General features: G+C 38.4%; 1 protein-coding gene across 2 annotated transcripts; it reads left to right on the top strand.

Moving 5' to 3' along the window:
• Positions 1-10,865: 10,865 nt before the first annotated feature.
• On the top strand, positions 10,866-29,207 carry LOC114271401 (uncharacterized). Of its 2 annotated transcripts, none has more exons than XM_082886305.1 (4): positions 10,866-11,970; positions 14,864-15,079; positions 23,263-25,269; positions 28,980-29,207. In XM_082886305.1, the coding sequence occupies exons 1-4, from the start codon at positions 11,046-11,048 to the stop codon at positions 29,009-29,011; spliced, it is 3,180 nt and encodes a 1,059-aa protein (XP_082742431.1). In that variant the 5' UTR covers positions 10,866-11,045; the 3' UTR covers positions 29,012-29,207. The 2 variants fall into 2 exon arrangements, with proteins under 2 accessions (XP_082742431.1, XP_028068820.2); XM_028213019.2 differs by lacking the exon at positions 28,980-29,207 and adding an exon at positions 25,837-28,812.
• Positions 29,208-72,089: the final 42,882 nt, after the last annotated feature.

Below are 72,089 nucleotides of genomic sequence, written 5' to 3' on the forward strand. Positions count from 1 at the left end.
CCACCAATACATATCGTATTATAATGGAAATAGCCGCATTAAACCACCAAACCGGACTAAATCTTGGCCTAGCCGAAATATTCCATCAGTATTCCATCGGCTCAAAGAATGCTGGGTGGGTCTATTACCTTAGAATTCGCCGCCGCCGAGAGAAGATAATTAAACACACTCCGGACAAAGATCTTAACGATGATGATTTCTTTTGGGTCTCTGGGAACTTTGAGGATTTTCAAGCTCAAATTCCTGGCCGACCTATAAATTGGAAAATGGGAGAGCCTGGTAATTTAACTTCGGTCTTCTTCTCTGTATTTTATTTCGGTTCTTCAGTCCATTGACCGAACTAACACTTCTCTTTTTTGCAGATTTTGCCCACCTCCGTTCTCTATATAGTTATCCCAACCTTGCAATTTTGCGAGCCGCACTACGGTGCCAAGAGAGGAGTTGGGCTAAGCTTCTGAATTTCGAACTGACCTACCGTTACAGCGGTCGACGGAAAGCAAAGGTAACCGATTTTCTTCTCGAGGAAGACCCAGAACCGGACCCAACTTTGCCCGAGATAAGACTTGTCCCACTAACAGCCGAAGAAGAAATGGCAAAGAAAAGCAGAGTTAGGGCCCTCCTGACCGCAACAACCAGGGCCGAAGTAACACCAACTACTGAGGTGCAGCCCGCCGTCGTGGCCCTTCCTTCACAACGGCCTTCTTCATCTCGCCCTTCAAAACGCGCCCGATCTACGTCAGCCGAACAGCAACTTGTTGATGAAGTCGAATCCGTCCCCCAAAGTCCTCATCCTGCCTCCCAACCAAAGCAAACTGACCGAGCTCGATCTCCGAAGTGGGCTCCGCCTTTGATCTTCAACGACCGAAACATCAAAGCCACTGACTCGGTCGTGGCTGAGAAAGACCACCAACTGGCCTTTAACCTGGCCAAAAGTGTGTGCCTCCCCAAGGACATGGAGCACCACTTGAAGCAACTGAACACCGAAATGAAATCAATTCGGTCTGCTTCCAAGTCCATGATCTTGGTAAGTAGCTCTGTTTGTTTTTTCTGTCTAAATTTTTCCAACTTTTACTTCGGCTGAGATGAGATTTTTGTTTTGCCAGGCCTTGCAAAAGAACAATGTCACTTATAGGAAAGTCCAAGAACTCCGCAAAACCACAAGGCAGGCGATGGCGGAAGCCGAAGCAAAGGCGGCCGAACTACTACATGCCGAAAAGAGAATGGCCGAGCTAGAAGCGGAGAACGGCCGTCTTGCCGATCTAGTTAATTCGGCGGAAGCGGAGAAGCAGAAAGCTGCCATCGTTATGAAGGACAAGTATTTGCGGGAGTTGTTGAAGCTTGAGAAGAGAAAGGACGCCGAAATAAGCGAACTAAAAAAGAACATGGAGGCGGCCGAAAAGGAGGGGCACAAGCGGGGTTACAAAGAGGCGGAGGAAGCCTATGTGAAACAATGTGATGCTGCCAAGGAGTTGTTCTTCAAATGTGGCTGGAGGGCGGCTGTAGAGCAGCTCGGTCATGACCAACAGGCCGAGGTCTACAACCCTCCAGAATACTTCATACCGAAGTCCCTGGCGGCGTATGCAGACGCCTTGCAGCAGGAGTTCCTGGAGGACTCAGACACTGATGACTCCTCCGCTCCCGAAGACATTCCGGTTGATAATGTGGACCAGCCAGTTCGGTCGGAGCCCGCTGTGGAGGACTTGACAGTTGATCTTCCTAGGGAAACCGTGATTCCAGCCGAAGTGGTTCTCCCGATTGTGAATGAGCTCCCTCCGGAAACCGGTCTGCGAGTTGATGGTGACGCTGCCTTTGACGCCGAGATAGATGAACTTTTTTCTTAATTTTGCACTCTGTTCTTTGTAACCGAACTACACTTGTTTGTAATGACTTTTTCTTTGAATGAAAATTTTACGCAACTCTCATTCCGGTTGTTGTGTGTATGCTTGCATTTGTAATGCCTTTAATTACTTCAACTTGTATTTCGGTTTTGGCTTTTTAAACTATACTTACCAGCCAACCACTCCTTAGCCGATATACTTACTTCGGCTAAGGAGTACAAAGTGTAGGTTTATTCCAGCCAACCACTCTTCAGCCATGCACTTTCTTCGGCTGAAGAGTAACAGGAATTGGTTATTCCAGCCAACCACTCTTCATCCTTGCACTTACTTTAGCTGAAGAGTAACAAGAGTTGGTTATTCCAGCCAACCACTCTTCAGCCTTGCACTTACTTCGGCTGAAGAGTAACAAGAGTTGGTTTATTCCAGCCAACCACTCTTCAGCCTTGCACTTACTTGGGCTGAAGAGTAACAAGAGCTGGTTATTCCAGCCAACCACTCTTCAGCCTTGCACTTACTTCGGCTGAAGAGTAACAAGAGTTGGTTTATTCCAGCCAACCACTCTTCAGCCTTCCACTTACTTCGGCTGAAGAGTAACTAGAGTTGGTTTATTCCAGCCAACCACTCTTCAGCCTTGCACTTACTTCGGCTGAAGAGTAACAAGAGTTGGTTATTCCAGCCAACCACTCTTCAGCCTTGCACTTACTTCTGCTGAAGAGTAACAAGAGTTGGTTTATTCCAGCCAACCACTCTTCAGCCTTGCACTTACTTCGGCTGAAGAGTAACTAGAGTTGGTTTATTCCAGCCAACCACTCTTCAGCCATACACTTACTTCGGCTGAAGAGTAACAAGTATTGGTTTATTCCAGCCAACCACTCTTCAGCCATACACTTATTTCGGCTGAAGAGTAACAAGAGTTGGTTTATTCCAGCCAACCACTCTTCAGCCTTGCACTTACTTCGGCTGAAGAGTAACTAGAGTTGGTTTATTCCAGCCAACCACTCTTCAGCCTTGCACTTACTTCGGCTAAAGAGTAACAAGTATTGGTTTATTCCAGCCAACCACTCTTCAGCCATACACTTACTTCGGCTGAAGAGTAACAAGTGTTGGTTTATTCCAGCCAACCGCTCTTCAGCCATACACTTACTTCGGCTGAAGAGTAACAAGAGTTGGTTTATTCCAACCAACCATTGAAGTTAGTTTTTCCAACTAACTTATAATATTTGGTTATTCCGACCAAATGTCCTGCAGCCTGGATCCTTATCCTGGGCTTAGGAAGGGTGTTGGTTTAATCCAGCCAACCTCTGAGTTAGTTTTTACGGCTAACTTAGAATAGAATGCTTACAATAACTTAGTCTCTAAAGCTAACTTTTACAAAGAGTAATCTGTGCTAAAAAGAATCTCATTTTATTGAAGGAAGAGAAAATTACATAATGTTTGAAAAAGAAAAGCTAAAAGTAAAATATCTTGAGATTGGTCGTATTCCATGGCCTAGGGATTGCCTTGCCATCCTTGTCTTCTAGGTGGTATGCCCCTTTGCCGGCTAACCCAACCACCTTATAAGGACCTTCCCAATTTGGGCCTAACTTGCCGTCTCCTGGGACCAAGGTGTTTCCCATTACTTTGCGCAGTACCCAATCGCCAATTTTGAATTGTCTTGGATGAACCTTTTTGCTGTATTTTCTGATTAACTCTCGTTGGTATGAGGCGATGTGGACCAACACTCTTTCTCTTCTTTCTTCTGCAAGGTTGAGTTCTAAGGCTATGGCTTCTCCATTTAAGTCCGGATCGAAATTTTCGCTTCGAATTGTGGGGAGGCCAACTTCTAGTGGGATCACTGCTTCCATGCCATAGGCTAAGGAAAATGGTGTTTCTCCAGTTGATCGCCGAGGTGTGGTGCGGTAAGCCCATAGGACGTGAGGAAGTTCATCCGCCCACTTGCCTTTTGCTTTCTCTAGCCTTTTCTTTAGTCCATCCAAGACGACTTTATTTGATGCTTCAGCCTGCCCATTTGCTTGAGGATAAGCCGGTGTGGAGTTGTAGAACTCTATCTTGTATTCTTCACAAAAGCTTCTGAAGATTCTGCCGTCGAACTGAGTTCCGTTGTCTGAGATCAGTGCTTTTGGTATGCCAAACCGAGTGATAATATTTTGCCAAACAAACTTCTTCACATCTTTTTCTTTGATTGACGCCAATGCTTCTGCTTCCACCCACTTTGTGAAGTAGTCTGTTGCTGCGAGAAAGAATTTTCTGCCGCCGGGCGCTGTTGGAAGAGGTCCTACTATGTCCAAGCCCCACATTGCGAAAGGCCATGGGCTAGTTAAGGGTAGGAGTTCTCTTGCTGGTTGATGTATTTGGTGTGCGAATTTCTGGCATTTTTCACACTTCTTCACATATTTCTCTGAGTCTGCTTGCATATATGGCCACCAATATCCTTGTGAAATAGCCCTGTAGGCGAGCGACCTTCCCCCTTGATGACTTCCACATACCCCTTCGTGTATTTCAAACAGGAATGCTTCTACTTTGCTGGGATGAACGCACTTGAGGTAAGGCCCAGAGAACGACTTCTTATATAATGCCAAAGATGGAGATAGCCAAAACCGCTGCGATTTTGCCCTTATTCTGTTGGCTTCTTTTTTCTCTTCTGGTAGGATGCCGTCTTTCAAGAACAGGATGATGGGATCCATCCAGGAAGGACCTAATTCTGCGCAACAGACTTCTTCTGATTCGGGGTCTTCTATGCTTGGTCTTGGTAAGAAGTTGATGAGTAATGGATGAGGGATTGATGTATCTGCCATTGAGGCAAGGCCTGCTAGCTCGTCCGCTCGGCTGTTTTCCTCCCTGCCAATTTGTTCTATTCTTACCACATCAAACTTTTTGATCTCCGTTCTGACTAGCTCTTGGTACTTGGCCATTCTGTCGTCCTTTGCTTCGTATTCGCCAGAAATTTGGTTTACCACCAGCAGAGAGTCACTGTATACCATTAGTTCGGTTGCTTTCATGAAGTGTGCTGATTTGAGTCCTGCGAGAAGCGCCTCATACTCCGCTTCATTGTTGGATGCTGGGAAGCCAAGGTTGATTGCTTGCTCTATAACCAGGCCGTCTGGAGAGATGAGGACTATGCCAAGCCCTGCACCATGTCGGTTGGATGCTCCATCCACAAAGAGCTTCCACATCTCTCCAACGAATAGTTTCCAGCAAGTGGAAGGATCAGACGATGTCGTGAGGTCAAGAATGGTGTTTTCTTCAAAGTCCAGGTTGGCTGTCTGCCCTTCGTCCTCTGTTTGAACTGCTGGTGAGCCTTTGTTTGGCTCCTCCTTGTTGTCCTTAGTATGGTCTGCCTTTGTTCTTGATGGACTACCTTCCACTAGGGGTTGCGCTATTCCGGCGTCAACTTCCGTCCCTAGTTCGGTTGAGTCAGTTAGGTCGACTGGGCAGATATGATGACTTCCAGGAGTAAACTCTGCGACGAAGTCTGCCAAAGATTGAGCTTTTATTGCGGTCTTGGGTTGGAACTTGATGTCGAATTGTCCCAACTCTACTGCCCATTTCAAAATTCGCCCACTGAAGTTCGCCCTTTCAAACAGAGCTTTTAGTGGAAAGGCTGTGAGGACGACTATGGTGTGGGCGTGAAAGTAATGCGCCAACTTTCTGGATGCCATCATTAACGCTAATGCTAGCTTCTCTAAGGGCAAGTACTTTGTTTCGGCTCCCAACAATGTCTTGCTTACATAAAAGATGGGTAGGTGTTGTATTCCTTCTGCACGAACCAACACTGCGCTAACTGCGTGCTGAGAAACTGCCAGGTATAAAAAGAGTTCTTCACCAGGAACTGGAGTAACAAGTAGTGGTGGGGAATACATGTACTCCTTCAAGCTTTCCAGAGCTCGGTCGCATTCTTCATCCCACTCAAACTTGGCCTTTAAAGCTTGGAAGAACGGTCGTAGTCTGTCCGACGATCTGCTTATGAATCGGTTGAGTGCGGCCGCCATTCCAGTGAGATGCTGCACTTCTTTGACTGAGTTTGGTCTCTCCAGCTCTTGGATCGCTTTGATCTGAGAGGGGTCTGCTTCTATACCTCGGTTGGTCACTAGGAAGCCCAAGAATTTGCCAGATCCCACTCCGAATGCGCATTTGGACGCGTTGAGGTGCAACTTGTGTTTCTTCAGGATCTGGAACATCTCGCCCAAATCTTTCAGATGGTCATTCTTATCCTTGCTTTTGACCACCATGTCGTCGATGTAAGCCTCCATTGTTCTGCCTAACAATGGTTCAAACATCTTGGTGACCATCCTTTGGAATGTCGCCCCTGCGTTCTTTAGGCCAAAGGGCATGACCTTGTAGCAGTATAACCCCCTTGGTGTTGTGAAGGATGTGACCTCCTGGTCTGGTTCATGCATGGCGATCTGGTGGTAGCCTCTGTATGCATCCAGGAAGCTGAGATGGTTATGCCCTGCCGTTAGGTCCACCAGTTGATCTATCCTTGGTAGAGGAAAGCTATCTTTTGGGCACGCCTTGTTGACTGTTTTGTAGTCGACGCAGACACGCCATTTACCATTCTTTTTCGGCACTACGACTGTGTTGGAGATCCATCTTGGGTAGTGCACTTCTCTTATTGCTCCTGCTTCCAGCAGGTTGCCTACCTCTTCTGCCACTATTTCGGCGTGGTGGAGTGCCGATCTGCGTGTGCGTTGAATGACTGGTCTGGCGGATGGGTGGACATTGAGTTGGTGACTGATGAAGTTTGGATCAATGCCTGGCATGTCGTAAGGTGTCCAGGCAAACATTTCGATATTAGAGGTCAAGAATTCCAAGACCTTTAATCTCTCAGCGCTGGACAATGATGAGCCAAGCAAGAAGAACTTATCCGGGTTCTTCTCATCTATTTTTACCTCCACCAAGTCTTCCACCGCTTTCTGATCAGCCTCTTTGCCGACGTCCGCGAATAGTTCATTACTCTCGGGTTCTTCCACCGAATGAACGTATCCTTTGGCAGCTCGGCTTCCGTTCGCTGTGGCGAAGCATTGTTTTGACATGATCTGATCGCCATAGACTTCTTCAATTATACCGGCGTCATTGGGGAACCGCATTACCTGATGGTATGATGACGCTACCGAACACATGGCATGCAGCCATGTTCTGCCTAGGATGATGTTGTAGGTGGAGGGGACCTTCAATACCCAGAACTCCACCTGTTTTGATACACTTCCTGCTCTGACTGGAAGGATTATTTTGCCGACAGGCCACTCTGGCATGGAGTTGAATCCAATCAGGGGAGAAACCGCAGGTGCCAAGTCTTTGTCTTGCAGCTTTAGTTGTTTGAATGTGTCGTAATACATGATCTCACATGAACTACCCTGGTCAATCAGAATCCGCTTGACGTCAAAATCCTTGACTCGGAGAGTGACGACCAGGGCATCATTATGGGGGCAGTAAATTCGTTCTAAGTCCTTATCTGAAAAGGTCATGACGTTAGCTGCCTCTGTCCTCCCCTTCTTGATGGCAGGTTGGGCACTCAATATTTCCCTAAAGTGCTCAGCCTTCTTGATTGAACCTCTGAGCTCACATACGCGCTCGGGTTCAAAAACTCCATGAATTACATTGATAATGCCTTGAGGTGGTGCATCGTTTGGCATTCTATTGGGATGGTCATTATGATCTTGGGGGGCCGGCTGCACTCCTCCTTCAATGTATTCGTCCAAGTGGCCTGCTGCCACCAATTCTTCCAAGTGCTGTCTCAGTGGCGTGCAATTCTCAGTTCGGTGCCCCTTTTCTTTGTGGAAGGTGCACCGTGATCTGTCATCGTAATTCTTCTGATCTTCCCCTAGCTTGGCTGGCCACTTGACAAAAGGCTTGTCTTTGATTTCGCTTAAAATTCGATATATTGGTTTTTTGAACACCGTGGTTATGGCAGTGCGGATTCTCAACCATCTTTTGTCTGGGTCTTCTCCGTTATCTCGTCTGCCACGCCCGTTTTTGTTACTTCGGTCGACCGTGTTGACCTTGGCAGGGGTTTTCTTTTCTGGTGCTGCGGTCGTACTTGTTTTTGCTTTAGCACGCGCGCCATCCTCTTCTACCCTGATGTGCTGATGCACTCTTTCCATCAGGGCCTCCATGGTGAGGGGTGGCGTCATGGTGATCGAGTCCCTTAATCGGTTTCCTACTGGTAGGCCTCTTTTATATTGCGCAATGGCCAGATTGGTGGGGCAGTCTCCAATCTGGTTGAATGTCTCCCAGTAGCGACTGTTGTAAGATCTGAGGGTCTCTTTTTCACCCATGTCGATGGAGAGTAACTGGTCTATCTCTACCGGTGTCTTAGTATTTGTCCGAAACCTTGTTACGAACGCTTCTGCCAATTGGGCCCAGGAGGCTATGCTACCCTCTGGGAGCTTTTCGAACCAAGTCAAGCCTAGGTCGCCCAGACTTGACGGGAAGAGTATGCACATTAAGGCCTCGTTTCGCCTGTATACAGCCATGACTTGGCGGAAGTGGCTCAGGTGTGAATATGGGTCCGTCTTCCCTTCATATGTATTGAATTTCGGCTGAAGGAAGCCTGATGGTAGGGGTGCGTTTTCGATTGCTGGGACAAACGGCGAAGTCTGTAGTCTTGCCAATGCCTTGTCTGTTGGTTCGTAGGCCGGTCGCGGTATTGGCATTCCAACCTCGACGCTTCCGTGCGTCCGAGGAGCCAACCGTTGTAAGGCCGAAACTCGGTGTGGATCCCTTGCCCTGGCATCCTCCTTGCATCGTGCTTTTTCTTCTAGCACGGTTCGTAAGTCGGATGACCTGGGTAGCTCGGTTTGTCTGGATCTGGTTTGGTGCGAATGTGAAGGCCAATACGTGCTTCCTTCAGTGTATGATCTTTCGGATCTCGTCCTCTCAGACCTGGAGTGACGAGTCCTTGAAGATAAGGAGTGAGTGTCGCCTGTCCTGAGGCTTCTGCTCTCTCCTTGGGAGGGTGTAGTATTCCTACTACGACTCTCTGAGTGGCGAGGGGGCGTCTTGTGCTTGCGCCCCTCTCCTGTCGCCACATCTTTGGTCTTCATCTGGCGTTTCAAGGCCTCCATGTCCGCCGCCATCCTTCGAATTAGTTCATCCTGTTCCTTTACGCGATCTTCCAGGGCTTGAGGATCAATCCTCCTCCTTTGCCTGTCGGGACTTTGAGAGCGACGAGGGCTGCCATTCCGCCTTCCCCTGCCACTCCTCCTGGAATTATGTTGTTGGGGCTCCAGATCTGCCATAGGAGGGACAGAGGGTAATCCTTCGCGCCTTGCGCCCCCTTCTGGAGTTAGTCCGTCGACGGCGGACTGCGGCAAGTCTTCAATGTGTGCCATTGATTTGTGAAAAAAGGAGAAGCTTAGTCAAGAGGTTTTTGTTCTCTGTCTGTTCTTCCCACAGACGGCGCCAATTGTACGGGGAGGAAATAATTCTCCTCGTATAATCCTGTTGACCAAGTCCACGCTCCTCCGTACGACGTCGCTTTGTCACCTGAAAACACAAACGTGAGCTAGCCGGCGGGTGTGTGCCGGAAACCTCTCCGATGCCTAAGTCAGAAAACTTGACAAATAGACAAAGCTCTAAGTTCTCAGAAAGATTGTGTTCAATTACCTCCTCCAAGGTGATGCTTGTGAGCTTTTATAAGTTTCCCGTGGCACAATCCTGGTAGGACTTGTATTTCTCCATGCAGAGTCCTTCTAGGATTCATACTCCAAAGGATAATGCTTATCCTTTTACACCCTCCCCCACTGCTTAAACCAAGTGGGATGGTTTTCTCCATAGCCGAACTACCACACGACCGAAATAACACTGGCTATGCTAAGCCACAGAGAAGGCCGAATTATCCTTAGCTCGGTCTTCTCTTCTAACTCATTACTTCGGCTGCCCTTGTTCAACCTTGACGTACTTAGATCAAACTTCCAAGTAACAAGTTCTGACCGACCTAACCATTGTAAGTCACGACCGGACTAACTCCGAAACCGGCCTTCTCAGAACATACTGTGACCGGACTAACTCTGAGACCGGCCTAACCGTAAGTTGCCTAAAGACCGGAGTAGTTTTACTCTTCCTTGGGCCGAAGTAAATATCTCTTCTTGAGCCGGAGTAATTTCACCTCCTTGGGCCGAAGTAACTTTGTCTTCCCAAGGCCGGAGTAACTTTGCCCTTCTGGGCCGGAGTATCTATTGTGGCCTTCTTACTTAGTCCTTCGCGTTTTGGGCCTCAATGCCCAACTCGCGGCTCGGCCCAATTTTTCCCAAGAATTACCCTCTCAATAATGATCAAGTATAGACATAATTACTCCCATCATTTTGATTCTTTTAATTTTAGTTGATTTGATTTTAATTCTAAATTTTTTACTTTATTTTAATTTAATTTAATTGTTTATAATTATTAATATTTTTTAACAAAAAAATATGTATATAAGTGATATGTGTCATATTTTAAAGGTAAAATTATAAATATATTAAATCCATTAGGTTAATTTCAACCAATTCCGTGATCATTTTCCATCAAAAACACTAACCACCTTGTTTGGTTTTGATTGATTTGAAAATTGAACTTTTTGTTTTTCGTATTTTTTTATTGATTTTTTAAAATATTTTAAGTAAAGTTTTTTACTTTCTAAATACACATGACTTAAATGCACCTAACAAGAAAAATGTTTTGGAAAACATATTTTGAAAATTTAATAAATACACAAGAATACAAAAATATATTGAGTTTTCGTATTTGATAAATTTTTTTAAAAAAATTCATAAATATTATACTTTTTAAGTATATCTAGATTAGATGCATCTAAAAAATAAAAATATTCTTAAAATATTAATTTTTTTTTTACTAAAAAAAAAATTCAATTTTCTAAAACCAAACAAGGTAAACAGTGTTATCAATTGAATCAAATTAATACAAAATTTAAATTAAGCATTAAAATTCAACCAATTGAAATGTGATAGACAAAAATAACACAAAAAGTAAAATGTAAAAACTACCAATATAATTTGCCTTTATATATATTAGACTCAGTTCATTATTTTAATAGCACTTTTCTCTTTCTTATAATTTGCCTACTAGACTCAGTTCATAATCTTAATAGCACTTTTCTCTTTCTTTGTTTCAGTTCATTATTTTAATAGCACTTTTTTCTTTCTCGTTTTATTTCCCATATTATTATTATTATTGCATATACCAAGTTATACATCCCACTCAGCCTTCATGGAGAAAACTTGGTTAACTGCACTAGTAGTAGTACTAGTGTCCTTGGCACAGTACTGTTTCTTACCCTGTTTGGCTATGAATGTTCCCAACTCCACCACTGATCAATCTGCTCTTTTAGCTTTCAAATCCTGTATCACTTTCGACCATCCTCACCACATATTGGCAACTAATTGGTCCTCAGCCACCTCAGTTTGTGACTGGATTGGTGTCTCTTGCGGCAAGCGCCACTACAGAGTAGTGGCCTTGAATCTCCCAAACATGGGTATCGGAGGCACCATCCCACCCCACATTGGAAACCTCTCATTTCTATCCTACTTCAACATCACCAGCAACACTTTCCATGGTCATCTTCCTGGTGAGTTGGCTCGATTGCATCGCCTAAATGTTGTCGACTTTGGTGACAACAATTTTGATGGTGGTGTTCCGTCATGGTTTGGAAACTTAGCCAAGCTTCAGTACTTGCGTCTCGCAAAAAACAGTTTCACGGGAAGAGTTCCACCTTCCATTGGCAACATATCAACATTAGAGTATCTCAATTTAAGGTCTAATTTTCTAGAGGAAAGAGTTCCTGAAGAGATCGGTCATCTTCCTAAACTAAAGACGTTACGCATGGAACTTAATAATTTGTCGGGGTCTATACCGCCAACCTTTTTCAACATCTCATCACTTCAATGGATTGATTTCACATATAATATGATGTCTGGTAGTCTTCCGGAAGATATGTGTGTTTTTCATCCTAAACTAGTATTTCTCCGTCTTTCTATGAATGAGTTTGATGGCCAAATTCCAACAACTCTGGGTGAATGTAGAGAGCTCCAAGTCATATCATTATCTTACAATAAATTCACTGGTTTCATTCCAAAAACAATTGGGAATTTGACTTTGCTTCAGATCTTATATCTCGGTGGTAACAACTTTAAAGGTATGATTTATTCTCACTTACTATTGTTATTTAGTTTGGTTCACATTTCATGTATAATCAAAGTAAGAAGATTTGGAAAATTTCATAATATAATTTATTTATTTATTTATTTATTTTTGTTGTATACCATATTCACAATTATGACCTTTGTCTCATTATGGTATTGGTAATAGTATAGTTATTACTTGTTGTAGTATTAATTATGATCTCCTATAATTTTATTATGTTAATAATAGAAGAAATCTTTAATTATATTTAAGTGGCATTTGGTTATAATCTTTACTTATGGCTTCATATAAGTTATTATAATATGTGTGTTGAACCCCAACCTCTTCTTCATTGCAAGTATCTAATCTCCAACCCATCCTTCATATTTGAAGATATGAAGGATGGTCTCCTCCAACCCACCCTTCAAATTCATCTCCATTTGGGAGGAGAATGAGTTCATCCTTCATATTTGAAGGGAGGATAAAAAAATGAAGGATCCCTCCAAAACACTATTCATTTTGTATTTTTTATTATATTACAAATAACTTTTAATTTGTAAATTTAATTTTTATAAAACTGACATCATTAAAAAGTATAAAATCATACCTTTAAAATGAGTATAGTATTAAATATATTTTACAAAAATTTTAAAATTAAATATTTATTAATGAATAAAAATTACTTTTTGAATAGAGTTTGAATGAAGGAAATGAAGGTTTGTGGTTGGAGTTTGAATGAATAGTGACCTCCTCTATATTTACTTTTTGAATAAAAAACATTATTTTCATCCTCTTAGTGAGAGTATTGCATTGGAGATGAGTGTTGCTTCAATAACTATTTCTTTCACAATGCGTATCTAAAAAAAAGTAATTTTATAATACACTCTAAAAATTAGATTGGACACCCCATTACTTGGAACACCCCAATTTAAAATTTAAATATTTATTTATTTGTTTAGACACCACAAATAATACCTACTAGAATCCTTCAAAAAAAAAAAAAAATAAATAAAAAAATTAGAAATTCTACTTTCTACACCTCAAATCTAATACATACTATATGCCTGGAAACTTAATTACAAAACTATGAAGTTTTATTCGGATATTTAGTGCCGAACAAATGAAATATGTTCGAATACTTAGTTCCAAAAAAATAGAAAATTAGTTGCACCATTTTCATCTGGATATTGAACAAATTATATATATACGAATACTTAATTTCGAACTTACAAAGTTTCTTCAGATGCTCAGTGCCGAACATAATACCGGATTTTTTTTATTCGAAATTGGAGTGTGAAGAGGTTAGAAAATTAAATGTTCAGAAAAACAAAGCCGAACATAAACAATTTATTTGGATATAAAATATTTAACAATGACCATTATTTTGGAAACACGCTGCTGAATATATGAATTTTGTTTAGAAATAAGTTTCCAAATAAAAGTTTGTAAATCAAACAACGAAAACGATAACTATCAAATGAAAACTTACTTTATTTATAGAAAATTGCTTGAAAACTTATTTTTTATTATCCATTGTTGATTTCAATGTAACATAGAATGCAAGAATGATGGATTAATAAAGTTAGGTATGAAGATCTGAAGTGAAGAGACTAAGAAAAGAAGAGATAGAAAAGAAATATTTGGGCTGATAATGAATAGTGTCCAAAACACGTTGATTTCCACTTTTTTTCAATGTTACGTACTTTTTGGTCATTTTAAATAAGGAAAAGGATTCTCTCCAGTCTACTTTGTAGATTGAACAGTATTGTTGGGTTCATCGGGTCCACTATTGGTCTCATTTCGATAATCTAAACCATTCAATATGCAAATTTGGTCAAGTGCTCCTTCCATCTAAAAAATCCGGTTGATCAGATGTCAATAACCCCTTGATCAGATCATATTTTTGTTAATGGTAAATAAGATTTTTAAAATAAATTGCTCATAAAAATGTATTCGGATCAATAGACTATCGATATCCGATCAATATGATTTTTTGCAAGGACGAAGTACTCGATAATCTCTATATATTAAACGGTTTGAATCATCGAAATGGGACCCGTGATGGGCCCCATAGGTCCAATAGTTTCGTCCTAGACTGAAGAGAATCCTTCTCCTTAAATAAGGACTTAATAGTAATAAAATGGTTTTATTAAATTAGGGTGTCCAACTTAATTTTTGAGGTGTAAATAGAGCCACTCTATAAAAAATTTTCTACAATTAATAATTTACCAAAATTAACTCAATTTTTTTTTATGCATATACCATTCCACTCCTGATGATAATGTCTACTATGTTTTGTTGGAGTAATGAGTTGCACTACTCATATATGTTATTAGTACAATAATAACATTAAAAATAATAAACAAAATATGATAGATAAATGTGATTATCATAGAATTATTGATTTGGAAAAAATAAAATATATTTGAATATTAAATTTGGGAAGAGATTAATGGATGGAAAAGAAATGGAAGAAAAATGGATTAAATAAAAGTACTAATTTTTTTTAACAAATCCCTTCCCCCCGATTCTTATTACAATTTTTCATTGATTTAAACAGTGGACTCTAAAGTTTTATGTGGCATCAATTTAATACAATTAAATTTCTTTCTACCTTTTGGTTGCCTTTGAAAATAAAAAGAAAATGGATTTTTTTTTTTTTTTTTTTTTTAGAAGGGGCGGGGGGCGGGGGGTTGGTTATCCATAAAAATTGAAGAAGTATAAGTAATTATTTTTCTTTATTTTAACAAATTCAAGATTCAAAAATAATATTAAAAAAGAATTACTAAAACTTGAGCACAAGGAGTATATATGTACATCATTTGCGTATCCAAAAGTGCAATCTACATGTTTGCTTACCCATTTGAAAAGCAGCTATAATTCGTAAATTATTTATTATTTTGCAGGCGAAATTCCACAAGAACTAGGTAGTCTACATAGTTTGAAGATGTTAGCTATGGAATCTGCCAACGTCACTGGTCTCATACCATCTTTTATCTTTAACATCTCTTCATTGGAAAACCTTAATCTAAACACCAATAAATTGACGGGAAACATTCCAAGGGCAATTGGCAACTGTACCTTGCTCTCAAAATTTTATATTGATGACAATAACTTGACAGGTAACCCATCCATCTCTCAAACTCTAGCTGCTGACTTTGGGTAGGGAATGGACACTAATCTTTATCACACTAAACACTACTTGCCTTTTTTGTACGTTGTATCGGGAATCAAAAATTTAAATAGAAATTTGAAAAATATATTTTGATAACTTATATTTTATTAATGTTATCTTCATCTTTTCATTTTTATTTTTATTTTTAAATGCTTATCTCAATTCATGATTCAAACACAATCCTAATATTCTCAAAAAAATTTCTAATTTCTTCAAATTATAATAATTAAGTTTATGAGTGTAACTTGTGCAGGCTCAATTTAAACAGAGCTCAACTTGAATTTTTTTAGGACTTAAACAAAATATTTTTGAATTCTGTAGGGGTTTAGGTAAAAATTCAGAAATCCAAATTAAATTTAGACGAGTTTGGGCAAAGACGTCAAACAACTCGACCAATTCGAACCCGAATTATATATATATATATATAAATTATTATTCGCTGGATGATATTAAAATAATTTAGATCGTTAGATTATATTGAATATATATTACACACACAAGTAACACAACACAAAAATAAATATTTTATCACTCATAAATTGTAAAGACCACTATAACAATATCTTTTTTTACATTTTATAATAAATTATTTGTTTTGATAGTATTAATAATTAAAGTTAAATGACTTAGCTGCACTAAAAAAGAAAGAAAAAAAAAAAGAACAACTAAAATTTATGTGCAATTTGGATAATTCAGGTTTAATTTGGATTGGATTTGGGAAGATAATCTTGAGTTACAATCCAAACTTGGACAACTCTCAACATAACTTGAGTTTGGGCTTAAACAACCTCTTACTCCACCTGAACAAGTAGGGTTGTTGTAACGATACATCATATGATTTCCAAGCTACATCTATGCCTTGCAAACTTGGGAAATCCTAAGGGGTAAGGTGTGTACCAAATGCATCTTAGCACAAATGATATAACTTTATCACAAATTTTTATAATATTAATTACAAAATGTGTAATCACCACACCTGGAATGAAAAATTTCCGCATATTGCTTTTTCTATTTTGAAAATACAATCCTAAACTCATAATTTCGCAACAATAGGGGTTGCTTTGGGAGGGCTTTTAACCTTTCTTTTGATCCTCAAACATCAAACAATTAACGATTTGTCAGTCCATAGATATCAATTGAGTTCCAAAGACACTAACAATAGTTAATCACAAAATATCTTCAAAACCTCAAGTGTTTCTTCCCCACCCACACCCCCATTTTGAATTTATTCCACTTCTTACTCTTCTTTTCTCCTTGTTAAACCATAGTTATCAGCCATTATTCTCACAGATCATGAAGACATCTAGAGTAATACTTATTTTCTTGGCCATTACATTTCTAACTAGTACAAATTCATTTACCAAACTCATTGAAAAAGACATTGTAGTATTTTGAAAGCGCTAAATTATATCATGCTGTAGCTCAAGAAACTCCCTCAGGTAGACTTCAGCTTGTGGTCAAAGACTATTGATCTCGGAAAGATAAAATCTGAAGCTCTGTTTTTCGATAACAATGGTATGCATCAATAACAATGTAAGCTTTGATTTCCACTTGCTTATACAGGAAATATAAAATTAAGACCATTTTCAGTTTTGACTATGTAAAAACGAATCACACATAATACTTTGGATACTGTCAAACTTATATTCTCAAGCTAATTTAGACCTTCACTAACCATTTTATCATGTAATTAGCTAATTGACATTTAACTTGGAAGATGGTTAGGGCATAAATTACATACCACTCTAACATCAAATTTGTCACCAATAACCAGACAACGGTTGTACACCTTGAGTGCTACATTGAGGAAATTATCCCTGTCACCTTGAGAGATCGAGGCAAATAAAAAAATAAAATCAGTTCAAGCCTGATATCAATATTAAGATTACAACAAAGTTGTGATAGAGGTAGACAAAGAATGACTGTTAATTATCTGTCAACAATTGACTCATCTAAAGCGTAAGCTGCTTGAAAGGGTGGAACATAACTACTTTTATCCTCAACATATCCCTTCAGTGGTGGCTAGAATCCCCAAAATGAGTAGATCAAACGAATGCAAGTATTTAAATTCTCGGGTTGGCAGAGACCAAATATTAACTACCAAGTTCCAATTCATCTAAAATCTTAAGTTATTATAGAAGCTGTAAATTATTATATCCAACACTATGACAACTTAGTTAGCTAAAAGGAATACTAAAGTTTCTGTCAAAACATGTTTGAGAATTTTCATGATATCAGGAGAGAAATACATCGGGAAAGTTACAAGTTACAACCAACAAACAAACCATGTGAAAACATCTACAGTGACACACACATACATATATGCATATGTATTTATGAAAAAAAAATACCTATTATACTCAAAAATACTATAACGCCCCCAAAATAATACAAATAACCCAACTCATAAGAGAAGTGAGCATAATAGAATTGGTATATTTTCATTCATCAGAGTTCATATTACAAAAGATAATACATGCAATATACATTCATAAATGTTCATCCTGAATCTAAAACATGTAACACCAGTTAATAACAGCAAAATAAATGCCCTACGGGCTTACATCTTTCCAAGACATTGCTTGGTTGCAACAAAAGAGAGTCATAAGCTCTGTACATATAAATCCCTTGGCTTGAATAAACATTTAAACACTTAAACAGCAAAAGATAGCCTCCAGCTCTTAGGTCCTCCCAAGCTATGTCCTTGGAGGAAGCATGTCACCGGTACTTGAAAATGGTTTCCCAAGTAGGGTGAGCCAAAGCCCAGTAGAAAGAGTCTATCACAATATATGAAGTTTTACTAAGATATAAGTGTCAGAGATATATTCAATATTTATGACAAACGCACATTCTTCACATGACCACACGGTACCGATATTCACATTTCAATCCATTCCCATTTATTCATTTCAAGTCAATTCATTTCATTTCAATTCATAGGCTAAGTTTATAATTCTCCGAATAACCCTACTGAGACTACAACTCAGTGGGTCTCAATCAACATAACTATTATACAAGCACTTTAATCTTGTCATTTTACGAAAATTTCGTCCGCGGGATCGGTACCCATGTATACATCTGATTTCGAGACTCACCCTGGACACTCTGGCCAACTTAATTTCAATGAAGTCCATCCCCTATCTCCTCCCAAACCATGGAGCACATCCCCTTTCTTCTCCCAAAACGTTATACATATACAATATATTTAAAAGTACCGTCATATTCAATGACTATCAATTATACATATTCAATGCCTTAACATACCGTCATATTCAATGACACTATTAAATGATTAGTTTCAATTTACCTAATCCTCATGCAATTTCTACAACAATCATAGCTACCCTCCACCGATAGCCTAATACAGATATTTCTAAGCAGATATACAATCTTTATAACAGATAATTCATTAAATTTCCATAGGTGAGTGATTAAACAAATCTAACTACACCATTCATTCTTACATCCTCCCAATTTCACATTTCTCATACCAATTCCATGATTAATACAAAATAATTATTCTAGACATTTTAGGGCAAAACTTCTCATTTTCCAAAAATTGACCCAAAAGTCAAAATCAACTATTTTAACACAAGACAATCTCATATCCAAACCCCGTGATCAATTATATAACACCACATAGAAACCCCTCTTTTTAAACTTGAATCCAAACCCTAGGTTTATTCAAATACTACCAAAATTTCACCATTTATATATAACAACAAATAACTAGGTTAAAAATCATATTAAGATATAGAATATCCTACCTCAAGTGTAGAAGCCCAGAGGAGAAGTGAAGGAACTTCAAAAATGTCCAAACTCAACTTTGTTCGGATCAAATGGGAGTCCATGAGATGTTCTATCTTTCTATCAAAAAGAGTAGGGCAAAGAGATCCCTAAATCTAGGTGTATTTATAGAGAGAAGTCAAATTTTAGAGAGAAGGAGGGAGAGAGAGAGGGAGAGAGCTGATCTAGGGTTTTTGAGTAAAAATGTACCAAAAAGTGACGTAAAAATGAGCTGCTGTAAACTGATATACGCGAGGCTCGCTCGAGCGAAGGAGTTGTCGCTCGAGCGACCAGACACATTAAGTGTCCTTGCTCAAGCACAAGAATCGTTGCTCGAGCGTAGAATACAAATTCCCATAAGTTTTGCAGACAGAAGACCATCGCTTGAGCGCAAGAATTCTCACTTGAGCAAATAACAACACCCTCCCAAATCTCTGCAGGACAAAAAAAATACTAGGAGATCACAAAGCTCGCTCGAGCACAAGAAGCTTCACTCGAGCGATGAAGCCAAAATCTGAGCAACATCAATCTAGACCAACTAGCAACCAACTTGTCCCAAACATGCCCAAAACATCCCAATACTCAAACTCAAAGAGTGGAAGGAAGAAAAGACATGGATAACAATATTAAACCATGAAACTCGAGTTTGGGATGCAACAATAGTCGGATCAAAACCGAGACCGCTATAAATAGTTTCATGAAAACATTGAAAAGTTTCTCTCTTTACTTTTTAACAAGATTCAATGTATGGCAAGTGAAAAATACAAAGCATTTTGAAATTTTTGCTTCCACACAATTACGAGAACAAACAATTATTCCATATTGTACATGCAATTTTTCAACCTCCTCTTTGTCCATTGCGAGCTGCTTTTGCAACTCTTGTATTTTTACCGAATAGTCAATTTTCTCCCCCTAAGAATATAAAAGCAAAAATGATGTGACAAGGTTAATATAGCTCACAAGGTTTTTTTTTTATTATTTTTTATTTTCAAATAATGGGCATATCAATGATCAAAGAAGAGTAGACAAGTGAACAATACTTGCCTTCGAAGAACTTTTTAATCGCCTAATGAGTGCTTCCAACTTTTTTGTCTGAAAAAATTACATAAATACATAAAAATTCTAATTAAGCTAACAAAAATAGAACAGACAGTTTAATCCCCCATTGGAATGACCATAGTGATTCACAATACTCCATCCATGCCCAAGATTCAACTGAAATGTCCATAGTGATTCACAATACCCACAAAACAATATCCAATATGACCAGAAAAGCCAAAACAGAATGTTAGAGAGAGAGAGAGCTTACTGTGTGTGTGTGTGTGTGTGTGAGAGAGAGAGAGAGAGAGAGAGAGAGAGAGAGAGAGAGAGAGAGTTCTAATTAGGCAACCACCAAACAATGCTGAAAAACCATGAACCATGAACCACAAAATCAAGCTTAACACATATATATATACCAGAAACAAAAATGATGACAAAGACATCAATTTAAACCCACAAGCATATATATATATATATATATCTAGAGAGAGAGAGAGAGAGGTACCGGAGAGCTTAGATGGGGTTCGAAGCAAAGAGAGTAAGAGAAGATGATGAGGGAGGAGAAGAAGACGGCACCGTCGATGTAGAATTCGAGGAAGTTGATGATGATGACGGTGGTTGTGGTGGTGGTGAAGTTGGTAGTAGGGAACAGAGGAGTCAACTCGGTGAGTTCGATAGTTGTTCAACCGCCAATCAAAGCACAGTTTCACGGTTCTTAATCGGAAACCCTAGCCTTCAAAAAAGGGAGAGGGAAGGAGATGCAGAAATCGAGGACTGAAATCCGAGTTCGAGAGGCAGAAACTGGAGAGCAGCGTCGGGAGCGAGCAAAGAGGAAGGGTAGGAAAGAAGAAGAACAGAGAGGGAGAGAGACATAAAAAGGGAGGGTAGGAAGAAGAAGAGTAGATATATATTAAACCATTAGCGACTAAATATTTTTAGTCACCAATTAATTTTATAAATCCCTCCAACATTTGAAATGTCTCCCTCCAAATTTTTAATTTTTTGGCAATCAAAATATTTTTTTGTCATTGAAAATATGTTTTTGGCGACCAAAGAAGAAAAAAATAATTTTTTATTTTACATTCGGCGACTCAAATGTTTTGTTGCTGAAAATATGTTTTTGGCGACCAAACTTTTGGTCGCCAAAGATAAAAAAATAATTTTTTATTTTACATTCAGTGACAAATGGTTTTAGTAGCCAAAACTCAATATACGGCGACTAAAATATTTTTTTTTGTCGCCAATTCTGGTATTTTTAGTGACTAAATGTTTTTTAGTCGCCAATAATAAATATACCCCGACTAAAAAAATTAGTAGCTAAATATTGTACTTTTGCCAACAAAAAAAAATTTTTAGCCACCAATTCCACAACTTTTGGCAACTAAATTTTTTTTAGTCTCCAATTTTGGTCGCGAAAGATGCATTTTTTTGTACTGAATCTCAATACAAATTAGCGTAATAAAATGTACAAAATTTTATGGTTCATGTAATGAAAGTTTGTGGCTAGGTTACGATATCTTTTGTTGAGCTAATTTGTGGTAAGATTACGCATTTTGTAATTAATGTTATAAAATTTTATGATAAAATTTTGCTAAGTTATGTGTACCATAAGATTTCCCTACAAACTTATATGCATTGATTACCAACTCATATGGGGCAAGGCATATAATTATCTAACCAAGTCCTCTAGGGAAATTTTATAAGGTGCACACCCCTTTTAGAGTGTGTACAATATATACCTTTGGTTACAATTATTGAGTTAGTGGTTATAATTTATTGTGTTATTAGTAATGCCAAAATTTTAATTTTAATTCAAGAGTTATTTAGTTATACCTTATGTGATATTCAGTGATAATTCAAATTTTTTTTAGTTACAACTCCCATAATATTGAATTATATCATTTATAATAATGAAACTTATAAATATTGTAACTAACATGTGTGTATCATAGTATTTTCCATCCATCCATAGCATAAGTCAGCCATTCATAGTACAAGTCTCATCTCTCATACCATCTCCAAACCAACATAAGAGAGCAAAAAATAATCCAAAATATGATAGAGGAAAATAAAATGGTTTGACTTTTTATGAAAAAAAATGTGAAATGTGAATTGGGGTTGGAGTAATGTAGTAGAGAGGTGATGTGACTCAAATAAGAGGTGATGTAACCTAAATAAGATGATTGTAATCTAAATAAGATAATGTGTTAAAATAACATGTATTATTTTAGAACATACCAAATAAAACCTAAGTCTTGTGTCCCAATCAATTGAGATCAACTATGTGAAAAATTCTAAATTGTTTTAAAAAAACCTAAAACTAATTTAGTGAAAAAATCATAATAAATACAAAACACTCATCAGTTCGTAGTCTTCAATTATTTTGAAGGCAAAAAAAAATTTAGATATTCAAAAATATATTTTTGCAGTTTATTTTTGTCAAACTAATTCCTATTTTTTCAAAAAAAAAAAAAAATGAATTGTAAAATTGAAATCGAATAGGATACATTTTGAGTAGAGCTTTTCTTATTATTATTTTTTTTAATTGTTCTTTTCTTCTTCTTCTTTTTTTATTTTTATTTTTTTTATAGATAAATTACACTGACTTCATCTAAGATTTGAAAAAAAAATAAAATAAACCCTATAAGTTTGATATAGTTAACTAGGTTAACCCCCTTTTCATTAGTAATTATTTAGACATATTGTCATCTCTTTTACATAGAAATATTTATTTTACCTTGATTATTCTTGTATCTTTACACCATTTGCATTAGTTTTGATCTTTTTAATTTTATTAAAAAAGAATTTAGTGTAATTATACCAAAACTATGAATTTGCTATATTTTCTTTAAACATAGGGAAATATTAGTGTGATTTATCCTTAACTTTCATCTTGCACCCTTTATAACTTCTTGTCATATTTATATGTTACAAAATTGAACATTGAATTACATGTTCCTCCCATAATATTTAGGTGAGCATCTTGAATTGTCAATTAGGAATCAAAAGGTTTCTCATCTACATATGGTCTTCTAAATTGGCCATATAGTGCATGGAAAATACTAATAGGTACTCGTACAATGTAAAAGACAAGTTATGTGAATGCAACCATTAGCAGTAGGTATAAATCCACCAAGAGAAAGAAAAAAGGAACTGTCAATTGTGCAAGTTAGAATTTTTTGTCTTGATGTTAGTTACCAAGGTGAATGCCTTAATTAATATTTTTCTTATCAAAGTTTTTTTTTTTTTTTTTTTTTTTTTTTTTTTTTTATTATAAGTTTATGTGTTTATACATTTTGGCAGGTCTGATTCCAGAAGAGATTGGTGAGCTTCCAAATGTGAGAGAGATGGTACTCGCTCTTAACAATTTGATTGGTGCCATTCCAACATCAATTTTTAATATCTCATCACTTCAACTTATGACGCTTACGGAAAATAAATTGTCAAGCAATCTTCCATCAAGTATAGGGCTTTGGCTACCAAATCTTAGTAGCATCAGTCTTGGAGGAAATAGCCTCATTGGAATTATTCCCGAGTCAATTTCAAATGCTTCTAAACTTACTTCTTTAGACCTTGGTAACAATGCATTTATGGGTTCAATTCCGAAATCGCTTGGCAATTTACGACTACTCCAATATCTTAGCTTGCAAGGAAACAATTTGATGAGTGGGTCATCTTCTTCCTCTCCAGAGTTGAGCTTCCTCACTTCCTTGGTAAATTGCAAAGATTTAAACGTATTGCTGATAAATCATAATCCTCTGGACGGCATTCTTCCGACAACTATTGGAAATTTCTCTGCTTCCCTTGAGAAGATTGACGCAGATTCTTGTGGAATCAAAGGCAACATTCCTAGTGAAATTGGTAATATAAGCAATTTGGCATTCTTGAATCTACAACAAAATGGTTTGACCGGATTCATTCCCTCTACAATTAAAGCGTTGGGAAAGCTTCAAATATTGGATCTTTCCAACAACAGACTGCAAGGGTCCATTCCAGATGATATATGCCAACTCAAGAACCTTGGGGATCTACGATTGAACCAAAATGAACTTTTTGGATTGATTCCTGAATGCTTAGGGAATATTACATCTCTAAGATATCTCTATCTCAATTCCAACAAATTAACTTTCGTCATACCTACAAGGTTGAGCAATCTTAAAGATATCTTGGAAATTAACCTGTCCTCGAATTCTTTAAATGGCAATCTGCCACCACAACTTGGGAGTTTCAGAGTTGCAATACTAATGGATTTTTCAATGAACCAATTCACAGGCAAAATCCCAAGTACAATTATAGGTTTGCAAAACTTGGTTACTCTTTCATTGGCACACAATAAGTTACAAGGATCTATACCTGACTCATTTGGCAGCATGGTGAGCTTGGAATTCTTAGATCTATCCTATAATGACCTCTCTGATGTGATCCCCAAGTCCTTAGAGACACTGTCTCATCTTTCATATCTCAACGTTTCTTTTAATAAGTTAAGAGGACAAATTCCAAATGGGGGACCTTTTGCAAACTTCACCATTCAATCTTTCATGTCGAATGAAGCATTATGCGGTGCACCAAAGTTTCAAGTCCCGTCATGCCATACTAGTTCCTTTCATCATCTAACGAAAAAAAGAGTGGCTCTAGCTTTATATATTTTGTTACCTATTGCATTCATATTGCTTACTACGATCTTTGTGTTCTTGTTCATAAAATGTCGAAGAAGAAATAAAACTCCATCCAATGTTGATCTCTTACCAATAATAACACCTCCAAGAATCACATACCAACAACTTTTCCGAGCAACTAATGGGTTTAGTGAGAGCAACTTGCTTGGTATGGGGAGTTTTGGTTCTGTCTACAAAGCTATCCTTGAAGATACCACAGTTGTGGCTATAAAGGTATTCAACTTGCAACTAGAAGGTGTATTCAAGAGTTTTGACGTAGAATGCGAGATAATGCGACACATTCGTCATCGCAATCTTACTAAGGTCATTAGCAGTTGCTCGAACCTTGATTTCAAAGCTCTAGTACTTGAGTATATGCCTAATGGGAGTCTTGAAAAGTGGTTGTATTCTTACAACTATTTCTTAGATATGTTGCAGAGATTAGACATAATGATAGATGTTGCATGTGCCTTGGAGTATCTTCACCATGATTATTCAATGCCTTTGGTTCACTGTGATTTGAAACCTAGCAACATCCTGCTAGATGATGATATGGTTGCACATGTGAGTGATTTTGGCATTGCGAAGTTATTAGATTTGGGGGAGAGTGTCATGCATACAAAGACTATAGCAACATTTGGGTATATTGCGCCAGGTGACTTCTAAATTTTAATTTATATTTTCACATTTTTGTGTTTTTTTTTTTTTATATATGTTTCCAATTTATATAGACATGCACTTTTCATATTATAGCACAAAATTTTAAATATAATTTTCATAGAAATTTTTATGATTTTGTTGACAACGAGCTAATTCTCTAAATGGTAAATCACACCAATCTCCATTGAATAATGATAAAAATACAATAAATTTCGCAATTTCAACATAATTATATCGACCTCTCTTTCAATAATAGAAAAATTAACAATGTTAACTTTAATAAGTAAATTACTTTTTTGCCTTTACACATTATATTTTTTATTTGTCAAATTTAAAAATAATACCAAATAACAAAATTACTCTTTTTTTCTATACGACCATCACTACATACTCTTCTTTCCCAAAACAACTCACCCATCTAACACTTACCACCATTGCATACCCCTCCAATACTGCCACCCTCTAGCACGCCACGAATCCAACCACAGACACATACCAACTTGCCACCACCAAAATTCTATAATTTTCTTGACATCATGATATTTCTTGTGATTGTATGTAGAGTTTGGATTGGAAGGATTAGTATCCACAAGCTGTGATGTTTATAGTTATGGAATCTTGCTTATGGAAACATTCACAAGAGTGAAGCCCACTGATGAAATGTTTTTTGAAGACATGACGATGAAACATTGGATTAGGGACTCACTACCAAATGCAATCTCTCATGTTATAGATGCTAACTTGCTTAAGCCAGAGAAAGAACACCTCACTGCAGTTGTACTGCAATGTGTATCATCCATCATGGAATTAGCTTTGAGTTGCTCTGCAGAATCATCCGAGGAGAGGATGAACATGAAAGATGTTCTCGCAACACTCAAAAAAGTTAAACTTTGGTATGTAGCAAATTGTGGAAGGAGTTGAAAGAAGAAAAGTTAGGACTTTGGTATCTAGCCAATTGCAACATTCAAAAAAGTTAGCCAGATGCATCTATAGCTGGTAGTGATTATGTAGTAATTAGATTGCTTATTGTTTATGTTTTGTATTTTTTTTTGCAACATTTATATATGGTTTCAATATGTGTAAGTAGTTAGCTTGAAGAACTAACGAAAGAAAAATATAGTTAAATATGGAAAATGTATTCAAACATGTGTTTTTGAGACTTTCTTTCCACCCCATGGTCACTAATTTTGAGTAAACTTTTGGAAATGTAACGACTTTCAATTTCCAAAAGTGCAATAATTTTGTTGGCACAACCATATCAACAATCTTAACATATATAGATTTTTGAAAGAGAAGCATCAATAAAACTTTGCTTCAATAATTGCTTTAACAATACCACTTATTCTATTCTTATTAAAAAAATTTAATGAGAATAAATTAATGGAAAAAAAAAAGAAAAAAAGATTACAATAGTTTTGTCATGTGATCCTATGGAGTAGCAAATGACCATCATACTGTATTGTGCTTATAGAAAGCTAGAGAGGTTAGGTTGGTTCTTTTTCTGATGCTAGTCCAGTTTATAAATGATGAAGCATGGCAAGCCCTAGGAAAGTGTAGACTGGTTCCTAGCTCTATCTTGGCCAGCATTGTACTCTTGACAAGTTGGCGTCGTTAAAGCAACTACTCATTGTTGTGTTGCCCCAACCGAAGGAAAGGCATTTGGTGAGGAGCATTGTTTTGAAGAAGAGAAATTCGTGGTTGAAAAACTATTTCAAGGACGCAACTGGGTTGGAGTGCTTTCACCAAATAATGCATGTGGATTGAGCAAACCGTCGTTGGCCTTTCCCTCTCTTCTAAGAACTGTTGACATAAAACCCACTTTTCCTTTCCCTCTCATAAACCTTTCAGAGTGGACGTGCTTCCTGATTTGCGAGAATTTTCTTCCTCTAGTGTTGTCTCCTCACTAAGCACACTTTGAAATATGAAGCATGAAACTGAAGATATAAATATGAACTATTTTAGAATAAACAACATTTGTTGCTATAACGTTTATGGTTTAGACCTGGCCCATTTTATATTTTGGACTAGGATTTCGTAGCCTCATATGGTTGTTCATGTCTTTTCCCTCTTGTTCTTCCTTAAATTTGGTTATTGGATTGTATTGGTCTTATTTGCAACAAGTTGGTTGTTTGATTTTCAAACCTTTGTTGCCTAGATTTTTGCTCCTCTGCTTGAGCGGCACTTCTTGCGCTCGAGCGAGCTTTGCAAACTCTCAGTATTTTGTTTTGCAGACCTACAAAATATTGCAAGGGTGTATTCCACGCTCGAGTGGCATTACCTACGCTCGAGCAGGAGAACGCTCGAGCGGCCAATCTTGAGCTCGAGCAATGTCCTTTGTCTGCAAAACTTCTAAATGTGTGTATTCTGCGCTCGAGCGTCACTTCTTGCGCTTAAGCGGAACTATGTATCTTACGCTCGAGCGTCATTTCTTGTACTCGAGCAGATTGTATATTAGTTCGTGAATACGACTTTTTAGTTTACTTTTTCATTCCTCTATCTCTCTAAAACTTTCCAAAAACCTAGATCTTGAGTTTCTCTCTTTAAAACTCACATTCTCACTACATTTTTGCCAAGATCCATTGGGTTCTCCACCCTAGTGCCTTTGAGAAAAAGTTAGAGCATTTCTAGAGCTTCGTTTTGATCCAATTAGAACTTGGTTTCGACGTCATTGAAGTTTTCACCTTGCTTTGCTCATCTCCTAACTTTGAGGTGAGGATTTTCTACACCTTTTTATGGATTTTGGCTTAGTTATTGGTTGTTGTGTAACAATGATGGGGTTTGGAAGTATTTTGGACAAACCTAGGGTTGGGATGTAAAATCAAAAGAGGGGTTTCTAGTGAATGTAATATAAATAGTCATGGGATTTGAAAATGAGGTTATATTGTGTCACAATTGTTGATTTTGGCATTTGGGTTGGTATTTGGGAAAGAGAGAGGTTAACTTAAAATGGTTCAAGTATTTATTTTGTATAAATAAATGAATTGGTATTATAAATACGAAATAGGATGAATGTTGGTGTTAATGGTAAAGTTGGATATGCATTATCTCACACCTTTTGAAAATCTGAATAAACTATCTATCTTGAGATTTAATATCTGTTTAGAAATATCTGTATTAGGTTATCGGTGGAGGATAGCTATGAGTGTTGTAGAAATTGCATGAGGATTAGGTGAATTGAAACTAATCTCTTGTTGATTGTCATTGAATATGACTATGTTTTAAATACATCGTATATGTATGATTATTTATGTGGAGAAAGATGATATACTCCATTGTTTGAGAGGAGATAGGGGATGGACTCCATTGAAACTAAGTTGGCCGGCATGTTCAGGGTGAAAGTCCCGAAACCGCGCGTATATATGGGTGTCGATTCTCACGGACAAAATTTTCGTAAAATGGCAAGTTGAATTATTTGTATGATAGTTATGTTTATTTGAGGACCACTGAGTTCTAGTCTCAGTTAGGTTGTTTGAAAGATAATGGAACAAGCTCCTGAATTGAGATGAAATGAATTAACTTGAAATGAATTGAAAGGAAATGGATTAAGATATGAAATTTGGCACTTTATGACTATACAGAATATGAATGTTTCACTACTAGCACTGTAAATGCATATTATGCTTATATCTTCATTAAATCTCATATATTGTGTTAGATATTTCCTATTAAGCTTTGGTTCACCCTATTTGGGGAAAAACATTTCAGGTGTTGGTGATATGCCTTCGCCAAGGCAATAGCTTGGAGGGACTTTGGGGTAAGAGTTTCCTTTTTGTTGTATTTTCTTTTGTATAGCCAAGGGTTTAAATTGTATAGAGTTAGACTCTCTTTTGTTGTAACCAAGCAATGACTTGGAAGGATGTAAGCCCATAGGGTAGTTATTTATGCTAAACTCTTTTGTACCATTAACTCTATGAAGTGAAAAAACATTACACTTTGATTCATGCTGTTATTTATATATATGTTCCTAGTTAGATTTATCGTTTTATTTCGGGGTGTTACAATTGCAGATAAAAAAAAGAACTTGTTTGTGTGATAACATATTTTGTCTAAATTGAATAAAGAATTGAAACGATGTACAAGATTTGTCAACATGTACACTAAGGTGTACCCAAAGGAGGAACGGGAATTAACATCGTCGAGTCCTTAAATGACTTTTCGGGGTTCCTAAAAAAAATAAAACAAAACAAAACAAAACAATACAAAAAAAAAATAAAGAAGACTTTGAGAGAGGAAAAATAGAAAAGAAATCCAAGCACCTTCCTAAAGGCAATAAAATAACTTGCTACAAACCTAAAATGTGCTCAATTTTCATTGCTTTTAGCAACCACCAATCATTAACCACACAAAAAAGATCAACAATTAAAACTTGCACTAGACAGCAAATAGATTCTGAAAAGTAACAACATAACTTAAATCTACACAATAAAAAAATATGAAGAGAGTAAACACTATAAAGAACAAACTCTTACTCCACATTTCGATATTGGTGGAGAGAAAAGATAAGAGAATGAAATAAAAGTTAAATTTTTTTCACAAATTCTTACCTTTTTTTTTTCACCCAAATCTCAAATCCAAACACAACTTACATGTCTGCCACAACACCGTGAGTCAAAAAAGAAAACTTACATAGGCAAAAGCACTTTCATTCTCTTATTAGTAAATAATTGAATCAATAAAATGAAAAGGAATTTATAGACTGAAAAACTCGCATAATTATATACCACTTGAGTGTTGTCTTATGAAGTGAAAAAATGACATTCTTTACAAGATTCTGAACACAAGTGAACAAGGAAATCAAATTACTAGTGGTTTAATCATCTAAAATGAGAGTACCAACAAATAGCCTTGTGTTGAAAGGTATTGTTCATGAATGCCCAAGAGTGTTCTTTTAATATCGCTTCCAATAACTGATCATTTTTTGATCAGAAGGGAATTCTAAAACTCTTATTTTTGTTATATCACTCGTTTGAACCTCACAAGACACCTCAACATCGTGAAGCTCAAATAAAAAAAAATAAAAATAAAACATTGAAATTTAAAAATTGGGTAAATTACAAATAAACTTCCTGAGGTTTGCTTAAAATACGATTTGTCCTCCATAGTTCTGAAAATTACATCCCGCCCCTTGAAGTTTATAATTTCATAACAAATGACCATTTTCCATCAAGTCAATTAACAATTTTTAATGATGTTAAAAATCTATTTCAATTAATAATTCGGATAGTTTTATCATTGCATAGGAGAACAATAATGAATTCTGATAAAGGGGTATTTGTAATTTTCTAAACCATAGGAGAAAATTCATACTTTAAGGCTAATAATGATAATAATGATGATTTTTTTTACGACTATTGCGTAGGTCGTGAATACTAATAATGATGATTTTTTTACGGCTTGCAATGTTAGTGTAGACACCCCATTTTTTACTGCCCTTAGGACTTGGGCGCCTTATGGTGAAAACTCGATGATGAAATGTTACATTGTACCAACCGTCCAATTTCTTCAACAAGGAGCTTCGGTTTTCAGTCTTCAGAGCCTAAAACCTTGCACCCTTTTTGGACCAAAACTTGATCTTTTCAAACCTGACCACTCAGAGGCCTGCTGGGCAACAGATGGCCGGCAGGCTATTTGTCTGTGATTGGCCGTCGATCACATGGCCTGCTGACCATGTTTCCCAGCTGGCAGATATTTTGCTACCAGCTGGCCCTCCCAGTGCATGCACCCCACTAGCTGGCTCAATACAACTGTGCTCGACAGGGGACTGGTTTTTCTATATATATGTGACCTTCCCTCTTGGTTTTAGGTTAGAAAAATTGGTTAAGTCCCCAAAACTTGTCCAATACTCTCCCTCTCCAGCTTGCAATATACATACAGTTCCTAAACCATTTTTTTCGGAGCTCCTTGCTAAGGTTCTTGAGCCAAAATATCAGCCTTTGAAAGTGAATGATTTGTGGTTTGTGAACAAAAGAGTAACTCCTCTTTAAGAGGTATAACTTTGGTCATCTTTACACTACTTCTTCCCTCTCTTTTCTTTCTATTTTAATACTATTTTTGGACTGATTTGGTGGGCTGAAACTTGTGATTTAAAACTACCAGAGGTAGAGGGGTTAACCACCCTTCTTTAAACCTTATTCCCTAAGATTTTATCCTTGTATTTCCCATTAGTTTCCCAACTTTTAGCCGTTGTTTTGGGCTAATTTTCAGAGTTATAGGAGACTAAAAAATGTGGTTTTGAAGTCCCAAAAGTGGAGGGGTTAGCCTCCCATCCTTAGGCTTGTTTACTAGCTTTATTTCCCTCCTATTTTAGCTCACTTTTTCTAGCTTTTTCATGTTAATTCAGTCACTGTTTTGAGCCTTTTAGGGACTGTTTTCACTATTTAGATAGTTTATGCTTTGAATACTATGCTTGTCTTGTTATAAGTCCTCATAGATGTGGTGGTTTAGGCTTTAGACACCAATCTATTTGAGTTGATAACTTTTATTCCATAGTTTTCATACATATACTTACACTTGTAATCATCTTTACAACCTCCCTCCTTTCTTGATTTTATTTGTGTAAGAGTTGGTTCAAACAATTGATTGTTATTTAAGGCATGAAAGAGAGACCTTTCACGCTTAATGGTTTAATTTCTTCAGGAGTCCATTACCAAGGTATTACATCTCTCTTGTGCCAAAAACAACTTCTTGTTTGGCACTTCTCTTCATTAGTGGACTTAATTATTAAATGACTAAAGAATGGAAAGGTAACTAAAAAGGACTAATAAAGTTGAAATAAAAGAGATAAAGAAGATAATAAAATTTGGTTGGGTTCAGTCAGATGTAATACTGAGCCTATTGCGTCTTGAGTCACCGCATACTCTTTAGTGATGTCTGGTGATTCATGAAGAAATGTCTACCTCTTCCCTTGAGGTAACTCGATGATAGGAAGGAGGCATTATCTGTTTTTTTAAGTCCTTTATTGAGCGCTTGTCCTGTTGTTCCTACGATCATTACGTAACAAAATTGAGATAGTTGACAATCGAAGGGACAAGTAGTCCCTTGATCATTTTCATTATAGGGAGGGGCAGAGAGGATATACATCTTCTGGAAACACTCTGTTCTTGCTCTGTCACAGCAGGGCATACACAGAAACAGTGGCCAGCCGGCCACTTGTCATGTATGACCAACCACTTTCTTAGGCCGGCTGGCCACCTCTTTTGTATGGGCAATGCCCTTTTGTTGGCAAAACAGAGCACAATTCGAGGCCAAAACAGAACAATTTTCTAAATGCAAAACATAGCAGATTCTAGTAGCAAACAGAGGGGCTTCCGGAGGATGTTCGTGGCTATCCGCATGCGGTTTCGCCCCTGTTCAGAGCTCCTAGATTAAATAGATTAATTAGATTAGTATGCTTAATTAAGTAGTTAATTAGTTACTTTATTATTTATTCGGATTTGTAATAGTTAGTTAATTTAGTTTATTGTGTTGTAATAAGCAGTTAATTTGGACACTTGAACCCCCAAACATTCGAACCCTCTTTTACGAGGGTAAACTTGTAATATTTGTATGACTTCCAACCCCTATTTCTTTCTCCATTTTACTTACCCGCTTATTATGGTTAGATTAGCATCATGTTTACTATAGCATATTCCATTACTTGCATTCATTCATTGTTACACGCATCGAGATTCGGTTCATCATGCTAATCATTATCATTTTAAAATTCTTACTCGATTACGTGCTTTATCGCATACTTTGAGTTGAACCACATGACACGTTAGATAGCCAAATCACATAAATGCATTTTGTATGTATTGCATTAGTCACTTGCTTATTAGGGCATACATTTTCCTAACTATTTCTTCTATTTTGGCTTGCCTCGGTTAGGTACTAGGTGAGCATTTTTTGTTTTAGCATATTGCATGTTTGTGATTGTTGCCATATCTAGCATATTACTATGAGGCTAAGTGCTTATTTGATACATCTCCTGAATGCCTGTGGATGAAGGCTATGTCGCCTAAATTGGGATGATTTGATTAATGTACCTATGAGTTCGCTTTTCCAAGTGGCACATATTCAAAACAAATTTTCAATAAACATGAAATCGAAACATTCCAAATTGGGTGGAAAAGTCTATACTTGTGTGCCTCACATAGTAATGATAGCCTAATAATTAGAACAAGAGCATATAATATACATAAAAATCATATCATGATTAGTAGAGGCCTATCTTTGATCTGGTGAGTGGGGTACTCAATTCATGACCTTCCCCTCTCATACCTAAGTTCCTGAACTGAGACAAACTTGGTTACGACGGATCAATGGCCTTTGGCACTAGTCACTAGTTTCTCAAAAATATTTAGGTGGCGACTCTGTAATCTGGCAATGCAGTCCATTTTTAGAATTTCTGATTGTAAATCAATTTTTCATAGACTTGCAGGATTTGGACTCTTTTGTGTTTTTTGTTTCACATTGCACTCGTGAAACCAGATTCAGAACCATGGGAGTCCGAACTATAGGGCTGTCGTATCCGAGAAGACTAATCCCTCCGAGGAACACGAGAAACCGGCTACAGTTTCTGGCAACTCTATTGGGAAAATAAGAGAACTTGACTTGAACTTCATGATGTGACATTTTATTTACAGATATATGTTATTTGCGTTGCATTTGCATGGGTGCTCTAAGTCACTGTGTTTTCTATCTGCTATTCTTGGACGGCTTGTTGGAGGCTTGCCTAAAAAACTTGCTAAAAGGCTGGCCAGTTGTGGGCTCTGCCATGTTAGAAACACAACCCTTGGATCTGGATTACCGTTGTACCGCTTGATCCACCTTTCACTCCTCGGTGTTAGGTGTAAAAGGTATATTAGGTAATCTTGCCGAGGTACCGCTTTTGACCAATCGGCCTAAGCTACATATAGTAATGCCATAGTAACTGTTCCAACATAGGACAAGAGGCTTACCCGTATGTAGGATTGTATGAAACTACTTGCTTGAAGTAGTGAAACCCTAGACCATGCCAAAAGCTAGGACAAGGTAACCCTACCCTCTCATAGGGTGTTTTGGCTCTCTTTACCTGGTATGTGCCTTACAATGAAACTGTATAAGAACATTTGGAAGACTGTGTAAAATCAGGGATCTTGTTCGAGGACAGCCAGTGTTTGCCTCACTGTCACCAGTTGCAAGGCGAAGGAGGGTTAGACAGAATTTACTAGTTTAGTTATTTCAGCAATCATCCCTCAGCTCACATACACTCAGAACACCTTAATCACAATCACCCACTCCTAGAATGGCTCAGTATCCCCCATCAGATTTGGAAGACCTACTAATCTGTCTACAGCAATCGGTTGACAAACTCTAGCATGACGTGGCCTATCAAACTGAGGTCCCAACTAGGTTACAATAGCAATAACAGAAACCAACTACGACTTCTGCTTCGCACGCACCTAATGTGGCTATTCCTATACCCGACACTACTGCCAATGCTGCTACAACTTAGGATCCACAAGCTGAGGGTGTTCTGGCTTTCCCCACCTAAGCAGACCCAATTCTAGCACAAACATCTAGAGCCCCAGTTTGCTAAACTGAGGCAGCTTTTGAGTTTGAGATTGACCCAACCTTACTCAAAATCAATAAACTTGAGAAATTGTTCAAGAAGGCGCAGGGAATTAGTTATGTCCAAGATATAGAAGATAGGTACACCGAGTCTACCGTCACTGTACCCGAACGGTTCAAAATGCCTCATATTGACCGTTTTGATGGTTTTGGAGATCCTATGGTGCATGTGAACCTCTTTGCCAACGTTTTGAAACCAATGGGTTTGACTAGACTCCAAAATTTGTCACTTTTTGGAAGGACCCTGTTTGGTGTAGTTGTCGCTTGGTATGCCAAGTTGGACGATTCTGTGAAACAGAATTGGGATGATATGGCTAAATTGTTTCTTCGCCAATATTCCTTCAACTCTCAAATGGAGGTCACGACCCATGATCTCATGGCAACGTGTCAAGAATCGAAGGAGGGCTTTGTAGAATTCATAACTAGGTTGAGGGCCCAGGCATCGACGATGACTACCCGACCCTCAGAGAAGGACTAAATTAGGTTGGTCGTTCGAAACCTTCATGGCAAGTTGCCGCAGAAAATGATTGTTCTCCCCTTATTCATCTTCAAAGAGCTTTATGAGATGGAAGTTTAGATTGAAGATGCAATGAAACAGGGGATCATCACTGACGACAGGGAGCTGGCCAAGAGGCCTTTTGTTCGCTATTCCAATGCTATTGGGGGTAACACAACTGCAAGGCCGTCAGAGGTGAGTTTTGTCACCATAACCAAAACTGCCGACCCTTTCGCCAATGTGAGCCCACAAACTTCCAACTTTACCCGACCTCCGGGTAAAACTTTTAACCAGCTTTACATGACTCTATCTCGAGCCATGCAGGTGTTAATCAAAAAGGGGCATCTGAAACCCCTAGAACCACGACTGCTTCCAGACTCTCTTCCATTCAAGCACGATCCCACTAGATACTGTGCTTTCCATCAGCAACACGGTCATGAAACCAATCGGTGCTTTCATCTACGTCATAAGATTCAAGATCTCATAGATAACAAAGTAATAGCTCCACCTCAAAAGCCAAATGTGACCACTAACCCATTTCCCGTCCACAATCCAGTCTCCCCACCCAGAAATATCCATCTCATACATACATAACCACCTACCTTTAACCCAAACATATATATCACCCCCTCCCACTTACCAAAACCAGTATTGTTCATCCCTGATAGCACAGACTTATGCATGATGAACACATCCAACCCACAACCTGAGCCACACAAATTCGTAATGACAACATCTAAAGAAGAGAAGGGTTTGACCTCTGAGGGAGGTGCGGTTAGTCGCTGCAAATTTCTGGGGACTTATTTGAGGGAGAGTATTCCCTGAGCCACTAAATTGTTCCCGTTACTCAAACCAGGTCTAAGGTAGTACTGCCGACCTCAGTAGACATTAATGTGGTTAGGGAGGATGGCCCAATCCAAGGGTTGGATGATCTTGCGGATCTGGAAGAAGATTTGGATAACCTACAATTCTTCAAAGAGTAAGACCAAGGCAATGTGCAGATCAGTTGGTTTGATCTAAGCTCGTTGACTGACTACAGGGGGTGACTGAGTAATGAATTCGACAAAGAAGAGAGAATAGGAGTTAAATTAGAGGGAGATCAAGTCGGGATAGCTGTGGTAGCCAAGAAAGCAGAAGAAAAAAGGGAAATTCCAGAGGACAGTGGTATGGAAAAACAAACCCAAGAATTGGGTGTTGATGAAATTATAGATGCCAGACTGGAAGCTTTGTTAGGGCAGTTCGACCAAGAAAGGATCGGAGATAGTTGGAAGACCGCAATATTTTGTCCTGTAAAGGGGGATACATGTCCTATCGATGTGATCCAAGTTAAATCAGACAACTATTTGTCGGTGGCTGATGGTGAATGGTGGGAGGACAGTGATCTGTAGCTTGCTTACGTAGATGAAGACTGGGGAGACCATATCCCAAATCACATCCTAGACAATACTTGGTATTCCGAGGAAATAGATCACCTCACCAGAAGTGGAGGGTATTTCAAACCTCCATATTTAGATTAGGTTGAAGCCTTAAAGAAAGACCGAGAGGTCGAGAAGGAGAAGGAGAAGAAGCTGGATGAGGAGCTGGTTTTGAAGTAACTCAAAATCATCCAAGCTGACATATCCATTTGGGGCCTCTTGATGTCTTCGCGAGTACACCGACAGGCAGTATTGTCGGCAATGGATAAAACTAAATTGTCCATTGATACTACGCCAGAGTAGCTCATTGGTCTGATTTTCCCAAGTAGCACCAAGCCTATGCTTCCCTTCTCCGACAAAGAATTACTGCTAAAAGGATCGGCCCACAACAAGTCGTTGTACATATCTGTTGAGTGAAAAGGGAAGTGGGTGCTAGTGGTTTTAGTGGACACCGGTTCTACTATCAATGTTCGTCTTTCTCGCATCGCCTATGCGATAGGGTTGAAACCAGCGAATTTCATCCCCACAACCCAAGTAATTCGGCCATATGACAATACGAGTAGAGAAGTCATGGGGACAATGAAAGTACAAGTCCAAGTGGGCCCATCTGAGCATGAGATTAAGTTCCATGTGCTTGATGTACCAACTACCTTCAACTTACATTTGGGGAGACCCTGGTTGTATTACATGAAGGTTGTGTCCTCCACCCTACATCAAATGCTAAAATACCCTCATAAAGAAGGAGTGGCAACCGTTTTTGGAAATTTATCTATTCATTCGCCGCTGGAGGTAACTACACCTTAGCTGGAAATCAATCACGGTGATGAGGATGTATTTATTTCAAGAATTACCCTAGCAGAGGCTCAGGTGGTGCAGACAATCCTAGCTCAGGACGAAGGCATGTACATCAGTGCTCAGTCCATCTATTTCATGAACAAACTGCGGCACATTCCGGGAATGTGGCCTGAAAAGAGTGGGAGAAAAAAGGTTGCGACACTAGCTGAGGTACCACATAATCCACATGCCTTTGGGTTAGCTAATGTGCCCACCAAAGAGGACTGGAGAAGAAAGAGGGAAGACATGAGAGAAAGAGCTAAGGCCAAAAGAGCTGGGAAGCACTACAACTTGGTTCATAGGCCAATATGGGGAACTTCGAACGGGCGTTTTGTTAGAGAATGAGAGCATTTCACATTTTGCGGCTTATTTGAGCCTTGGGTAGATTCCTCAATAAAAAGCGTTTGAGGATGAAGTGGAGGATTTGAAATCTTTTTTGACCACCTGCTCCAAGACAGTGATGAAGAGGGGCCTGCAGCAAGTACCAACATAAGCTAAGATAAAAATGACAGTTCAGATAGTAGTGAGGATGAAGTAGAGGCAGCACTGGCCAGTTTCTTAATAGATTCCAAGAGTACTATGGAGAACTTGGGGGATACCTTTACTGTCTCTATGATCGGGGAAGAACTAGTTGTGAACTCCACCAGTGGCATTCTGGATGCGTCGAAGGCACCACACCACACTTGGTAGTTGGAAAAAGGGCTTTGTTGCTAGTTCTAAATCGGATGATGAGAAATAATCTGATTCCACCAAGTCTGTTGAGTCAGAATCAGATTCAAGTCAGTTCAGTGGGTCAGAGTCTGGCACTTTCGAGGGTGGTAGCCCAGATGCCAAGGTCATGTCTAGGTGTTCTTTTGCTTTCTCTTTTGAGTCTGTTTTAACCAAGGAGCCATAACTTTTGAATGAGAATGCTGCAGATTCCATTTACTTCTATATGCCGTTGATTTGTTGCATTGACCAAGAATTTCAAAATTTTAATGAAAATGAAGAGGAAGAAGTTCCTTAGGCTTTGAAAAACTTGATTGACCAAGAGGAAGAGAGGTATTCTAAGCCCTACACAAATGAGATCATTGCAATTAATGAAGGTACTGAGAAGGATACTTACTTAGTCCAGATCGGGTCCACGCTGTCTTCGGAGGAACGCGAGTGTTTAATTGCTTTATTAAAAGATTTTAAAATGTTTTTGCATGGTCCTACGAAGACATGCCTGGAATCGATCCCAAGATTGTATAGCACTGGATCTCTCTTGACCCCGAGGCCCGACCTGTCAAGCAGAAACTCCGTCGGATTCGTCTAGATTGGGCACTGAAAATTAAAGAAGAGGTCACTAAGAAGATCAACGCCAGATTTTCGTTAGCATCTGAATATCCAAACTGGTTAGCCAATATTGTTCTAGTTCTTAAGAAGGATGGCAGAACCAGGGCTTGTGTCGACTTCCGAGATCTAAATAGAGCTAGTCCAAAGACGAGTTTCCATTGCCACACATTGGCGAGTTGGTAGACTTCACTGCTAACCATGCGCTGTCATCATTCATGGATGGGTTTTTTGGATATAATCAAATTTTGATGGCACCTGAAGATAGAGAAAAGACTGCATTCACCACGTCGTGGGGTACCTACTGCTACAGGGTTATGCCATTTGGGTTGAAGAATGTCGGGCCTACATATCAAAGAGCTGCAACCACCATCTTGCACGATATGATCCATAAAGAAGTTGAGGTGTACGTGGATGACATGATTGTAAAGTCCAAAGAGCGAGAAGGCCACTACACCGCACTCGAAAAATTCTTCGAATAGATCAAGGAGTACAGATTGAGGTTAAACCCACAGAAGTGCACTTTTGGGGTGACTACGGGAAAAATGCTGGGATTTCTAATTACTCAGAGAAGAATTGAAGCAGATCCATCTACGATTAAGGCTATCTTAGAAATGCCACCACTAAAGACTGAAAATGAGATGCATGACTCTCTAGGAAAAATGCAATTCATAAGACGGTTTACCTTAAAATTAACCTTGACTTGTGAACCACTATTTGGTCTATTGAAAAAGGGAAAGAAGTTCCGATGGGATAATTGATGTCAGTTCGCCTTCAAACAGGTCAAGAAGTACCTTCAGAATCCACCTGTGTTGTCATCGCCATAATCGGGGAAGCTGTTGATCATGTATTTGTCAGTGACAGATTCAACTATGGGGTGAGCTCAACAATCAAAAGCTAAGGTGGAAAAGGCCATTTACTACCTAAGCAAGAAGATGTTGGATTACGAGACCCGTTATACTCTGCCAGAGAAAGCTTGCTTAGCTTTGGTTTGGGCCACTAGGAAGTTGAAACACGACCTGTTAGTTCACTCCATAATTCTGGTTTCAAGATTAGATCCCATCAAATATCTCTTTGAAAAACCAGCACTTACGGGTAGGCTAACTCGTTGGTTGCTTCTTCTCTCCGAGTTTGGCCTTAAGTACGTCACTCGTAAATTTGTCATAGTTAGGGCAGTGGTGGAGTTTTTGGCAAACCACCTAGTGGAAAGGGATGAAGCAAAAGAGTATCTGTTCCCAGATGAAGAAATTCTGCAGGTAGAGGAGGAAACATGGACCATGTATTTTGATGGAACAGCTAATCAATATAGTTATGGAATAAGCGTGTTGCTGATAGCACCCGATGATTCCCATATACCCCTAGCCTTCAAACACCGGTTTAAAGTATCTAATAATGAAGCAGAATACGAGGCGTGTATCGCTGGATTGGAAGCTGCCCTAGAACTAGGAGCAATAAGGTTGGACGTCATTGGAGACTCAAACCTGGTTATTTCTCAAGTCAACGAAGACTGGAAGGTCAAGGAAGAGAAAATGAAAGTTTATCATCAGGCCCTGGATGTTCTGATCCCAAGGTTTGAGAAACTGACATTCACATATCTGCTAAGAGAGAACAACCGGTTTGCTGATGTGCTGGCTACCCAATCCTTTATGGTAGACATATCGCGTAGAGTTAAGATGCGTCCGATCATCATTGAATAGAAGTATACACCTGCTTACGAGACCATTGCTGCAATAGATGAGGTTCAAGACAAGAACCCCTAGTTTGACGACATTTGGAACTTTTTGGAGAAAGATGCGTATCCACCAAGGGCAACCACCAAAGATAAACAGGAAATACGACGTATGGCCATTCAATTCATCATTTATGGGAATAAGTTGTACAAGAGAGGCCATCCGGGAATGCACAAGCTCTGCGTTGAAGAAGAAGAATCGAATCATCTCATGGAAGCCATCCACAGAGGAGAGTGTGGAGCATACATGAATGGGGTGATGCTAGCTAGGAAAATCCCGAGGCAAGGTTATTATTGGTCAACTGTGGAGGAGGATTGTATTAACTTTGTTCGACGATGCCATAAATGTCAAATTCTTGCCAATCGCATGAACATCTTGCCATCAAAGCTTTACAACATGACTTTGCCGTGGCCTTTCTCAGTTTAGGGAATTGACGTCATTGGGGCAGTCTCGCCAAAGGACTCAAATGGACTTGAGTTCATCTTGGTAGCGATCGACTATCTTACCAAGTGGGTAGAAGCTCAGTCTTATTCAATTTTAAAAGCATCACATGTGGCCAAGTTCATCATAAATAACATCATCTATAGGTATGGGGTGCCAGATGAGATCATCTCGGATAATGGCTCACACTTCAAGAAAGAGGTGGTAGATTTTCTTGAGAAATACAACATGGCTTTCCATAAGTCTTCAACATACAGGCCATAGACTAATGGAGCCATTGAGATTGCAAACAAAAATGTTAAGAATATCCTACAGAAAATGGTAGAAACTTACAAAGATTGGCCAGATAAGTGGCAGTTTGCACTCTGGGGTTATAGAATGTCAATTCAGACATCTACTAGGGTAACCTCCTACTTTTTAGTATACAGGATAGAAGTTTTTTTGCCAATTGAGGTTGAAATACCATCACTGAGAGTTATGGTCGAGTGTCAGATAATAGAGGCGGATTGGCAGCAGAACAAATTCGAAGAATTGATGTTATTCGACGAGAGAAGGTTAAAGGCATTGTACCACATTCAAGGATATCAGCGCAGGATTGCCCAAGCGTTCAACAAGAAAGTCAAGTCTAGGAATCTAAAAGAAGGAGATATGGTGCTCAAAGATAACCGAGTCCCTATCCATGACCCTGGGGGCAAGTTCAAACCCAATTGGACTAGTCCTTACATCATCAAGTCTATCTAGTCAGGATGAGCAATTATCCTTATGGATTTGGATGGTTTGGAGTTCTCACAGCCGATCAACATGGACAACTTAAAGAAATATTATCCCTGAGAGGCTCACTAGGCGGAAAACCTGAAAGGATTTGTTCCGTGTGTGTCAAGTAATGACTATTTCTGAAAATGGTTTTGAAGTTTTTAATAAAAGTTGGTTTTCTCAAATGTTATCTTTGTTTTGAAATATACCATTCTTTGGACAAAAAGGGAAAATTTTCAATACCCACAACTTTGATTACTTGATCAAAGAAAAAGCAAGCATACTAATCTGACTCTCATGTTATTCAAACTTTTTATATCAGTTTTTACATCAATATACTTAAAAGCAAAAAAGGTCAAAGCAATAAAATAGGGGCATAGTCGAGTCAGGTGAGTGTCATTTGCCTTCCGCCCGCACTCGTCGAAGTCCCCGCCACCATGGATGGCCCAACCTGTGCCTCTTTCTCAAGCCAACTAAGCATTCTCTGGGAAGGGTACGACTAAAGCCAGCGGTAGGGGCCAGAAACTCTTTCGTCCTCCAAGCAGTGAAGTATCTAGCCAGGTGCGAAGCATGGACTAGAAATGGAGTAGGTATTCTACACCTTCATCTAGAAAAATTTGATCACATCCAAACTGGCATCTAAACCGAAATAGGAAATAGAACACACAGTGCGTGAGGCCAATCAACTGTATACCCGGTTGGCAAGACATGTTGTAGCTCATCTCAGCCAAATTAAGCCAGGGGCAACGCTAAGCGATATCAGCTACTGATTTGTTGCACATCTAGTCGCACCACAACCCCTCTGAGGGAAAGTTCACTAGCCATGGATGAAAGAAGTTGGATTGGGTTGAATACTCGGGGCAAGGGTCCACCACTTTTAACTTATCCATCAGCCACACTTGGAAAGGGATGAAAAATAAGAGAGATTAAAGAATAGAGAGATACACATTGAGAGAAAAGTAAGGAAAGGTTTTTGAGAGAAAATAGAGATTAAGTGCTAAAGTGATATGAGAATCGTAAATAAGAAAGGATGGGAAACAATACCTGGAGAAGTAGTGGACTCCCAGCAAATCAAGAAGTCTCTCGCCGATGGAAAGCATCCAAACCCATCAAAGTCTCGGCCAATACCAAACCCATGCAACTCTTACCCTCCTTGAGGCGTTGGGCCACTTTGTTCAGCCTAATGCTAGCTTCGTCACAGCCAGGGGCAAACAGGAAGTGCGCGAGTAATTATCATAATCAAAGGGGGTGTTGGCGATAACCTCACCAGAGAAAGTCACCTCTGTCTCCAATGCCGAAAAATCAATGAATCAAACCGGATATATCCAACTCTTCGTCGTGAGCCAAGGATTGAGCATCATGTAAAGTAAGCCCACACATCTGTTCAAGAGCCCGTGCATGGCCAAAACGGGGCTAAAGTATAATCTTCTCGTCTCGGCCGGGCTCTATTAAGGCTTAAAACTCTTCAAGAGTTGGACATATCTCTTGTGATCCGAAGCGAAATACATGGGTAATCGGGTTCTAACACCGAACAATGACATGAAAGAACAGAAAACAAGGCAAAGTGTGGCTCAACAAAAAAAGAGCATTTATGCTAAAATCACAGAAATTCACCTTTTCCATGCCATCCAAAGTGGCCATCCAATCCTTGATTCTCTCGGCAAGAAATATCTCCATTTTCAGAGAAAAAAAAAAACTGAAAGAGAAGTGGTATTCTGTTAAAGAACCAGTAAGAGAAGGCATTTATAGAGAATAAGGTTAGGTAAGTGGATGACAGCTGTCAGCTAGTTGTCCACCCACATGCAATGGTTGGCCGGCCACATTTCCTAGCCGGATGTCCAATTTATCAATAGGCCGTCCTATTAGATGGCCGGCCAACCAATTCAGTTGGCTGGACAACTGGGCAACAGTGTTATGTTTGTCCCTTTTTGTTTTGGTGTCTTGTATTGAGTCTTTTGTTGCTAGAAAGTATAATTAGTTGTGTTTAGGTTGTTTTCGATTTGTTTTTCCTTTATTGAGTTGTATTTTGCACCTTGGTTAGTTGAAGGCTCAATATCTGGTTACAAACATCATTCAAATACAAGCATTTCGTTCTCACATTCAAAATACAATCAATTTTATGCAAGTATGGTACTATTCTCAAGACGCAAAGTAAAACTCCTTTCATAAAACTGCAAGGTTCAATCCCAATCATAGTTTTTAAAAAAGAGGAAATGCAAGTTTTTCAAAAGTGAAGTCCTATCTAAAGCTATACAAAGTGCTAACCTACTAAAACAAAAGAAAAGAGCAAAAAGCACAAAAATCAAATCTCGGTCACGTCAGGTGGGTTGAGAAGCCCTCTTCACTCTCTTCTGAGGAGGGGAACTTGGAGCACTGTCACAATCAGCACCGTTATCCTTATCAGGGGGGATGGGATTCAGAGCCAGCCTCATCACCTCTGCTCCTAGATCTAGATCCAGATCCAGATCCAAAGCCAAACTTGCCCTCTCCGTTCACAGATCCTGAGCTAGCCTCACCCTCTCTGCTCCCAAATCCGGAGTGCTCACTCCCTGCCTTCTCGGAGCCATTGGTCTCAGCCTCATGCCCACTCAAAACTGGCTCTGAGGATGAGGAATTCTCCTCTGCCTCAGACTCTACACTCTGCCTCTGAGTGCCTCGGCCTCTGCCCTTGCCTCTGCCCCGACCTTTACTCTCGCCCCTGCCACATGTAAGAGCCTGTCTACCTCTCCTCTCGCAGCCGGAGGAGGTGTCGCTAGCGTCGCCGGTGCTACCAATGCAGGTGCAGGCTAAAAGCAAGAAACAGAGTATCAGAACAGTGTCAGAGTAGTATCATTATAGAATCAGTATGAGTATGGTTAATCAGAGCAGTATCAGTGCAGGAACAATATGGGCATGACAGAAAAGAGAACTAGATCAATCAAATGAATGAGAAAAATAAAAGTACTTGATAACCATAGAAAGTGTCACACCCCACTTTTTATGCTAACGACCACCATTACCAAATCCTTTATTATAATACAATTTCAGAGATCATGTGCGGGAATTTAATACAATAACGAGTACTAGTATTAAAGGTTCTCTCATTCAAATATGAAATGAATGCCACATGAGAAAAAAATAAGTAAACTGCCCGTAGGCTTACATCTTTTAAATTAAAAAAAAAAGGTTTAACCCTTTTACATCAATGGCATTCCGCCTACAAATAAAAGGCCCCATGGCCAAAGCATAAAGAAGATCCTCTCTCTTGAACCCTTCTCGACTTTCACTTGAAAAAGGATTAGCAACGTGGGATGAACATAAAGTCTAGTAGGAATCCCAATATGATCCTAAACAATAACAACATATAGATAACTATGATCATGAATACTTTAAATCATATCATATACATATTATGATGGTTTATACAAAAATATACTTATATAGGAACTTTTCTCAAAATCATTCATTTCGCTCAACAACATAAGCAATTTACTTTTCTTTCTTCTTGTTACCTTTTTCCCAAAATTCATATGATAATAACAAGTTCCTGAAAACAATTTCACAAAGCCCATTACGTTTTACCTTCTTGAAACATATTCACAAGTATCCGATGTCCTTCACATTATTCACAATCTTGTTACAGTACTTACGTCTGTTTCCATCACATTCACGTCTTTACATATATACATTCAGTACAAAGGGAAAACAACAAGCAACCAACAACTATCTACTCAACAAATGAGGCAACTCGGCCTTCCAAAACCATAACAATCATAACCCATAATATACCCAGATACATTGAGACAATAATGATAAACGTGTTCTGCTCTACCTACCTTAAGCACGATATGCCAAGGACACACCTTTCCATAACAAAACGCCATGTCAAGGATACACCTTTAGTTAATTTAATCTTACTTCATTTCATGACAATTCATTTCAAGTTAATTTATTTCATCTCAATTCATGAGCCAATTCTTTACATTTTAGACACCCAACTGAGGCTACAACTCAGGGGTTCTCAATCAACACAATTATTACACAAACACTTCAATTTTACCATTTTATGGAATTCTCATCCGAGGGAATTGGCACCCATTTATACACAAGCACTTCAATTTTGCCATTTTACAGAATTCTTATCCGAGGGAACCGGCACCCATATATATATAAGATTTCGGGACTTTCACCCTGGACACTCCGGCCAACTTAATTTTTAATGGAGTCCATCTCCTATCTCCTCTCAAACAATGGAGTACATCCCCTATCTCCTCCCAAACAATGACACATATACAATGTATTTAAAGGCGTGTCATATACAATGATTACTAAAATTCACACATTCAACAATTTAATCAAACCATCATATTCAATGGCAACCAATGAAGGATTTATTTCAGTTCTCTTAGTCCACATGCAATTTCTACAACAGTCATAGCTATCATCCACCGATAGCTCAAAACATATATTTCTAAACATATATACAGTCTCCAAAATAGATAAACTATCCATATTTTCATAGGTGAGAGATTACAAATATCCAACTCCACCATTTACATTCATATCTATCCATCTTTACATCTAATACGTAAGGAAAAACAAAATCCAATTCTCGCAAGACTTTCAGTCCAATAACAGTGATAATATGTAAAGGTTCCAAAATCCGACCTCAAGTTCATTATCAATTTACAAAGGGTAATGATTTCATTTTCTTTCAAAAGACCACTTTTCCTTATTTTCCAATCCACACAACTCCAACCATTTTCTAAAAATTCGTTCTTGTCATTTTACAAAATCAAAACCAAATCCATCCTCTTTATTTAACAAAACCAATTCCATTGGTATCAAAACTATAACTCAACTCAACTTCACGTGATTAGTCTAAAACAAACCAACACTGTGGTTACTTCTCCTCTTATTTTCTTTTGATATAAACACAATCATACGACCCATATTACCAAATATATAAGGATTATTCAACTTCCTCCCTTTTTAAATCCATTATATCAATAACATTAAATTAGGGCTTTCCTCTCTTTTAAATCAATTAAATCAATAATAGTAAATTATGGCTTTCCCCCCTCTCTTCACAAACATAATAAATCATTTTCCCAAATAACCCAACAATAAACAACTTAACAACTTCAATCACAAATATCAAACCCTAGATCCCCTTTCATGGTTTTCAAGAAAATCCATAGTGAATATGGTTTTTATGTTATAGAATCTACCACATATCTATCTATAGATGAAGTATTGGAAAGGAGCAAAGAAATCCCTACCTTTTGAAGCGAAGAGAAAACAACCCAAAAAATCACCGGTGACGAAACCACGAACTACTTGGATCAATAGGAAGCCCTTGACAAGATCTACAACCTTTCCCAAAGGACCAAGGTGAAAAGATGGCTCTAGGTGAGTAGATCTGAAGATCTAAGTGCGAAAAGCAGTGTTTTAGAGAGAGAAGAGAAAAATCACGGGTTGAGAGGAAAAAGGGAAGGAAAATAATGAGCGAAAAGTGGTTTGGGCCTATTTATAGTAGTAAAGAATAGCCCTAAGGTCAAATAAAATAATAAGCCCAAAACCCCTCCCAAAAGTAGGGCCCATTCAAACCCCAAAATCTGAAGGAAAAAAAAAAACATACAAAGGTCGACCCTTCAGGGGGGGTTGACCCTTCCGGTAGAAAAGACAATCTAGTACAAGCAAGGGGGTCGACCCTTAGAAAGGAGGGGGTCGACCCTATTTTCCAGCAACTGACACACAGATTCTGCAATATAAGAGGGTCGACTCTCCCTAGACTAGTGTCTACCCTATATTCCTGCAACACTTCTAGAAACTTCACCAACAGGTAAAGGTTGACCGTTAAGAAGGCTGGTGTCGACCCTAGAATAGAATTTCTAAGTTCCCAAGGAACTTTTTGACAAGAACAAGGGCAAACAAACAAACCCAACGAGTTTAAATCGAATCATACTCCTCCAAAACCAAGATATAACAACACCAAAGATTCCCAAAATAAAATAAAGGATTCAAATAAACTTCCCAAAAGTTCTAAAAGGGTACAAGTGCTACAACCTCCCCACCTTAGAAAATTTCATCCCTGAAATTAAGAAAACAACGCAACTTGAGGTGAACCATCCATAAAGAGGTGACATTATTTACAAAACCATGTAAAAAGTTTTTTTCCACGTTTCTCCTTTTCTTTGAAGGTTTCCACAACCAAAATACATTCTCGATTTCCAAGTAAATTCTAAAAATTTTTGCAACCACATTCCAACAATAAAATAAAGTGTTACTTCTAACACTAAATCATTCGCATTATCATATTTTGTTAAATTCAACGTTTATTAAATCAAATAAACTACGCATCGAAATCCTTTATTAACATTTAGATTAAATCCAGAACATTATAGTTCAACATTGCCATCAGAGGCTACAACACAAGGAAAAATTCATCTTCCAAATTTGTTTCTCAATATAAGACAATTGGTGAACCTCCACCATCGCCCAACAACTCCCATCACCCTTATAGTGATTCCACAACTAACATAAACGTAACATTTCTATAATAACAATTAATAGAAATTATAACTGTGCTACCAACACAATAAGGCACAAATACAAAACAAAGGAATCCAGAATCTTGCAATTTCATTCCGTCATATTATCATCATAAATTATCAGTTACATGAGGCATACAGCACACGCAAAATGAAGAGTTCACAATACGTTACCCAAACCAAGGGATTTTCCACAATTTCAAGACAATCTTTATACAAGCTTCACAACCACTTACACGAGACATACTGCTCGTCAACCCACTCCAATGCACCCACAACCTTACAACCTCACACGCCAGCCCAAGCTATTCCCAAGGTGACCACGTGTTAGCCAATCCCCGATATCAACCAATTGACTAAACAGCTAGATCAAAACTTTACACTCGGTACCAAACACCGACATGCTACCCAACACCACTTGCTCCAAGATGGAGTTCCACACACAAGTTCTCATATTCCTTGAATCTCACCAGATTCCTTCAAATTTGGTCAAACACCATCGTTTCTTAGGAAACCACCACTCATATGCCTACATGGCAAATTCTCCTTCACCTCTCAAACATAAGACCGATATGGTCAATGGCAAACACCCAATTTTGGACACAAAATAATTTTCATCAATACCATACTCGTTACCCAAGAACACAACCTTACTTCATTCCAAAGAATATCTCTGCCATCTAACCACTAAATTCTCCTTACATTCATAAGCTCCATCCAATATCTAATAACACCGCAAACCCACACCCACAACACAAACATAACCCCTAACAAGATCTATGGGATCACAACAAACTCATTGACCAACAAACCAAAACACTAAACCACACTCACAAGTACCGTCCTCACTACCCCAAAATCCAAATCTCACATTCCTTTATACTCCACACATTCAAGCCTTATAATTCATTCTCTTCACACAACACCATTAACTACACCAATCCAGGGGTTACCCGTTCTCAACAGTTAACTCCCAAACAATACAAGGCTCATAGGCCATTACATAACCATCTCATAAGACAATAACACGTATGCAACACTGTTAAGATTATCAATCTGTGAAAACCCATCTTTTAATTATTCTTTAAAGAAAATTAATTAATTAATTTTGTCTACAGTCTATCTGAATTATACATTAGTGTAAAAGTTAGTTTTAAATTGACTCAATTCAATCACTAACAAGACATTATTAAGAATAATAATTTTGTGGGTGTTCAATATTTGTTGTTTATAAATTATTTTAATTATGATTCAATATAATAACTATTCTTACTAAATACCTTAGTTAAAAATCTTAGTGTGTCAATTTTCAGAAACCCACACAAAAAAAAAAAAAAAAAATACAAACAAACAAACCGTGGGCAAACAACCCATAGTTCCTACCAAACCCACCACCTCTTAGAAATTAGGAAACCATAAAATTTAGGGAAAGCTCATTCTTAGAACTTGGAGAAAGGGAAGGGAATGTTTTTGAGAAAATAAAATAATGGAAAGAATGAGAGGGAGAGAGAGATGTCTTCAATAGATATATGCATGCAAGCCTTCCTTGTGCATGCAAGCATTCGGGGAGAAAAAAAAAAAAAAGAAGAGAGAAATCCCCAAAGCCACCAAGCTTAGTGTTAGGAGAGGAAGAAGAGTAGGAGATTAAGGAAGCCAAAATTCTCAACCATTTTGTCACTCTATTACTAAGTAAGAAAACCCTCTCAACCCTCTCATTTTTTTTTATATAATTGAAATTTTTCAGATTATGTACATTTGATACATTGTCTAAAACTGTGTTGAATCTGCCAGCATGTTACCCGAATTTTTAGACAATTTTATACTCAGAATTTCGAGATGATTTCTTCTACAACGTTGTTGATAATGATGTCTAGTTTATCCAGAAATTTTTGGAAACAATTTTTGAGCTTTCTACGAATTTATACAAAATTTTAACTAAATCTGAAACTGTGTTGAGAATAATCCGTCTTGAATCTGCCAGCATGTTACCCGAATTTTTAGACAATTTTATACTCCGAATTTCGAGATGATTTCTTCTACAAAGTTGTTGATAATGATGTCTAGTTTATCCAGAAATTTTTGGAAACAATGTTTGAGCTTTCTACGAATTTATACAAAATTTTAACTAAATCTGAAACTGTGTTGAGAATAATCTGTCTTGAATCTGCCAGCATGTTACCCGAATTTTTAGACAATTTTATACTCAGAATTTCGAGATGATTTCTTCTACAAAGTTGTTGATAATGATGTCTAGTTTATCCAGAAATTTTTGAAAACAATTTTCGAGCTTTCTACGAATTTATACAAATTTCTAACTAAATCTGAAACTATGAGACAGATTTTACCATGTATTTGAAAATTTATTTAAAATTCTATACTAAGCCAAATCTGGAAATTTCTAACTAAAAGATGAAAATTGAAAAGTCTAGTTTCATGATAAATTTTTAGATTATGGGTTTGATCTATAAATTTAAGCATGGAATTAATGTAAGGAAATGTGACAAATCTGTGCCATAAACACCCTTGGAATTTCTTTAGAATTATTTATAAGTTATTTTTGGAAAAAGCTTTCTGAAAAATAACCATAACATGTTTATTGAGTATCCTGTAGATTGATATGAATTTTAGAGTTGTATAAGTAATGTATTTATAATTTTATTTGCAAGATATATACTCTGAAAATTTTTCTGGACAGAATAAAATCACCACTTTAATATTATGGTAGTCTAATTTTGTAAATCAAAAATTTGTGCATGTGTGTATTTAGGGTTTAATTCTTGTATCTAAATTATTATTTCATACCATGGTTTAAATAAATTGTTTATTTAAATTCTGTACTTTTATTTAGTATTGTGTGACACATGCAATATTTTATGATTGGGAATTTTAATGAGTTGGTATAACATTACTTGTGATTAAAAATTTGGAGTTATTTGTGATTAATATCAAAATTAACTGAAATAATTAACGGCATATACAAAGTTAACAATCGACGGTTAATACCAGTTGTTCGGGGTGAGTCTTGGTTTAAAGACTGTACGGAATTAAGAGTTGACGGTTAACACCGGTTGTTCAGGGTGAGCCCTGGTTTTGAGAATTCTCACGCAAATTGTGTTGCGAAACTCTAAGATGGCACGGGACTTATTTGAACCCTTTTCGGTATTCGATTTTGGAATAAGGGTGGATGTGCAGGTGGCACACAGGGAGGTTGCTTACCCCTGGCAGATCGTTTCCTTGGGGCAGACCACGGATGCCACTACTTGGGTATATAACTCCGGACGTGGGCATCCCTGGTAGTTACGGTTGGTAACACTTAAATATTTGACCAATGGAGGGTTTCAAATTAACCGTTGCCATGCTTAGTGGTTGGTAAGTTAAATCTCTTTGGTGAGATTTCGAGTGTCACCTAATTTATAAAAATTACTGAAACTATTCTAATGGTTGTAATTTCTGTGTATAATTATCGTGTTATCTCATGTTTAGAATATTATTATTTGTCTCTTAAAAAGAATAGTAGGTTGGTTACGTTTTCTTACTGTGTTGCAAAACTCATGGCATATATTTTGTTGCCCTGGCGTTTCATGCCAGATTATGTTGAAGAAGGGACTGAGGTTGAAATTGGAGCTGCTGCCAATATCGAACCTTGGCTAACTTAGAGTCAATATTGTCAGAATAAAATCCTGTTATCCCTTGTATTAGGATTAAACTATGTTGTGACATTGTGTGTGAACTTGTAGTTTTATTCTGTCGTTGGACTTTGGCTTTGTAAGAACTTAAAAGTTCCTAACTAGTAGTTAAAATTTTATCTAGCAAGTTATTGTTATTTAAATCTTATGACGTTTCAAAAAAAAATTTTTGGGGCGTCACACAATCCATGAACCATTTCTCATTACACATATAAAAGAGAGTTCGAGATTTACTGCGTGTCTCCAACACATGAGAGTAAACAAACAATAATACATATGCATATACAACACATAGTCACAGTGTATCAACACCCAATAGTACACCGGTCAACAGCAAAAGATTCACACATTGAATCACCAGCCTCTAATACAAAAGTCCCTCTCTAGGGTAATACCGCTGTGTTAGCTGAAAAGTAAACCCTCACGAAGCACTCGAAGCCTGGCCTATACGGGTGTGGTATCGGTACCACCCTCGACTGGACTGAAGAGACTGAGTCTGATTAGGTTTTGAAACACCTGAAGCATTCACACGCAAAGGACAAAAACGTCTAACATGGCTCAAATGACCACAATCAAAACAAATAGGAGACTTCCCACTTTGCAACTGACTTGAAGCCTGAATCTCACTAGGCCTCCCAACTGATGAGTCTAAAACCCCTGACGAAAACAAGGACTGAGCCTGTGATTAAGCATGTGCTCGCCTCTATCTCTTACTAAGCCTAGAGTGCTTATAAACTGTAGGAGTCACCAAAGTAGCCTCCTCTCTGACCCGACCAACACTCATAACCACAGTCTCCGCATGGGACGCCTCCTGAGCATAGTAATTCTTTCACATAGATCCAGCTATCTTCTCCCGGATATCATCACGCAACCCCCTCTCAAACTCATAACAACGACGCTTCTCTATTACCACCAACTCTGGAGCAAACCTCGACAAACTAGTGAACTGCATCTCAAACTATGCCAAAAGAGTAGCATCCTGGCATAACTCAACAAACTGTTTCCTCAACCCCCGAGCGGAAGGAGGGAAGTACTTGGCCCAAAAGGCCCCTATGAAAGCAACCCACGTGTTACCTACTGTGTTCTTAGCAAACTTCCACCAATAACTCGCATCTCCTCTCAACTGAAAAGTCGCCAAAGAGACCCTCAATCCTTCATCTTTGGCTCTGAGCATATCAAGAGTCTTGGTAATCTATTCCAACCAATCCTTCACCTCCAACGGTTTAGCCTCACTAAAAAAAATTTATCGGCGAACTGGAGCAAAGAAACTTCATAGTAAGTTTGAGGGTATGCATGTTGTCACCCTCATTACGAGCTAGAGCCTCTTGCACTACTCTTACAATCTCACGTGCAACTTCGTCATCGACAACTGATGCTGCAACAACAGGTGCTAAAGGAACCGTTGTGTCCCTTACCGGCACTCTTATTCCCAACTCGACATCAATTTCCTCAGGTAGACATCTTTTAAAATCCAGAAACAAAACCACGCTCAATACTCAACACAACGACCTTTCCTAAGGCACGTACTCGACATCTCTAGGCTACAAGACATGCTTGCCTCCCAAAGCATACAATTTCGATTGCGTATAAACTATTAAACACCTAAGCACATAATCGAATCAAGTCCTCAAGGATAGATACTCATTCCGTAACTCCCAAGGAATTCTTATCAGAAACCACGTTGATCAGGCGTGTTTCCGATAAGACCTCAAAGCAAGTTCACCGGTCATAAGTACCATCCAAGAAACTTAATCCCATGCTCACATGAATGCAACATATAAATCCCAACACTTATCCTAACTATATGCAACGTCCTTACCAAGTATAGTAAACCTGATGTGGTAAAAACCACTCCCCACGAGCGCAAAGTATTCAAACCCAGCTCGCTCTGATACCAAGTAGTCACGCCCCACTTTTATGCCAACGGCTACCATTTCCAAATCCTTTATTATAATACAATTTCAGAGGTCATGTGCGGGAATTTAATACAATAACGAGTACTATTATTAAAGGGTCTCTCATTCGAATATGAAATGAATGCAACATGAGATAAAAATAAGTAAACTGCCCGTAGGCTTACATCTTTTAAATTAAAAGAAAGGGTTTAACCCTTTTACATTAATGGCATTTCGCCTACAAATAAAAGGCCTCGTGGCCAACACATAAAGAAGATCCTCTATCTTGAACCCTTCTCGACGTTCACCGGAAAAAGGATTAACAACGTGGGATGAACATAAAGTCTAGTAGGGATCCCAATATGATCCTAAACAATAACAACATACAGATAACTATGATCATGAATGCTTTAAATCATACCATATACATATTGTGACGGTTTATACAGAAATATACTTATCTAGGAACTTTTCTCAAAATCATTTATTTCGCTCAACAACATAAGCAATTTACTTTTCTTTCTTCTTGTTACCTTTTTCCCAAAATTCATATGACAATAACAAGTTCTTGAAAATAATTTCGCAAAGCCCATTACGTTTTACCTTTTTGAAACATGATCACAAGTATCCGATGTCCTTCACATTATTCACAATCTCGATACAGTACTTACGTCTGTTTCCAACACATTCATGTCTTTACATATATACATTCAGTACAAAGGGAAAACAACAAGCAACCAACAACTATCTACTCAACAAATGAGGCAACTCGGCCTTCCAGAACCATAACCATCATAACCCATAATATACCCAGATACACTGAGACAATAATGATAAACTTGTTCCGCTCTACTTGCCTTAAGCACGATAAGCCAATGACACACCTTTCCATAACAAAACGCCAAGTCAAGGATACACCTTTAGTCAATTTAATCTTACATCATTTCATGATATTCATTTCAAGTTAATTTATTTCATCTCAATTCATGAGCCAATTCTTTACATTTTAGACACCCAACTGAGGCTGCAACTCAGGGGTTCTCAATCAACACAAGCATTACATAAACACTTCAATATTACCATTTTATGGAATTCTCATCCGAGGGAATTGGCACCCATTTATACACAAGCACTTCAATTTGCCATTTTACGGAATTCTCATCCAAGGGAACCGGCACCCATATATATATAAGATTTCGGGACTTTCACCCTGGACACTCCAGTCAACTTAATTTTTAATGGAGTCCATCTCCTATCTCCTCCAAAACAATGGAGTATATCCCCTATCTCCTCCCAAACAATGACACATATACAATGTATTTAAAGGCGTGTCATATACAATGATTACTAAAATTCACACATTCAACAATTTAATCAAACCATCATATTCAATGACAACCAATGAAGGATTTATTTCAATTCTCCTAGTCCACATGCAATTTCTACAACAATCATAGCTATCATCCACCGATAGCCCAAAATATATATTTCCAAACATATATAGAGTCTTCAAAATAGATAAACTTTCCATATTTTCATAGGTGAGAGATTACAAATATCCAACTCCACCATTTACATTCATATCTATCCATCTCTACATCTAATACGTAAGGAAAAACAAAATCCAATTCTCACAAGACTTTCAGTCCAATAACAGTGATAATATGTAAAGGTTCCAAAATCCGACCTCAAGTTCATTATCAATTTACAAAGGGTGATGATTTCATTTTCTTTCAAAAGACCACTTTTCTTTATTTTCCAATCCACACAACTCCAACAATTTTCTAAGAATTCATTCTCGTCATTTTACAAAATCAAAACCAAATCCATCATCTTTATTTAACAAAACCAATTCCATTTGTATCAAAACCATAACTCAACTCAACTTCACGTGATTAGTCTAAAACAAACCACCACCGTGATAACTTCTCATTTTATTTTCTTTTGATATAAACACAATCATACGACCCATATTAGCAAAATATATAAGGATTATTCAATTTCCTCCCTTTTTAAATCCATTATATCAATAACATTAAATTAGGGCTTTCCTCTCTTTTAAATCCATTAAATCAATAATAGTAAATTATGGCTTTCCTCTCTTTCTTCGCAAACATAATAAATCATTTTCCCAAATAACCCAACAATAAACAACTTAACAACTCCAATCACAAATATCAAACCCTAGATCCCCTTTCATGGCTTTCAAGAAAATCTATAATGACTATGGTTTTTATGCAATAAAATCTACCACATATCTATCTATAGGCGAAGTATTGGACAGGAGCAAAGAAATCCCTACCTTTTGAAGCGAAGAGAAAACAACCCAAAAATCACCGGTGACGAAACCACGAACTACTTGGATCAATAGAAAGCCCTTGACAAGATGTGCAACCTTTCCCAAAGGACCAAGGTGAAAAGATGGCTCTAGGTGAGTAGATCTGAAGATCTAAGTGTGAAAAGTCAAGTTTTAGAGAGAGAAGAGAGAAATCACGGGTTGAGAGGAAAAAGGGGAGGAAAATAATGAGAGAAAAATGGTTTGGGCCTATTTATAGTAGTAAAGAATAGCCCTAAGGTCAAATAAAATAATAGGCCGCAAACCCCCCCAAAGGTAGGGCCCATTCGAACCCCAAAATCTATATAAAACACACACACACACACACACACACACACAAGGGTCGACCCTTTAGCTAGAAAAGGAAATCTAGCACAAGCAAGGGGGTCGACCCTTAGACAGGAGGGGGTCAACCCTATTTTCCAGCAACTGACACACAGATTCTGCAATATAAGAGAGTTGACCCTCCCTAGACTGGTGTCTACCCTATATTCCAGTAACACTTCTAGAAGCTTCACCAACAAGGGTTGACCCTTAGGAAGGCCGGTATCGACCCTAGAATAGAATATCTAAGTTCCCAAGGAACTTTTTGACAAGAACAAGCGCAAACAAACAAACCCAACGAGTTTAAATCAGATCATACTCCTTAAAAACCAAGATACAACAACACCAAAGATTCCTAAAATAAAATAAATGATTCAAATAAACTTCCTAAAAGTTCTTAAAGGGTACAAGTGCTATAGAGAGCTAGTAGTGCCTCCCTCCTTCACACCATCTGCACCATGGAGTTACCAACTTGAGGAAGTCATCCACATACTTCACTAGCTTCTGCAAATGGGTTTAGACATCAGTATACAGGGAAAAAGAGAATATTAAGTACAACTTACAAAATCAAAATGCATACCTGCTGGACGTCAGGGTTCCTAACATACTCGGCCTCCTCTGGCTGCTCAATCGGGATCTGGTGGGCTGTCCCACTCGGCTGGTAATAAGTGATCGATGTCGTGATCTCGGGTAAGTCGGCTACATGTATAGCAAGGAGAGCCCCTCCAACATCGGGCTCAGTAACATGAGCAGTACCCCAAGCAGCGGGTGCATTTGCAGCTCCTCCCGCATGAGCTCGGGTCAAGGACGACATTAGATGGGTTCTAATGAACGCAGAGTAGTCCCCGATCCCTCGGAAGAAGTCGGCATCCTGCCCTGCCATGAACTGTACGATAGCCTCAGCTGGGAGGCTATCAATTGTCCTCATAGGTGGTGAAGGAGGAACAGGAACAATCGGATCAAGTAGGCCCAGGGTTTGGAGCACGAACCTCTCTCCTAAGTACCAAATCCGGCAAAATGGACCCTCCAGTAAGATCCAAAATCGGGAGGTGGCCCCAGACCCTACATACTCAGCCTACATCCCGACTAGCATCACCGCCCACGGCTGCCACGTAATCTGCAAATAGAGAATTCGCAGTTGTTAGTTGTCGTCAGTTGTCAGAATATGGATCAAAGCAATGGCAATGAAATAGAACGGGTATGAGTTTCAGATTACCTCGTGGCCGCCACTGTATCAAAGAATCGGCTGTAATGGAGAAAGGTGGTATCACCACGAGGCCGAGGATGGCACCGGCCATCGTATCACTGAGAGTATGGCACAACAGCTTCTACCTCATCTCGAGGAACTGGGACAAGGGCAGGGAAGTAAGTGTAAACCCAGAGCTTCACGAAAAGATCAGTTTGTGAGATAGCCGGCATAAACAGAAACAAAGATAGAAATACAGAAATAAAGATAGAAAATACGAAGTAGAATAAAAATGAAAGGTGTAGTGTATACCTCCCAGGCTCTCTAGTAGCCGCCTACCTTGTTTCCCTTCTTGCGGGAACCAGAGCTCAAGTATCCGTACAAGGTGGCAAGGCCAATGCCTCCTTAGTTATAGAAGCGGATCCACTACAATACCACCAGTTTACTCAACAGGTACAAGCCCACAATATTCCATCTATTCACAAACAAGGTGGTACCAAAAAGGTAGATCAAGAATCCCTAGGTGTACTGCTCAGTCTGCTCCTAAGACTCCAGATGGCTCCCGTGGAAGCGCTCGTAGAACCAGCTATACTGTACCATAGCTGGCCTATCTAACGGAGGATGTGCCCCAAGAAGGTGAATCTAAACCGCCTCCCACTGGCCCATAGCTATGTCAAAAGGGATCAGATCACCTCCTACGTGTAACCCTGTGATCATGGAGAAGTCGTAGGGGGTCATCGTCATCTCCCATGAGATAAAGAAGTGGAAAGACTTGGTGGTGTCCCACCATCTCTCTACCAATGCACCAAGCAGAGGTCGACTGGCCTATAAGCGTGGTAGCCCAGAGCAGAATAGACCAAAGTCGATCTCATCAACTAGCTCTCGTACTCGAGAAGGAAGCTCCCCATACCAGTCTCTAGCGGTCACAGCCTCATAACCTCTCCAGGAGCGAGAATGAACCTATAGTGAATAAATGCAATTGATAAGGACATGAACAGTTCAAGTGTGTAATGACAAAAGCAAGCAGAATGCATAAAAGGGAGCAAAGTTTCTTACCGTAGCGGTGTCATGGGAGAGATGAAAGGCACGCTCCCTCAGGAGAAAATCCTTAGGCACGCCCCTGGTGAAGTCCTCAAACTGCAACATGCCTCCGGGAGCCATCGCGTGTGTTGGTGGATGATAGGTGGCAAGGTTGAATGGCCTCACCCTCAGTGGTAGTAACTCGAGCTCAGGCTCCAGAGAATAGATCTCCTCCGCAACAATATTAACGACGATGTCCTCTGCCGCCCCGCTAGCCTCGTCTATCAAAGGCCCCTCAACCTCTGTCGCAAGTGGAAGCATGGGTGCCTCGGGAGGGGCACCGTCACGCAGAACCTCATCCACCATGGGGAAATATGCTAGTGATGAGAGAAAATGAGGGGAAAATGAGGAAAAATAAGCAAAAAACCCAAAAGTCAAACCCTAGGAGAGAGAAAAAATCAAAACCCAGGGAAGTGCACAAATACCAAGAAAAACCAGTGGGAAATGAGCCCAAAGTAGTGAAAAACCCAAAAAATCAACAAAAACAAATTCTAATCGGTTCAAAATGTAGAGGACTAGATGGGTTTTACGAAAAAAAGTTTGTGTAGGGCGTTAGGTAACGCGACTAAAAGGCAAATCTAGAGAGAGAGAGCACCTAGAGAGAGAGGGAGGGTGTTTGCGGATGTGTGGGTGTGTGAAATGAAGGTTGGGTTTGTGTTTTAAATAAGCCACAAACCAAAATGCCCATTTTACCCTCGAAACTGAGTCAACTATCTGGCCAACCATCTTTTGGCCGGCCATCCAAATCTTTTGGTCATTCGTCCCATTAAAGGGGTCCAAGTGGGTTTTTTGCTGAGATCTTTCCTACTCTGTGCACGAAGGGTCTTGTATTCATCCTAACAAGGAAAATTGAAGAATGTGGGTTAGTTTTGGCTTCGGATAGTCCCAAGAGTGTGTCCCGATTGCACGGTTCCAAGGCTTGTCATTTCTCCGAAGTTGGAAAGTGCCTCGGTCTCAAGCTTAAGCAAGTGGTATCCTTTTTGAGCATTTAATAGACCTCCAAACTGTAAGTCAGAGATCTTTATGAGGTGTTTTTGAAATACCACTTTCTATTCATCTTTTCAATACTGTAGCCTAGTATGTTGCATGGAACTTGCATCGCATTGTATTTCGTATCGTATATCACAATTATGTTGCATTCATGTGCATCGTGCTTTTTGTATCCACCTTTTCACACGAGTGTGACTTGGTTTGTGCCCTCTTTTCGTTTCTGCGCAAAGCATGGTTTGGCTTGTACCTTTTTGTCTCACTTCCACTCTGCGCGAAACGTAGTTTGGCTCGCATTGTTCCTCGGTTAAAACCTTCGCTCTCTCCGTATGAAATACAGAGAGATATGCCTGTTGGTTACACCACCCTTGTTCCTCAGTTAAAACATTCCCTCTCTCCATATGAAATAGGTTGAGATACGTCTGTTGGTTATACCACCCCTTGTTCTCTAATTAAAACCTACCCTCTCTCTCTATGAAATACATTGAGATACGCTTGTTGGTTTTACCATCCCTTGTTCTCTAATTAAAACCTGACCTCTCTCCGTATGAAATACATTGAGATATGCCTATTGGTTACACCATTGTTTTTTTCTCCGTTAAAACCTACCATCTCTCCGTATGAAATATGTTGAGATACGCCTGTTGGTCACACCACCCTTTCACCCTTTCGCGTGAAGCGCGTTAGGATATTGCTTTCCCAGGTTACAACCTTCCCTCTCTCCATATGAAATACAGAGAGATATGCTTGTTGGTCATGTCGTGTTCCCTTCTTTCACAAGAAACGTGTTTTGGAATTGTTATTTGCTTACTGCTTTCCGTGTGAGGCACGGTTAGATTTGTTTTGATTTAAGCTGTGGCTTCTTTCATTCATATGCTGTCATTTTATTATTGCTCATTGCATTGTCTTGCATTGATCACGGATTTTCAAAATAACTGGCTACGCGAGGCGTGTAAGTCCAGCTTTCAAGTGTATTCTTGTGCATGTCAGTTACATGTATCATTTGTATCTTGCCCCTGATCTATGCTGGTTTGATTCCTTACAAAAGGATACATAGGCAACTTTCAAGTTCAACCAATTGCATTTACATTTTGATTGCTTGCCCATGTCTTACAGCCTTGTCAAATGGGTCGTCTCTTGGCTTTGACATTCACTCACGTCATTTCATGACTTCGAGCTCTGTCAAAAAAGGGCAACTATAGACACTTCATTTTTGACCGTCCTTAAGACTAGGGCACCTCATGGTGGACACTCGATGATGAAATGTTACACTGTACCAACCATTGAATTTCTTCAGCAAGGAGCTTCGGTTTTCAGTCTTCAAAGCCTAAAACCTTGCACCTTCTTTGGACCAAAACCTGATCTTTTCAAACCTGACCACTCAAAGGCCTGTTGGCCAACAGATGGATGGCAAGCCATTTGTCTGTGACCGGCTGTCTATTACATGGCCGTGTAGACACCCCATTTTTTACTGCCTTTAAAAATTGGGCGCCACCGATTGATCACCCAATGATGAATGCATACGCTTGTCCAAATGCTTGAATTCCTTAGCAAGAAGCCTCAGTTTTGAGATTCAAAAAACCTACAACCTTGTGCCTTGCTTTTTTGGACCAAAATAGCAGTTCTTCAAGCCTGACCATCCAGGGACCTGCAAACCCACTAGTGACTCCAGCCGCCCACTATTAGTGACCGGCCACCCCCTTTTAGTGGCCTGCTAGCCACTTATGCCTATAGACCTACTAGTGACTCCAGCTGCCCACTATTTGTGGCCAGCCACCCACTATTAGTAGCCTGCTGGCCACTTGTGTAAAATTTCAGATCTTTTGCCAGTTGTGCCAACTATATCTACAGAACATGATACTAGCTGTGTCTGTATAGATATTGCCGAGATAGTCTCATATATTTCTATATATAGAGGACTCCCTCTCATGATTTTAGGGTTAGAAAAATTTTGGAGAGAAATTTTTTTTGAAAGTATTTGTCTCTACATTTCTCTCTCTCTCTCTCTCTCTCTCTCTCTCTCTCTTTCTCTTTTACAACTTACATAACCTTTGCCTAGACACTCTAAACCAAACCTTGAGAGTTCTTTGCTGAGGTGTTTGGCTTGCATCTTAGCTCTTGAGGGTGTTGGATTGGTGGTTCATAACTTCAAAGGGTCATTCCTCTTCAAGAGGGTGGGCAGACATTCCCTAAGAATGCTCTGTTTGTGCTCTGTTTGTTTTCTATTACAGCAGGAGAAACCAAACATTAATGGGCGGCAGGCCACATTTATTGGGAGGCAGACCACTATTAGTGGGCGGCCGGCCACCACTTCTGGCATGCAGACCACCTTTTTCAATCGAGCAGTGTCCATTTTTTTTTTACAGAGCAGAGTAGAGGCTGAGGCAAAACAGAAGCATTCTGACAGTAGAACAGAGAGCATTTTCGGGGGAGAAAATCATGTGCATGCATAAGCCATCTCCTCATTCCTTGAGGCCCGTTAAAATTGTAGACTTGTAATAATTAAATTGCCTAGTCAATTAGTTGTAATTAATTAGTTAAAGTAGCTAGTTAATTTTGTCTTGTAATTAATTAGTTAGAATAGCTAGTTAACTTGGTATTGTAATTATTTAATTAGCTAGAGCAATTAATTAATTTTGTGTTATAATTATTTAATTAGCTAGAGTAGTTAGTTAAATTCCGTGTTGTAATAATTAGCTAGCATAGTTAATTTATTTTATTTGGTTTGTAATAGTTAGTTAATTCGTAGTTATTAGCTAAGACATTTATTCGGACCCTTCTGGGCGAGGGCAAATTGTAATAATGTGTGTATGTCTTCCCATCCCACATCTTTCTCCCTTTATTTATTTGCTTATGATGGGTAGTTTAGAGCATCATATTTCATTTAGCATTTCCCATGATTTGCATCCATTGTCTTACATGCATTAGGCTCAGCGCATCATTCTAACTCACATTGTTATTTATTACTTCCTTGAATATGTGCTTAACTGCATGCTATCACATGTCATAGCTAGTAGACGAGCCCATTAGTTTCATCTCGCATGTGTTGCATTAGTCATTTGCATAGTTAGGATCATGCATCTTTTCTAACTATTTCTTTCTTTTGGCTCGCCTCAGGAATTGGGGTAAGCATTTTTTGCTTTACCATATAGCATGCGTGTGATTGTTTCCATGTCGAGCATGCTTTCCATGAAGCTAAGTGCTTAAGTGATATACCTATTTGGATGCCTATGGATGAAGACTAATTGCTAAAACTGGGATAAATTGATGGATGTACGTATGAGATCACTTGTTCAAGTGGTACATGGTTAAAACAATTTTCAAACAAACATGAAATCAAATGTTCCAATTTTTGCAAATTAGTCTATATTTGTATGCAACACATAGTAAGATAGCTAAACAATCGGAACAAGAGCATATAATGTAAATAAAAGTCACATCATGATTAGTAGAGGCCGATCTTTGATCGGGCAAGTGGGTGCTCAATTCATGACTTTCCTCTCTCGTACCTAAGTTCCTGAGCCGAGACACTTTGGTGATGACAGATAAGTGGCCTTTGGCACGAGTCTCGGGTTTTCTAAATTTTTCAAAAATATTTAGGTGGCGACTCTGTAATCTAGCAAAGAAGTCTATTTTTGGCATTTTGATTCAAAATTGATTTTCCAAAAAGAATTGTCAGATTTTGACTCACTTGTGTTTATCTATTTCATATTGCACTTGTGGAATTAGATTCAGAACCACAGGAGTCCTAACTGTAGGGCTAGTCATATCTGAAAATAGGACGAAAAGTCAAGCTACAGGCCGGCCGGCCATGTTTTCCAACTAGTAGATAGTTTGTTGCCAATTGGCCCTCCAGGTGCATGCACCCCACCAGCTGGCTCAATACAGCTGTGCTCGACAAAGGACTAGTTTTTCTATATATATGTGACTTCCTTTCTTGGTTTTAGGTTAGAAAAATTGGTTAAGTTCCCAAAACTTATCCAATGCTCTCCCTCTGTAGCTTGCAATATACATACACTCTACATACACTTCCTAAACCATTTTTTTGGAGCTCCTTGCTGAGGTTCTTGAGCCAAAATCTCAGCCTTTGGGAGTGAATGCTTTGTGGTTTGTGAGCAAAAGAGTAACTTCTCTTTAAGAGGTATAACTTTGGCCATTTTTACACTACTTCTTCGCCCTCTTTTCTTGCTGTTTTAATACTATTTTTGGACTGATTTGGTGGGCTGAAACTTGTGATTTAAAACTACCAAAGGTAGAGGAATTAACCACTATTCTTTAAACTTTATTCCCTAAGCTTTTATCCTTGTGTTTCACATTTGTTTCCCAACTTTTAGCCACTATTTTGGGCTGATTTTTAGAGTTATAGGAGGCAGAAAAATGTGGTTTTGAAGTCCCAAAAGTGGAGGGGTTAGCCTCCCCTCCTTAAGCTTGTTTACTAGCGTTATTTCTCTCCTATTTTAGCTCACTTTTTCTATCTTTTCATGTTAATTCTAGCATTGTTTTGAGCCTTTTAGGGGCTATTTTAATTGTTTAGATAGCTTATGCTTTGAATACTATGCTTGTCTTGTTATAAGTCCTCATAGATTTGGTGGTTTAGGCCTTAGACACCAATCTATTCGAGTTGATATCTTTTATTCCATAGTTTTCATACATATACCCACACTTGTAATCATCTCTGCAACCTCCCTCCTTTCTGGGTTTTATTTGTTTAAGAGTTGGTTCAAACAATTGATTGTTGTTTAAGGCATGAAAGAGAAGCCTTCCATGCTTAATGGTTTAATCTTTTCGGGGGTTCATTACCAAGGCATTACATCTCTCTCGTGCCAAAAATAACTTCTTGTTTGACACTTCTCTTCATTAGTAGACTTAACTATCACTTTTAGACAAAATGACTAATGAATGGAAAGTTAACTAAAAATGACTAATAAAGTTGAAATAAAAGAGGTAAAGAAGATAATAAAATGTGGTTGGGTTCAGTCAGACGTAGTACTAAACCTATTACGTCTTGAGTCACCGTATACTCTTTAGTGATGTTTGGTGATTCATGAAGCAATGCCTAACCCTTCCCTTGAGGTAACTCCATGATAGGGATGAGGCATTATCTATCGTTTTGAGTCCTTTATTGAGTGCTTGTCCTGTCGTTCCTACAGTCGTCACGCAACAAAATTGTGATAGTTGAGGATCGGAGCAACGAGCCTACTCGTCCCTTGATCATTTTTCACGATAGGAAAGGGCAGAGATGAATAAATCTTCTAGAAACACTCTGATCTTACTCTGTTCTGCTCTATCGCAGTAGGGTATACACAGAAACAGTGGTCGGCCGGCCACCTATCATGTATGGCCGACCACTTTCTTAGGTTGGTCGGCTACCTCTTTTGTATGGGCAGTGCCCTTTTATTGGCAGAACAGAGCAGAATTCGAGCCCAAAACAGAACAATTTTCTAAATGCAAAACAGAGCAGATTCTGGCAGCAAACAGATGGATTTTCGGAGGATGTTCGCGGCCGTGCGCATGCGGTTCTTTGCCTCCGTTTGGAGCTCTTAGATTAAATAGATTAATTACATTAGTAATTAAGTAGTTAATTAGTTGTTTTATTATTTATTCAAATTTGTAATAGTTAGTCAATTTTGTTTATGGTGTTATAATAAGTAGTTAATTTGGATACTTAAACCCTCAGACATTCGGACCCTCTTGTACGAGGGCAAACATATAATATTTATATGACTTCCAACCCCCATTTCTTTCTCTCTTTTATTTACCCACTTATCATGGTTAGATTAGCATCATGTTTACTTTAGCATATTCCATGACTTGTATTCATTCATTGTTGCACACATCGAGATTCGGTTCATCATGCTAATTATTGTCATTTTAAAATTCTTACTCGAATACGTGCTTTATCGCATACTTTGAGTTGACCCGCATGACACGTTAAATAGCCGAATCAAATATATGCATTTTATATGTGTTGCATTAGTCACTTGCATATTAGGGCATACATTTTCCTAACTATTTCGGCATACATTTTCCTAACTATTTCTTCTATTTTGGCTTGCCTCGGTTGGGTACTAAGTGAGCATTTTTTGTTTTAGTATATTGCATGTGTGTGATTGTTGTCATATCTAGCATATTACCATGAGGCTAAGTTCTTATTTGATACATCTTCTGAATGCCTGTGGATGAAGGCTATGTCGCCTAAATTGGGATGATTTGATTAATGTACATATGAGTTCACTTTTCCAAGTGACACATATTCAAAACAAATTTTCAATAAACATGAAATTGAAACATTCCAAATTGGGTAGAAAAGTCTATACTTATGTGCCTCACATAGTAATGATAGCCTAATAATCAAAACAAGAGCATATAATGTACATAAAAATCACTTCATGATTAGTAAAGGCCGATCTTTGATCGGGTGAGTGGGGTGCTCAATTCATGACCTTCTCCCCTCATACCTAAGTTCTCGAACCGAGACAAACTTGATTACGATGGATCAATGGCCTTTGGAATGAGTCACAGGTTTTCTAAATTTTCTAAAAATATTTAGGTGGCGACTTTATAATCTGGCAATGCAGTCCATTTTTGGCATTTCTGATTGTAAATCAATTTTCCAAAGACTTGCCAGATTTGGACTCTTTTGTGTTTTTTTGTTTCACATTGCACTTGTGAAACCAGATTCAGAACCACGGGAGTTCGAACTGTAGGGCTATCGTATCCGAGGAAACTAATCCCTCTGAGGAGCACGAGAAACCGACTACCGTTAGTCGTAAATAATAAAACTTTCTATGGCGTGCATATGGCATGCCGTTAATACATCAACTATGCACAACATGCATACACCAGTTGTTAAAAATATTGAACATATCACGGCGTAGAAAAAGTCAACCATTAAAAATTGCACTTTCCACAACGTACAAAATTCGTTGTTAAAAGATTTTTAACAGCATGCAAAAGCAGTTGTAGAAAAATCAAACACAACACACAAGATTCGCTATTAAAAGGTTTTTAACAGCGTGCTACGTTATGTCATTGAAGTGAATGACTTTCCATTACTGGTTATAATACGGCTTTATATTGCGCTTCGTAGAATAGTATTCACGACGTGTATTTGGTACCGTAAAAACCCAGATTTATTGTAGTGTTGCATCAACCCAAAATACATTGCATAATTGGACCTTTTTCATTAAATGTATGTAGAAAAAAAAGACATAATTATCAACTTGTATTTTCAAAATGTAATTGTACATTATAGTCGCATCGCCTTCCACAAGTAATAAATGTTGACTTCTTCAATATAATTTCTACAATCCTTCACGAGAAATGATAGACTCACATGCCCCATGCCTCAAGCACAAATAAATTGAAATTTTTATTCATTTTAACACCAACTCTATCATATATAAGTTAAGTCTCATTTCATATGTAGTTGAAATATCCTATTGCACTTGTAAAACCAAGATTTTCTTGTTCTCATTTCATTAGATATGGTTAAGTACTAAGGAATTCAACATCCAACTTTCATTTGGGCATAGAATTGCATTAAGCATAGATTTGCAATCTATTTTTGCTTGTGGCCGTAATACAATTGGTTTGCTTGTTTTAATCCTTCGCTTTTAGAACAAGCAACGAGTACTATCAAGAAACAACGCCAAACTCTTTATAGTTTTAGCAAACATGTGACCTTTCTTTTGAGATGAAATTGATTAAAGCACTTTGAAAAGTGTCTAGAAAGCTCCATGGTGTACGAGACATCACACAACAAAAATTTCTTTTTTCTGGTGAAGGGAAAGATTATAGACAAGACAATAATTAGTGTAGTTGAATGCAAGAAACCTCAATTGACTAGAAACCAACGTGACCTCAGACCTGAGGCACTTCTCGTGCTAAGTTTTGTAAATATTAACTCAAAATGCTTTTAATTTTGTTTTATTAAAATTTAAACTGTCACTAAATATAGAAAGCAATCTATTAATTTAAATTTAAAATTGACACAATATAAATAAAAATTTAAAATTATCATAATAATCTCATAATTTTTATATTAAGGAGCAATAAGAGTAACGTCGTGATTATCAATTGATCTATATATTTCATGAAAGAATACTTTTAAGGAGAGATATTATGAGTTTCAAAATCTCATATAAAATTATTTTTAAAATCAAAACCTCTATGTGAGATTGTGAAATAGAAGTTAAATGGAAGCTAGTCAATCAAGATTTTCTTAATTATTTAAAATTAAGAAAATTAAAAAAATTAGTATGAGATATTGATCATAAGGCTTTTTACTAAAAGTTGTCTTTTGCTTGTATAAATGAGAGCATAAGATTCACTTTATGTAAGTGAAACAATTCACTTTTTGTTCTTTTCTCAATGTGAGATTGTAAAATAAAAGTTAAATGAAAGTTAACCAATGAAAATTTTCTTAGTTGTTTCAAATTAAGAAAATTCAATAATTTATATAAATGGGAGCATAAAATTCACTTTATGTAAGTGAAACAATTCACTTTTTCCTTCTTTTTCTGATATGGGATTGTAAAATAAAAATTAAATGGAAGTCAGCCAATAAGAATTTTCTTAATTGTTTAAAATTACGAAAATCCAATAATTTTAGAATGACGGTTTGGATCTCCTAGAAAGCTTCCCTCTAAAAATCCCATTTTCCTTGTATAATGGGGGTGTTTGGTGTAGCTTTTTTGGACCAACTTATAGCTTTTTGCTTTGAAAAAGTAATTTTGGATTGTTTTGTTTTAACTTTGAAAAAACTACTTCTGCTTCTAAGAGCTTTTTTGAGAGGAAAATAAGCTAAGAATCGAAAGCTGCTCCAGGCAACTTCCACAATCGAGATTATGTGGAGTGTGCAATTACTTAAATGCCCTTCACAATTTCTAGTTATTACAAGTGTGCCTTGTATATAAACCAAAAACACTCGTTCTTTTTCTCTCTCTCTCTCTCTATCTCGCACGAACGGGAGAGGAAATTTCTGGCGACCAAAGCTGTCTCTCTCTCTCTCTCTCTCTGGTGTTCTCCGATCGCTCACAGTGAGCAATCTAAACCAGAGCTTGAGCAATCTAAACCAAAGCTTAAACCCTAACCATCACGATCTCTCTCTTTGCAATCGCTCAAAGTGACGATCGCGATCTCACTACAAAAAAAATTGTTTTTTGCGACGGAAAAACGCTGTCGCAAATACTCCTTCACGCCGTCTCAAAAGCTATTTGCGACGGCAAGTGGGGGTCGCAACAAAGGGGGTTGCAAAAGAGCTTTAGCAACGGCAACTGCCGTCGCCATTGTATTTGCGACGGGAAATTTTCTTTTTTGCGACGGTAATTTTCTGTCGCCAATAATGGATGAAAATCTGGATTTTTTTGCGACGGCACAAGCTTTCCGTCGCTAAAATAGGTTTGTGCGACGGCAAAAATCCCGTCGCTAAAAAATGTCGTCGCTTTTGACTATTAACGACGGCAACCTGAGCCGTCGCTAATGACTATTGGCGACGGCAATTATACCGTCGCTAAAGCCTTGTTTTTCAATAAATTCCATACCTTTTGCGACAGTATGGCTGCCGTCGCAAAAAACCTGGCACTTTCTTTTTTTTTTTGCGACGGGGTGTGCTGCCGTCTCAAAAAAAATTAAAAAAAAAAACCCTGTTTTACAATTATTAAAAATATAAAAATAACCTGTAATGTTGGCAAATGATATAATAATATAAATACATAAATAAAATAACTAATGTTGGCAAATGACGTAATGTTGGCAAATGTTGGCAAATGAAAAATAACTACAAAAAAATCCAAAAATTACATAATAATATAAATACATACATAAACAAAAGTTGGCAAATGATAAAAATACATAATGTTGGTCACATGATACATACATACTGTTGTTCACAAATTTAAATAACATAAATCAAAATCAAAATCAAAACCAAAAGTTTTCGTCTTGATTCTTTCGTGGGTTACAAAAACAGAAGTTGGTCATAATCTTTACATGCTCGCATTCCACACGAAGCAAACTGCTACTCAGGAAATATCTGAAAAAAATAAAATAAAAATAATTAATAACAATATAATGGTGTTAATATTTTAATTACAGAAAAATATAAAAAAATTAACTACTATATAATTAGAAAGATAGTTTAGTAAGTAATTTTGACTAGACCGAAATCCGACTCTAACTCCCAAACCGGGAACCCAATTCGAGCCCCGTCTTCTCCCACAAGTCTCTCGTGCCTAGGAGGTCGTGTGTGCCAAGTTTCGTGCTAAACCGACGCCGATTGGTGAATTTGGGGCATTAACACCTCGAATTTAAGTTTCTTAAGGAACTAGTTTGCCTAAAGTGAAATCCGGCTCTAACTCCCAAACCGGGAACCCGATTCGAGCCTCGTCTTCTTCTACAAGTCTCTCGTGCCTAGGAGGTCGTGTGTGCCAAGTTTCGTCCTAAACTGACGTGGTTTGGTGATTTGGGACATTAACTCCTCGAATTCAAGTTTCTTAAGGAACTAGTTTGCCTAAAGTAAAATCCGGCTCTAACTCCCAAACCGGGAACCTGATTCAAGCCCTGTCTTCTCCCACAAGTCTCTCGTGCCTAGGAAGTCGTGTGTGCCAAGTTTCGTCCTAAACCGACGCGGTTTGGTGATTTGGGGGCATTAACTCTTCGAATTCAAGTTTCTTAAGGAACTAGTTTGCCTAAAGTAAAATCCGGCTCTAACTACCAAACCGGGAACCCGATTCGAGCCCCGTCTTCTCCCACAAGTCTCTCGTGCCTAGGAGGTCGTGTGTGCCAAGTTTCGTGCTAAACCGACGCCGATTGGTGAATTTGGGGCATTAACACCTCGAATTTAAGTTTCTTAAGGAACTAGTTTGCCTAAAGTGAAATCCGGCTCTAACTCCCAAACCGGGAACCCGATTCGAGCCTCGTCTTCTTCTACAAGTCTCTCGTGCCTAGGAGGTCGTGTGTGCCAAGTTTCGTCCTAAACTGACGCGGTTTGGTGATTTTGGGGCATTAACTACAACCTTGGCCTTAAGTGAATTACTAATGTTGATTAAATATCAGCCTATTTGAACATCAACTGTTTCCCCTTCTGCGGCTTCCCTCACCCAACCAACTTCTTCATCACGAAGCATTATATTTTCTTCCAATTGTTGGCTCATGTATGGCTCGATTTGTGGATCAGTCGAACTCATATCAAATAAACCTCTTTGAGACATCTTCACCATGACTTGCCAGTCTGGTTGTAACAGGTCTGCAACATACCAAACTTGCTCTGCTTGGGATGCCAAGATGAAAGGTTCATTGGTAATTCGATCATCTCGGTACAACAAATGATTGAAGTTCACCAATGTGAAATTGAAGACATCTTCTTTCTTTCTGTGAATGTTGTCAATCCAATCACACTTAAACAACACATGTTTCTTCTCATTGAAATATCGAATCTCAACAATATCTGTCAATTGTCCATAATAGTACACAGACCCCAGACAAGGATTCTTGTCTTTTCGACTAGCATAACTTATGGTATCTGCCTTCAAAGCTACACCACAATTTTGTGTGGCTCGACGATCATCCATGGCCTTTACTCGATACCGAAACCCATTCAGTATATACCCGTTGAACCTCCTTGCCAGGTTATGAGGACCATTTGCCAATAGAATAATCTCTTCAAAAAATATGACATCAGTAGTCCTTCGCAAAGTTTGGACCTAATTAACACGAAAATGTAAAATTTAAAATGTAGATCGACTTAAGTAACTAGAATCTATAGAGTTAAATACATACATGTTCCTTGAACCAAATGTCAAAAGTTTCAAAATGTTCACGCCGAAGTTGATGATCTTCGACACGAGGCATTTTGAGCTTAAGTACTTCAAGGTGTTTGCTGTGTAGATTGAAATTTTAGCAATACAAAAAATTTAGTTGAAAATTCAATAAAACATAATAAAATATTAAGTGAGTGACTTAACCTACTTTATGAATGGTTGAACCGCGCTTGTATTGAATAAGATGTATCGATGAGCTTGTACCCAAGAAGTATTATCAAGATAAAAGCTTGTGTTTTCACCAATAGCATGACCCAAATTACCAGCACCACTATAGTTCCTCACGGGTCGACTAGATTTGGTTTCCACATCATTGAGATATTGTGCACAAAAATTCATGCATTCTTCCATAAGATATCCTTTAGCAATTGATCATTCAGGATGAGCTCTATT

Source organism: Camellia sinensis, chromosome 9, assembly GCF_055761805.1.
Source record: "Camellia sinensis isolate YWXY chromosome 9, ASM5576180v1, whole genome shotgun sequence".
Lineage (NCBI taxonomy): Eukaryota > Viridiplantae > Streptophyta > Magnoliopsida > Ericales > Theaceae > Camellia > Camellia sinensis.

What these genes read in the sequence shown, in the direction of transcription:
- LOC114271401 (XM_028213019.2), top strand. Translation starts at nt 11,046, where the DNA reads ATGGAGAAAACTTGGTTAACTGCACTAGTAGTAGTACTAGTGTCCTTG. An exon ending in CGGTGGTAACAACTTTAAAG is followed by an intron (nt 11,971 to 14,863) that starts GTATGATTTATT and finishes ATTATTTTGCAG; the next exon opens with GCGAAATTCCACAAGAACTA. An exon ending in ATTTGGGTATATTGCGCCAG is followed by an intron (nt 25,270 to 25,836) that starts GTGACTTCTAAA and finishes GATTGTATGTAG; the next exon opens with AGTTTGGATTGGAAGGATTA.